Source organism: Anabrus simplex, chromosome 8 (assembly GCF_040414725.1).
Source record: "Anabrus simplex isolate iqAnaSimp1 chromosome 8, ASM4041472v1, whole genome shotgun sequence".
NCBI classification, from domain to species: Eukaryota; Metazoa; Arthropoda; class Insecta; order Orthoptera; family Tettigoniidae; genus Anabrus; species Anabrus simplex.
In genome coordinates, this window is record NC_090272.1 from 167947602 (window position 1) to 168019690 (window position 72089).

The window sequence follows — 72089 nt, forward strand, 5'->3', positions numbered from 1 at the left end:
TGTAATATTTTGAAGATTGGATTGCGTTGAAAGGAGAGCATTGGTCTGTAATGAGTTGAAGTCCCATTACATTTAATGAAAATCCGTTCAGGCTTTGTCTGTTTCCATCGTCATAGGTGAACGATTAATTTCATTCATGAGAGGTTTTAGAGACAAGTTGATTGTGTCATCATGAATATTAAAGAGATGTTTACCATGGCTACCTGCCAAGTTGTGTAAAGCTTGCTCACGGGAAGAGTTCTATTGCTCTCGTGACCACCAATGCTGCGGTGACATTTCTCTCTCTCTGGATTTACTGAAGTAAAGGACATAACTGAAATTTCAAACAGGGGCGTGATAGCCGAATGGCATTGTCACTGGTTTCTCAACAAGGTGGATTTTGTTCTAAACACAGTAGTCACATTTTTGTGTTTCAGATTTCATGTAATATTGGAGGTACCGTGGCATTGATCACGATATAAACAATCACAAAAAAACTACTAGCATGTTTGCTTTCTTGTTTCAAACTTCAGATATTGGTACATAATTTTCAAAATACTTCGAATAAAATATCTAACTTACAGTCTGGTTGGTATGCGACATTTGTTAGGCGTTGGCCTCCTGGTTTCAGGATGCTCTGTCCAATCTCTACATGATCAGTTGGAGTTGAAAGCAAAGCAGCATAAAAGCAAAAGAACTATGATGGTAGGTTTATTGGTGTCGTATCGTAGTCCGTTTACCCTCAAGGGTTGGCTTTTCCCTCGGACTCAGTGAGGGATCCCACCTCTACCGCCTCAACGGCAGTGTCCTGAAGCAGAAGACTTTGTGTCGTAGTATACAAATGGGGAGGTGGACCAGTACCTCGCCCAGGCGGCCTCACCTGCAGTGCTGAACAGGGGCTTTGTGAGGGGATGGGAAGACTGGAAGGGATAGACAAGGAAGAGGGAAGGAAGTGGCCGTGGCCTTAAGTTAGGTACCATCCCGGCATTTGCCTGGAGGAGAAGTGGGAAACCACGGAAAACCACTTCCAGGATGGCTGAGGAGGGAATCGAACCCACCTCTACTCAGTTGTCCTCCCGAGGCTGAGTGGACCCCGTTCCAGCCCTCGTACCACTTTTCAAATTTCGTGGCAGAGCCGGGAATCGAACCCGGACCTCCGGAGGTAGCAGCTAATCACACTAACCACTACATCACAGAGGCGGACAGGTTTATTGGTACGCTGAAAAACTTTTCTGGAGAAAGGGAATGTTATATTCCAATGTATCTTTAAACTAATAGCAAATGGCGTTAAATATTTTTCCTCCTGTGGGTACTTTATAAACGGGATGCCTGGCCGAGGTGGTAAAGGCGTGCTCGGTTCGCCCGGAAGGACGTGGGTTCGAATCCCCTTCAGGAAGTCGTAAAATTTAAGAAACGAGATTTCCACTTTCGGATTTGCATATGGCCCTGATGTTCACTCAGCCTACACCAAAAATGAGTACCAGGTTAATTCCTGGGGGCAAAGGTGGCCGGGCGTCGAGCTAATCACTCTACCCCATCACGTGCCGAGGTTACGAATAGTAGAAACCTTTACCTTCCACCCCTCCAAGGGCCTTCATGGCCTGTACGGAGATGACTTTGTTTTGGGTATTTTATAATACATTACTGTTTGATTTTTCAGTCTGTCGAAACTATTAACTGAATAAATAAAATTTAAAAAACTGAAAAAGAAAACGTATAGTAACAGAAAAATAATTTAATTAAATAGAATAACATTTTTCGTTCTTGAAAGAACATCATCAGCTTCTATCAAATCACACAGTTTTTTTAAAGACTTGATTAATATTACTGAGAAGTTTAAAATCATGCATGTGTTTACTCTTCTAATGATTGTTGAAATGTCATAACGTTAAAAAATTCTGTATATTAATGAAGCAATCCTCATGTGGTTCTTCTTTCCCCACTGGTCCATCTAGGAGTACGATGTTGCGCAATAGGCTGTCACTGGCGTTGCGCCGGCCGGCTTGTTTACCGTAACGTTCCGTTACGTCAATTTCCGGTAACGTCATGGGTGTTCCCAGAGTTGTAGGCCTAATTATAGCCTAATATTATTATTATTGCCGTATTTTAAATTATTTTGAATGATGTAAGAGATGTTTAATGAGCATTAGTGAATTAGAGAATGATATAATCTTAATGAACTTTTAATTTGTGTGCTTCCATGATACGTGATTTAATTTATATACTAAGTTACAGACTGGGAAAGCTTTTAGGCGAATGTGTTCGTTAGGTCTTTGTTACGCTATGCTCTGTTGACATGATCGGTCCACGCGCAACCTTAATTGTAGTCCACTGTTATTTTGTCATCATCGTAATTTAGACTGTTGTGGAAATATTTTAGGGACTGTTTAATGACTATTAGCGAATTAATAAATTATACTGTATAATGAAATGGTTATTAAAATGTTGTACTTTACTGAATGCAGATTGTTTTAATTAAGCAGAGTGAAAAACTGGTTAATTTTTTTAGGTGTTTGCAATAGTTGAGGTTATTCTGTTTTTTCACGATGAAAATTTCTAATAACTCCTTTATGTATATATTTTATTATTATTTTAGATATGTAACATGTAAAAAATTATTTTCTAATAGTCTTGGGATTTTACATATAGATGCTATAAAGTAGCTAAGTTATTTTTGTTGAGGTAATTTGAGAGAAACTAATACAAACGCTGAATTATCTGACAAGAAAAAATAAACTGTGGAGGCTGATAATGATTCCGACTTTTCTGATGGTAATAATAATTTCGTGTGACTATTTCTAGCCTTGTAAGGCAGATCCTCCCATGAGAGTGGGTGGCATCTCCCATGTGTAGGTAACTGCGTGTTATTATGGTGGAGGATAGTGTTATGTGTGGTGTGTGAGTTGCAGGGATGTTGGGCACAGCACAAACACCCAGCCCCTGAGCCACTGCAGTTAACCAATGAAGATTAAATTCCCCGACCTGGTCGTAAATCGAACCCGGTACCCTCTGAACCGAAGGCCAGTACGCTGACCATTCAGCCAACGAGTCGGACTTTCTGGTGGTGAAAATGTTGTACATTACTGGGATATCGATCACGACAACGATCCTTCGAATTCTTCCAACTAGTTTCTTTTTCGCATCCGTTAATGAAGAATGAATCCATTTTTCTATTTTCTTATATTTTCTTATATTTAAGTTTTCCAAATAATCAAATTTTTCACCTTTCATTGTCATAATTATTTACTGGCATTTGTATTTCTTTCGTGTTTGGACTTTTTGGAATATTTTTCCTAGGACTGAATATTACATAAGCAGTAACAATGACCACGTGGTAAGAGTAACTGTTAATCATAACCATATTTTAATTAGGCCTCTCCGTGACTGTGAAATAATTCTTTATGCAGATAATAACACTTTTACCCATCACAAGTTTTATTAAATTATTCACACCACTATGACTTTCAGAGCTTTTTCTCCATCGTCATGTGGTGAAATGGTGGAATACATTTTTTCTATACCTGATACACAATTGTTTAAAAATAATATTATACTGGTAGGTTTAAAAGTAAGAGCTATGTGCATTATGAATTTATTACAACTGCATAAGTTGGGTTAACTATACAGTAGGGGTGTGTAGTCTCAGAAATATATAGTTGCTACTAAAGATTAATGAATAAAAAACCTACAGTCTGTTTTCCACTCAGTAGCTGGGTCAGGGATGGTGAGGATAGGAATTGTGCCGGCTGCCGAAGCCTATCGCACTCATCTGGGTCAATGATTAATGACTGAAAGATGAAATGATATTGGAGAGTGAAAGATGACAGCTAAAACCGGATTACCCGAAGAAAATCCTGTCTCGCCTTCGCTTTGTCCAACACAAATCTCACATGGAGTGACCGGGATTTGAACCACGGAACCCAGCGGTAAGGGGCCCATGCGCTACCCCCTGAGCCACGGAAACTACTGGTGTTAAAGCTTAATGTTGTTTTTAAATATTAATGTTCACTTTTATCAATGAGCATGTGTTGTGGATCTAATAATTAGTATCTATAAATTTCTAGTGTTCTAAAATATTTTCGGATATGTGTGTGTAAAATGGTGAGAGAACTCTCTGTATCTGACAGTTCATATCCTGTGCCATGTAGGCCTAGGTGTGCAACAACTCTTGATTTTTCGTGCTTATGTAGCCGAAGTGCCATGTGTTCTTGAAATATGATCTCAAATCCTATTCCAGTTTATCAAATGTAAAAACACTTACAGTTTTTACAGGTGATTACATGCACCGGTTTATTTAAATGTATCTGGCGTATTGACTGAGTTTGATGGAATCTGAGCCGGTTTGTTTATGGCTGACAAGTTGAAGGTTATATTTTTCTTCTTGAAGGCTCGGGCTATTTGGCTTGATGTTTTTTCAACTAATGGTATGCTGTGATACAGCATTGGTTTTTCTGCTAGTTTTCCATGATGTTTCACAGTATTTTATTTATCATTTTTGTGGATTGTACCCATCCTTTATGAACACATTTCTTTAATCCTACATTCTTCAAGCATGAGTAGTTTTAAAGCTCTATGAAGCACAGCTCAAATATTGCCTTTTATGTGAACTTGGGTGGATTGAGCAGTTATGTATGGTTGTAGAGGTTGTTGTTGTTTTTATGTAAATGTTCAATTTCTGTGTGTCATTTGTTATTGTAATAGTGAGGTCCAGGAAGTTGATTGATCTGCTTGTTTAATGTTCTATAGTGAAGCTGATGTGAGACATAATTCATCGAGTTCTTCTTTATTCTCATTGAAGAGGATTACGGTGTCATCCACATATCTGTGATAATATATGACTTTATTTAGAAGTAGGTGTCCTGAAGCAGATAATTCGTTCTGTTGATTATTGACGGAAATGTCTGCCAGTTACCCTGATAAGCAATACTATTTTGCTCCTGGTAGATTTTATAATCAAATTGTAAATAAATATAATCATGGCACGACGATTTGAAGAAGATTCCATGAATGCTCAAAATAACATTGAAAATTAATATTTAAATACAATCTTAAGTTTTATGAGCAACTATATATTTCTGAGACGAGATAAAGGTATAGTTGACCCAAAATAGATGTAATAAACTCATAGACTAATGCACATAGCTGGTACTTTTAAATGTAATAATATGATATTCTTCGAAAACAATATTTTATCAGGTATAGAAACAATGTATGTCACTTGACGATGGAGAAATGGCTCTGAAACGCGTAGGGGAGTGAATAATTCAATACAACTTGTGGTTAGTAACGGTTTTATGGGTAAATCTTCCCGAAACTCTTACCAGCGCAGGAACCGCTGTTTAATGTTCATTTGTCACTGGGGACGTAAGTAGTTTCTTGGCGACTGGTACCAACTGATGTGACGTAATTAGTTCCTGGTACCAACTTAACTTAGTTCCTAATTCCTGGTACCAACTTTGGGCGCGCTGTTTTATTTTTTATTCGTGGTTAGTTGCTACGGTCATAAATAAATTCCTCCTTGCAGTGGTAGTCAACAAGTTATTGTTAAACATAGATGTTGTTCTGTGCGGAGGTTGCAATGTCAGCATCACTCATTTTAATGATTTCAAGAGTAAGTTTGAAGATTTGCTGCCTTTTTATGTTAACCACGGACTGATAACAAGAGAGGGAATGAATTATTCTTTAAGTGCTCTCCAATAAGGTATGATAAATATTGGTATACATCTTTCCTCTTCCTATGTACGTTATACTACCTTGTTTATGTGGGTATATGAAATACATTTTCAGCATTCGTCTACCCTGGACCATTAGTTTTACTTTTCAGAAAAATATGGCTGGCCATGGAACAATCTCATATATGTTTTCATCCCTCCCCTAAAAATATGTAGTTATTATTTTCATAATTTCCCTCGTATCAATTATAAGAGTGACATCAGCGCAGTCTATACTTTACAGTATTCAAATTTGACGATAACCATCACGCTTCCTTTTGCCTGGACGAAACATTACGGCTAGTACTGGACCATTTAAAATGCTATAATAATAGTAATAATAATAATTATTATTATAATTATATTATACATATTATATTTATTATTATTATTATTATTATTATTATTATTATTATTATTATTATTATTATTATTATTATTATTATTACCGAGTTTCTGTGGAACAGAGAGAAGTGAAAGTGCGGGCTGGAATGGGTCTATCTACGAAAGTTAGGTACGGGTAGTCTGGTACAAAATAGCAATTTTGATACAAGAATAGAAAACCCAATGATAGGTATTTTACAAATTTTGAGCTTCAAGCTCCTAATTTACAAGTTTTCAGAATCACTAAATTTGTGTTTAGATAGATAAGGAGAGAAATATTCTAAAACATGATTTTCAAGAGCACTTTACTCCACCAGATACAATTTACGGCCTTCCCAAGGTACCACTCAATATTACACAAGTATCCGAAAAGAGCTTACATGCTCTCCAAATTCAACCAAGGAGCCTGCGCTCCCAACCCTTACAACCTGATTAAGGCAACCTTTAAGTTCACATTAAAGATTTGAGCTTCCTTGTTCAATAGAATTACATTACTAGACCTCTCTAGACACAACCTACAATTTACAACGCCAGATTAATTACCTTTTATATTACACAGGGTGCCTTTGCTGGCGAGATGTAGTGTTTACAGTGCACTATGTCTTCTGGTATGGGCTAGAATAAATTTGTTACTTTCATTGACCTGTCTCAGTCTTATCCTTGGCTTTGACAATATGAAAGTGGCTGCGGTATGAATGATGCTAGTAATGCCATTCCTTATGCAGCCAGTCCCTGCTATTAATGGTGTGAAAATGTCGCTCATAGGGTCGGTTGGTGCACGCATTTCAGTGGGCTTGGCAGACTGATATGCGGTAGCAACTTCTGGCCCAGTGGGGAAAGCAACGGGAAACTACCTCACTCCTCATTTTCCCAGTACGCCTCTTCAGTGACACCTAGGCAATCTATGACAGCTAATGGTGGACCTGTTGAGGATCCAACCAGCCTTCGGGCTGAATACCCAACATACAACATACATTACACAGGGGTATCTAGTACCCATACTACCGGGCCTTCGTCAATAAGAACAGGTTACATGACAGGCCCAAACACAAAATGTATGGAGGCGTACACTTGCGCTCCTCGAAATCATAAATTAAAACCCTACTTGGGCTTGTGGCCCTACGATGTAGAGGCTAATCCCACACTACTGAGGTGACTAGAAGGACAAGTTAATTTATGATTTACAAAAACAGTTACAAAATCTCAGTCACGTCAATATAAATTGAAGGAGAACTCGAGAGGGTAACGTACTCGCTATCCCTGATTTACAGTTTAAGTCTCTAGGACTTACATACAGTTTTACATGAAAGAGAAGAAAAATGTACATTTTTAGAAAATTGGTGGTTACATAGTTAAAGATTAGAACCTTCCCCTCGCGTCACTTTGCGGAGATCGCTACAGAGATAGAAAACTGGTGGCCATTACCTGGGCTGATGTTCTGCCCGCCGAAATATGAAGAACCCCGCCTCCTCTCTTAACACATACTGTACACTCAGAAGTTCGACGATCAATAAGACAAAAAAGGCTCAGCTTTTATACCCGAGAGGAGGGTTCGAGAAGGCTCTGGACTAAATCCGGACACACCCTCTCATTTTATTGGCAGATAAAATAGGTACAAGGAACGTTTGATTGGCTGAAAAATACAGAAAATTTTTGATTGGTTACAAATCAACGCTCGCGGGATGAGAAGGAAGTGTTGCAAACCTTGACGTATTAAAATAATGAAAATCAATTCAATTGAGAAAACCTAGGAACGCAAAACTTCTTTAAACATCTAATTATTCCACTTTGCACCAGAGTGCATGATCTCAGTTCATTAGTAGAGGCATCTATGGAGAAAAGTGCGAACTTCTAGTAATACACCAAAACAAAACAAAGAAATCCAGTCAGTTTAGGAAACTTTAAAATAACATATTCCTCAGTTATTTAGCAATGACAACTTCTGATCAATTTTCCAACTTCATGCACTAGCTGTTTCAAGATGTATTCGATAGATAGCGTTCCTTATGGCGCTTCTTTTAAATGTGCGGGGTTGAGGTGTACCTCCCGGTCCAATTATTATTATTATTATTATTATTGTTACCGTGTTTTGGTGGATCAGCAGAGGTGAAAGAAGGTGCGGGCTGGAATGGGTCTAACTACAAGTCCGAAAGATGAATTTAAAATTTTAATAAATGTTATATTTTCAACAGATAACAAGATTTAACCATTTTTCACTAGGTGAAATAACAATGAATATTCAGGTACAATAATAATTTTACAAGCGAAAACACAAGTTAAGGTGTCTTTACAAATCCTGGGCTTCGCACCCCAATTTGACAATCCTTGAGCTCTCAGCTCACAACCACAAATTACCAAAGGGCAGAACACCCCTAATTACATGGAGCACTTGCTCCCGCCTAATAATATCAAGCCTCCTAGAGGTACCTTTCAAAATACCAGAAAGAGCTGGCCGCTCTCAATCTTTCAAGCCTATCAAAGGCAACAACCATCATTACTATCAACTGCCCTCAAGGCACACCTATCAAGAAATAGAGGTATCTAGTACCCAATCGACTGGGCCTTCGTGGAAAAGGAACAGATTAATTAAATGGCCCCACAAAAAATCAAGATGAATAGAGGCGTGTACTTGCACTCCTACATGAAAGCTTGTTAAAACCTAAGTGGCGTTAAGCCAATACACAGGGGCTATTCCCATACTATAGAGGTGACTCGTATAAGAAAAATAATTTAACACATTAACGCAGAGAAGAAAATCGGTTATGAAAACATAGTCACCCCAAGTCCAAATTGAAGGGGAGCTCGAGAGGGTAAAGCACTCTCTATCCCCGATTTACAGTTGAAGAAATACGAAAATGTTTACAAAGATGGAAAAAGATTTACATGTTTTAAGTTAAAGGTTACATATTAAAGGTTTCGGACCTGCCCCGCGGGTTAAACTGCTGAGCTAGCAAGGAGAAAAGAAAGATGTTAAACGGCCATTAGCTTGTTGAAGAGCTGCTGCCCGAAGGAAGAGGCGCTACCCGCCCCCTGCTATGCTTCTATACACTAAGCAAGACGTTGTTGAAGTGGCCGGGAGACAAGAAAATCAGCCGTTTTTATACCCTCGTGGAAGATTCGAGACCTCTCATGAATGATTAAGACACACCCACAGACGTTTATTGGTCGTCTAAAAGTTACAGATCAAAAATTGAGGAAGAAGGACCCGATTGGTCCAAAATTAATTAAAGAAATTCGGGATTGGCTAAGTTCAAAACTGGCGGAAAGAAAAATTAATATTGCCAACCCACAGATGAAAGAACAAAATTTAGTAAAGACCAAAACTTCTGAATACAAAATTTCTTCAAAAAGGTTCCTTCACTTCGCACCAGGGTGCGTAATCATAGTTTTTTTTGGCAGTGACATCTATAAGAGAATGTCCAGACTTCTTGATCAATGAAAAACAAAACAAATCGAAATACACACAGTGACATCTTCAGATAAACGGTTGAATTAATTCAGTTTTAAAGTTCAGAGTTTCAGCTGTAGAGGCGTACTTTAAGGCGGAAAATTCAAATGTGCGGCGTATAGGTGTACCATCCGGTACAATTATTATTATTATTATTATTATTATTATTATTATTATTATTATTATTATTATTATTATTATTATTATTTATCCGGCAAAAGTTCAGTTAATGCAACTTGTTCGCTCGGCTAGTGACAAAAATATTTGACTGGATAGGTTAGGTCCGACTAGTGAGAAAACCATTGGTCTGGATAGGTTAGGTCCGGCAAGTAACCAAACCATTGGTCTGGATAGGTTAGGTCCGGCTAGTGAAAAAACCATTGGTCTGGATATGTTAGGTCCGGCTAGGGACAAAACCATTGGTCTGGATAGGTTAGGTCCGGCAAGTAACCAAACCATTGGTCTGGATAGGTTAGGTCCGGCTAGTGACAAAACCATTGGTCTGGATAGGTTAGGTCCGGCTAGTGACAAAACCATTGGTCTGGATAGGTTAGGTCCGGCTAGGGACAAAACCATTGGTCTGGATTGGTTAGGTCCGGCTATTGGCAAACCCATTGGAATGTGATGAAGCAAAGAATGTCTGGGTGCATGAGAGGTTGAGGCCGCGAACTGGCTTTAGGCCTCTTGACATCAGCGCAATCTACAGCTCACTGTGTCCCGTTTAAGAATTAACACGCTTCGTTTTCTCCGGACCAAACGTAATGGTTCGTCCTGGACCATTTGCAACCTCCTTAATCCTCCGGTACAAAATTATATTTCTATCATTTCTGCTGTCCCATGGATTACAGGAGTGACATCAGCAATCTATGCTTTACAGTGACGAAATTCGAAATTACTGTATGGCTAGCCCTGGAACTTTCTAAAATGTTATTTTTTATCCTTTTTATTGATATTAATCATGGCTGGCGGTGGCACGAATGGACTCTGCATTGGCTGAAAATTTCCCCAATGAAATGTCACTTCAATTTTACCGTTTTATTGTTTCAAAAATAATTATTTCACAGTCATAGAACAGTTTAAATTTTTAAAAAACATGGTTATGAGTAACAGTTACTCGGACAAGGTGGCTATTGTTTTTCATTTTGTAATTTTCTGTCCTAGGCAAAATAAGTGAAAAAAGTAATAAAGAAACAGTTAACCAGTCCCCGAGATTATGAAGAATGAATGGTGAACGAAATTATATTACTCACGCCCGGATATGTACCACTGATAGACGCACCAGCTTCAGGGTTAAAACTCAGCTCTAGATTACTCAAGAGAGAACTGCTTTCCTCTGTCATCATGTAGACCAGGCCTGTCCAACGTGGCGCTAACGGGCACCCGTGATATCCTTTTATAGTGCCCTCCAAACGCAGATTTAATAGTACAGCCTAACCGTAGCTAAATGTTTTGGGTAATTTTTGCACATGCATGTAATGGCTACATTTCCCCTGTCATTTCCACAATTGTGATTCACCACTTTGTCTTCTTAATTTTAGCTGAACTCATTCCACAGACCACAACCTCTGATATTTCAGAATGTTCTCTCAGGTGTTATGTGCTTTTGAAGTACAGCGTGTTTTGTGACAGCTCTGCCACATTTTAATCCCTGCTTTCTGTGAGTGCCAGGCATTGTAGATAAAGGCTGGGGGTTGACGTGAATATGTTGGCACTTGGTGTATCCCAGTTAGAACACATTTCAGTATACGAACACATTGTGAATGTTACATGAATCCTTCCTTCTCGACATGCTTACATTCTTAACAAAGCATCTTCACCACCACTGAAAGGCTATTTTGTTTTTGCTAATATGTGGTAGATTTTGTAAGGTGATATCGTCGTATTACTTAATTGTTGAACGAGCTTTTTAAAGGCAAATTGTTGCGATGTTATTCTTGGATTTAAAATCATTCGTTTTGTGTCTCCTTAGTTTTGAATTGAACGGGAATTCACTATCGAAATTCTTATGTTTAATTAAAAAATGTCACTCTACGTTTATTTGGGAATGCACGTACTAGCATTACACAGTAAACACACCGATTTGCCTTTGAACACAACAAACCGGTCTTGCTCTTTCCATTGACTATTAAAACTAGGTCGTAACCATTTATTCAAGATTAGAATCACTGTACTGGTATAAAATAATACTGCGAATTAATAACGGATGCATATTTTTTGCAGTCAATTGCAATAAAAATGGAGGTCGTGAAAATGTATTCTTTGAATATAAAAATCGTTTACATCTGTAAGTTAAAGGTGTAAGGTGTTCCTAACTTGCTGACTATCTTTACAAACATCTATAAAACTGCATTTTAACTTGATAAATCTGAATATCTGAATTTAAAATGGAAATTATGAAAATTAACATTCATTAAATAAAATACACACTCGTCGAACCTTGTACTCACACTTACTTGTTACCTGCTTACTTACACATACGTTATTTGAAGGGCGCCAGCTGTCACTCAGTACAGCAATAATAGAATGAGACTCTTGACTATCTCTAGGGAGTGGGGTAATAAGCTTACTTTTGACAACATACCATATAAGTTCTGGGAAAAGGAGATTGGCGTTCGATTTCCCCATTAATTTTGAGGTTAAGATATTTTACTGAAAATGAAATAAAACTATGAATTCGTTTGATAGAACAATATATATTCTTTAAATAATATATCAAAAAATAGTGAGTCTTGTTGCGATAAAACAGATGAGAATATGAAATTATGACATTGCAACTGAAAGAAACTAGGCATGAATTTGAATTCTTCTTGACCGGACATTTAACAATTTATACGAAATATTTCCCTCACTGATTCACTTGACTGTACCTTCAACACTTTGAGTGTAATTACGACGTATTCCTTTGCTCTGGTGTTTACTGTAGATGTGTCACGCCTAACGTGGTGATACATCCTCGCGACTGCTTCTTCTCCATATCATCTGACTTCTTTGTAAGTCAATATGGTATGACCTCTTGGCAGGTCCAGGGTTGCCCTCTCTGACTCCTTGGTAAGCCTTGCGTCCGCGTCTTCCACTAAGTGACGGGCCAACCATTTGGTCTCACTCTCTCAATGACCAATAATGGCTCACTGAGTCTTCTCCATCTCTCGTTCACACTGGTTGACTGACCAACTAAGGCCTCTTGATCTAGTAGACTACTTCACTGTACTGCATCCGTATAAGTAATGACTGACGCTACAATATGGAGCTACCTTATATAGACGTTGGTTGACACAACTACGTAATCTCCAGAAATAACAATGACATACTCCCACCTACGCGACAGATATTACATCCAGTGGTGAAATAGCCCCGCGGCGACTAACTCACTGAGCGCATATCTAAATAAATACAATGCCGTAGCCATGGAGTGGCGATGACTTGGCAGAATCTCCACTGGTATAGCAATATAACAACGTCACTTCCAATCTCTGATATATACAACAATTCTCACTGTACAGGTATTGATTGTTATACTACACATACGTATATATGCATACATCTAAGTGCAATCTTGCAAGCAACAGGCAATTGCAAAATTGAATAAAACGGATAATTACAATAATAGTAACAATATCACAGATAAAATAATAATAATAATACTGACATAATAATAATAATAATAATAATAATAATAATAATAATAATACAATACAGATAAAATCATACAATAACAAAAATACAGATATCATCTTGTAACGGGATTTGAACCGTTACAAAGGGAAGAGCAAATAAAATGCACTAATAGATAACTAAAACGCTGCTTCTTGTCACGATACAATCCGAATTCAACCAAGGACTCCGTGAAACCCTATTCTACGGCCGTGAACTGAAGATGAGAATAAAGAAGAACTCGATGAATTATGTATTTTTCACTATAGAACATGAAACAAACAGATCAATCAACTTTCTGGACCTCACTATTACAATAACAAATGATACATAGAAATTGAACAATTACAGAAAAACAACAGCAACCTCTACAGCCATACATAATTGCTCCATCCACCCAACCTCACATAAAAGGCAATATTTGGACCTATGCTTCATAGAGCTTTAAAACTACCCATGCCTGAAGAATGTATGATTAAAGAAATTTGTTCACAAAGAAAATTGCTATAAAAGATCCATAAAAGTGATAAATAGAGTACTGAGAAACATAATTAAAAACTAGCAGAAAAACCAATGCAAGTAAGTGAACACCAGAAATAAGACATTCTGTAACACAGCATACCGTTAATTGGAAAAGCATCAAGCCAAATATCCCGAACCCTCAAGAAGCAAAATATAACCATCAACTTGTCAGCCATAAACAACCCGGGTCAGATTCCACCAAAACTATGAATGATTTTACATTTGATAAACTGGAATAGGATTTGAGATCATATTTCAAGAACACACGGCGGCACTTCGGCTACATAAGCATAAAACATCAGCAGTTGTTGCACAGCTGGACCTACATGACACAGGACATGAACTATCATATATAGAGAGTTCTCTCACCATTTTACACACATATCCAAAATATTTTAGAACACTAGAAATATATAAACACCAATTAATAGATCCACAACATGTGCTCAATGATGAAACTGAACATTGATATTTAAAAACAATATTAAGCTTCAGCAGCAACTGTATATTCCTGAGACTACACACACACCTACAGTTGACCTAACATATGTAGATGTAATAAATTCATAATGCACATAGCTCTTACTTTCAAGTGTACCAGTATAATATTGAAACAATTATGTATCAGGTATAGAAACAATATATGTCACCATTTCACCACCTGACGATGGAGAAATAGCTCTGAAATGCGTAGTGGAGTGAATAATTTATTAAAACTGGTGATTGGTAACAGCTTTAGTAATTTCATGAATGACTGGAAACAGGCTGTGGATTTTCATTTTCAGAAGTAGACATTTTAAATCCTCCAACACTGCGTTTAGCAATTCTGAGCTTTAGTGGACAGAAAGAAATATCCTCATATTCACAATGTGACTTTGAAAATATATATTCGAGCTTTGGTTCTACATACCTATGCGAAGTCTCGTTCTTGTTAATGAATATCATCAAAAAGAAAAACAGGCCTGCCTCACAGAATCTCAACTGGATGATGCACTACGGGCAACCTGTTCCAGCTTATACACAGGACTTTCGCTCAACTTGCGGTGAACATGCAGTACCAGATTGCACACTAATTACGTAAGTATGATATGTTTTAAACTATTCAGTCAATATTAGCCTACATGTTTTTTCTATTATTATTATTATTATTATTATTATTATTATTATTATTATTATTATTATTATTATGTGCGTATGGACCCAGTGGATCACGCAAAGATCTAACGATTCTGTTTTCTGAGTTGCCAAACAGCTCTCATCCTTTCTCCGTGGATCCTTTTTCGTTCTTCTCTCCACTCTGCTCCAGTCTTCTTTTTCACTTCGCTCTCTGGTTGCACTTTCCATCCATTAAATTTTTTCCTATAGAGGTTTCTGTCCGCGGTGTCAGTTGAGTTCATATGGGCTTTTTCAAGATCTTTCTTCACTTCCAGTACCCATAGAATATTTTTTAGATGTTCTCTGTAGGTGAGAATCTTGTGTGCCAATCTACTTGCCGGGAGTCTGCGGACGTGCCCATAAAATTTCATACGTCTTTTGCGTATGTCTGCTGCAATGTTGGAAAGCTCTTCTGTCACTTTGCGTGATCTCAGTCTATAACCATCTTCTGTTTTCCAGGGGCCGAGAATTTTCCTCAGGATTCTTCTTTCTTTTAAAAATTTTCTAGGTCTCATTTCCCGTTTAGTGTAAGGGTCTCGCTGGCATATAAGACTTCGGGCTTGATTATTATTATTATTATTATTATTATTATTATTATTATTATTATTATTATTATTATTATTATTATTATTATTATAAAAGGCGCGATTGAACTTATTTAGCAGATTAATTTGCTTTCTTCTCTTTCCGGAATCTCTTCGTCTCGCTATGACGTCTCTTCCGTTATTCCGTTCATGCAGTGTTCTCATCTTGGGTTCTTCAGCAAAATGATATTTGTCGCCAGCGTTCTAAAGCTAGGTCTGTTCCATATAATTTTATCTGTTATGCTGATTTCTTGAAGTTTTCAATTTCGATTATCCAATTCTGTGCCTCGGAGGTGTAGGACACTATTGTACGTCCATTTTGAGCAAAAATGGGATTATTGGCATGCCCATATGGGTTTCTTAATTTAATTTTTTGAAGTTGATAGGTAGAAGGTAGTTTAACTCCAGCTTTAGAGCGTCGTTGTTGTAGTAGAATATGAAATACATGTTGATAAATTTGACGGCAAGTACTGCCGCCGCTGCCGATTTCCAATTGAGGTCTCCCGGACCCCTCAACTACCCTTAGATACACCTCTCCCGCTACTAAGACTTCTGTCCACTTTGCTCCGGTCTTGATGGCTAAGTTAACAATGACATTACACAGGTTTCACCTGAGATAGGTGAACTCTAAAGATCCTCTCTCTGTGGCTGGATTGCTTACTAATAAGGTAACCGGTGTCAAAAAATCCAATGTGATGCACGGCCAATGAAATCTGGGGGCAAGCTTGTCCGCGATAACAAAGTTTCTAACCATGACTTGATCCCCTACTTTTAAATTGGTGGTCCTCCGTCCACGATCATATCTTTCCCTAACCTTTTCATGTGACACCTTAAGATTGGCCTTAACTTTCTTCCACAGATCTCTAATATTATCGGAATCTATAGTCTCTGGTAGAATATCATTAAGTGACCAAAGGTTAGAGAACGGCATGTTAGGCACAAATTTAAACATCAGAGAAGCAGGAGTGAACTAATGGGACTCATGAACTGCCGAATTCAAAGCAAAGGCCAACCAATGCAGGGACGTATCCCACCTGGAATTATCTTCATGATGAAATACAATGAGAGCCGAGCTAAGATTACAGTTGACCCGTTCAGCCAGAGATGGTTGAGGATAATAGGCCGATATAGTTACATGTGACATAGACAGGTCAAAACAAAATCTACGGAAGAGGTTGGATGTAAATGTCTTAACATTATCAGAAACTATATATTGACACGGACCAAAAGGCGCAAAGATGGTATTTAAACAAGAAATAGTGTACTGAGCGGTTGTCAGCTTAGTCGGAAATAACCAGGAAAACCTAGTGAAACCATCTACACACACGAGAATGAATTTTTTGGCGTTCCCCTTTGATTGGGGGAAGGGTCCGACGTAGTCGATATAGAGGCGTTCCATGGGGCGCGACGCTTGATGAGAAGATAATAGACCTAGCTTAGTGGACAAGGTGAGTTTACTAAGCAAACAAGATTTACAAGCTTTTATCAATTCATTAATTTCACCGCCCCATACCTTTCCAAATAAACATCTCTCGGATCTTTTCTCGAGTTTTGAAGATGTCTAAATGCCCTCCTAATGGGGTCTCATGGCAGTACTTGAAGATCATAGGTACAAGAACAGCTGGAACCACAACTTTCATCTTTTTGTCATTCCTCGACGGGCAACACAAAACCCCGTTCCTCAATACATTAGGGACGACATGTTCCCCAGAAGAAAGGGTTTCCATAATAGGAGCCAGCACAGGATCTTCACTTTGATATTTTTCAATATCCCTGAACAACATTGGGGCATCAGTTAGAATGGCATTAATGCCCGAAGGTATGGGCGCGGGAAGAAAGGAACTATCTTCCAATTCGGAGGTCTCCACATCATTAGCAAACATGCGGCTTAATCCATCCGCAACAACATTTTCAGATTCTCTGCTAGGCCTAACATCAAACTGGAAGGCCGAAATCCTGATGGCCCATCGGGCTATACGCCCAGTACGACGCGGCCTAGCTAAGACCCAACTTAAGGCTTGGTTATTTGTTTCTAGGTCGAACTTAACATGTTCCCGATAGAGTCGGAACTTATCTAGTGCAAATAAGACTACCAAACCGTCAAGTTCATAGATGGAATACTTGGCTTCTTGAGCCGATAGTGTCCTAGATTCATAGGCGATGGGTCGCCTTCCGAGTTCGGTTTCTTGAAGAAGCACAGCAGCCACCGCCGACGACGAGGCGTCGGTTTGAACGATGAATTTCTTCGAGAAATCAGGCATAGCAAGGACAAGGGCGTTGCAAAGAGCTAATTTCAGGTCTTCAAAAGCGGCTTGTTGAGACGGCCCTCACTCAAATTTGACGCCTTTCCTACGGAGTAAGTTCAAGGGCACCACTCTGTTAGCGAAGTTAGGAATAAATTTCCTGAAGAAATTCACCATGCCGATGAACCTGGCAATACCATTGATGTCCTTAGGTGGTTTGAAATCATGGATGGCCTGTGATCAAGAATGATCAATAGAAACACCATCGGGCGACACAACATGCCCTAGGAATGACATGGAAGGCTTGGCAAAAGCTAACTTAGATAACTTCACAGTTAACCCTGCCTTACGAAGACGATTAAGGACCCCTTTTAGATGATCAAGGTGTTCTTTTAAGGTCTTAGAAAATACGACGACATCATCAAGATAATGGTACAGATATTCGAATTTGATGTCGGAGAATCCTCTTGTGAGCACAGCTGCTCCCGTAGGGAACACGAAAGGCACGCGGTTGTACTCATACAAGTTCCAGTCTGTGGCAAAAGCTGTTAGATGTTTTGATTCTTCGGCTAGAGAAATCTGATTGTACGCCTGATTAAGGTCTAAGATGGTGAAGAACTTAGCTTTCCGAAACCATGAAAAACAAGAGTGAAGGTCGGGAAGAGGCACAGATTGTAACACCACCTTCCGATTTAAAGCCCTATGGTCAATAACAGGCCTGAAGCCCCCTTGGGGTTTCGGTACCAGAAAAATGGGCGATGAATACGCCGACTTAGAGGCCGAATAATACCATCTTTTAACATTTGATCGATGATCTCCTTCAGAGCCTTCATTTTAGGAGGAGAGAGCCTATAAGGTGGAAATCTAAGGGGGATCGAATCCGTAACCTCAATCTTGTATTCAGTAAGGTCAGTAACACCAAGAGTATAAGAAAATACATCCGGAAGTGACTGACACAACTTACGAATACTATCAGCCTGCTCCTCAGGTAGATGTCTAATGTCTAACAACATCTCATCCTGGGTAAGCGAAACAGATGAATATGATGCAGAATTACACTTAAGCAAGGGAATTTTACATTTACTAGCAAATTCGAAAGTACACGACTTGCTCTGAATGTCGAGCACTAGACCAGTAGAAGACATGAAGTCTGCTCCTAATATTATGGGGCAAGACAAGCGCTTAGCCACAAACAATTTAACTTTCTAGGTGAATTTAGAGATCCGAATTTTGGCAAAGATAAACCCTAAAATTTCTAATGGAGAAGAATTAGCCGAAACGCACTGAACTTAAATCGAACAATAATCAGAAAGTTTACAGACAGACTTTAATTTAGAATACCAGTCAGCCGAAATAATAGAACAAACACTCCCAGAGTCTAATAGAGCGGTAACGGGTTCACTATTCACGCCATACAATTACTACTCAATAACATATGGGAAGCCCTTGAAAAAAGAGAAAAAAATGACGTAGTGTTTATATACCGGTACTTCACAAAAGCATTCAACCTCATAAATCGGGAACTTGTGACCCAGAAGATGAAAGAAGCCCTCAACAGAAACAGCGTGTGGACCAAAACAATAAAAACGATACTACAATGGAACAAAATAAGAATCTCTGACAATATATCACTCTCAGAACCGATACTTCAAACGAACGGGGTATTACAGGGTGACCCAATTAGCTCGTTACTGTTCATCCTGGCAGCAGAAAAAATAATGAGAATAACCCATAAGAAGACATAATATCGTACGCTTACGCCGATGATATAGTGATCGGATCAAGAGACATCACAAAACTAGAAAACGCGATAAAAGATAGGGAGGAATGGTGCTACAAACGTAAGTTTGAAATGAATACATCAAAAACAAAAATGATGGTATCTCTTCCCTCTGATTAGTGTTACATGGAAGATGGTTGCCTAGTTGTACTTCCTCTTAAAACAATAATCACCACCACCATATCCTAGCGCGAGAATCCTTCCTCATTGAAGACTTCAGAACACATCTGACCCTACCCAACACCAGAGCATCAGAAAATCTCCTAGCAACACTTAACAAAATAGAGGAAGACATTCCTTCAGAATTCTTGGAACTGGAGCCATGATAGACCGGACATGGACAACATCCAACTTCGAAATGAGGCACGTGTTCACAAGACTGGCAGTACATGGTTTCCACCATCTAATTTGTACCAACACCTCATACCTGAACCGACAGAGACATGTAAGTGCATACTATGTGGATACATGTGTGAACGTTACCACGTAGAACTCTGCATCAAAAGAACAAAAACAATTAAATAATATGCAATCCAAGGCGCAAGGGCGCGAGTACAGTGCATATAAATGTATTATTTTTCTCTCTTTCTGTATGGCTATTTGGCTGCAATAAATATATTATTATAATATATTTTTAAATGGAATTAATTGTGGCTGTAATGTGCTACCTAATGTACAAAGAGTAAATTGGTAAAATTTTGTTACGAAAACGCTATAAATAGGCAAATTTTTCCTGTAAAATTTAGTAAATGTAACATAGCGTCCTATACCTCCGAGGTATAGAATTATTCTTGACGTTTAGTGAAGAGGGAGGTTTAAATATCCTCTTAGTAAGTCTTTCATTGCCCACTGTATTATTATTTTATTATTATTATTACTGCAGTCATCAACAGCCAAGAGTCATGCGCGCCCCAGTACATGAAAAGATTGGACCTTCTGTAGAGTAAAAAAAATTGACGTGCAGCGTTTTGGTGTCGGATCGAAATATCTATTATTATTATTATTATTATTATTATTATTATTATTATTATTATTATTATTATTGTTGCAGAGTGACCGATTCCAAACAGACTGTTTTATATCTTTTAGAGACAAGTGTGCTACATGGAGGGAATCAGGGCAATGCGGGAGATCTCTGCTACATACATTGTTTGGCTGTCGGATCGTAAGCACCATGTGGTAACACGCACACCGCGTTGTGACCACCACTGCAATGTGACCTAGTGCCCAATGTGCATCAATAGTCAGGACAAAGGACATTCCTTTCTTTGTGTTAGCTTGGTGGGAGGGCGTGTCACCTGTTGCGAAGGGTCTGCACAGGGGTCCTCCATAGCTGTTCGCAATGCAACAGCTTGCTTTTGTTACAAGGGCGTGATGTATGTGACATCTCATTTTTAGTCAGTTTCGCGCCAAACCTCACAGCCTACCGTTTCCATGTTAATTTATCTCTCGCCAAGTTTCTTTCTTTAAAGAAGAAACAAATGGACCTAGGACACTCAAGGGGGTTGGGGTGGGGGTGACAGTTCACGCGTGAACATTTTCAGCTAGAATTTATAACGTCCTCTGGAAGAAAATGTGGAGTAATTTAAGACTGTATTTTTTTAACTCAAAGTGCTTGAATTGCTCATGCTATTTATTTATTTATTTATTTATTTATTTATTTATTTATTTATTTATTTATTTATTTATTTATTTATGCAACTTCCTTTACGTCGCATTGACACAGGTAAGTCTTATGGCGACGATGGAATAGGACTAGGAGTGGGAAGGAAGCAGCCATGGCCTTAATTAAGGTAGAGCCACAGCATTTGCTGGTGTGAAAATGGGAAACCACGACAGACCATCTTCAGCGCTGCCGGCAGCGGGGTTCGAACTCATTATCTCCCGAATGCAAACCTACGGCTGCGTGACCCTAACCACACGTCCAGCTCGCTCGGTGCATATTTGTTTGTTTAAGAGGTGATACAGCGTTAACCCTTAAGTACTAATGTGGCATTTCTCTTACGGTAATACTGATGTGTGGTCCTAGATACCACGCTGGATTGCTAGTTCATAGAACAAGGATGTTTCAAAGATTAGAACAGAATATGCTATTTTTTTTTTGTATTTCCTATGTCTTCAATAAACGAGGAATTGAACGATGAAACCATTTTTGGCACCAGAATGAACATTTTGAGCAAGATGATTTAATGTCAAAAGCTTTTTTTTTTGTCCGTATTGAATCCAGATTTACATTGATGAGTGAGGGTAATTGTTTCCACCAATTCAAGACTACAACAGTGTGAAGTCATTAATACGTCACATATTTATTAGATTTCAACATAGGAACCTGTTTCGGTAACTGTATTTGCTATCATCAGCCAAAAGAAAAATTGTTACAAGGCGTTATACAAATCTATATTAACATACTCTTAAACTATTTTGTGTATTACAGTAGATGTACACCGTAAAACTTTTTTATTGAAATTACTAGCATATTTCTTATGCGATATATTATAATTTGTAAATTCTGTACAATATTTTGGATATAAATAATTAAAACGTTGTCAATTCCTTGTAGTTGTTGCAAAATGCTGATTAAGCATCTAGTTTAGTTCAATCTCTTAAAAAAAAAAAAATACAGCTGCTTAGACATTAAGGGCGTACAGTTTTTCTTTGCCAATTATACATTCTAGTTATTGACATACATTAATATAAATTCGTCTGATGTCAATTTGAAACATTAAACATTTTTATGTTTATGTTTGAAGGTCCATTGTAGTACAGGTCTCCAGTGAAAAACAGTTCCTCATAAAATGATTGTTAGCGAACTATAAAAAGGGTTCACTCTGCCTTGGTAAAATATGAAGTTAAATGGCAATCCTTTGTGAATACAATGGCTTTTAGTAATATTAATGTGCGTTTTTAGTCTAAATATATTTTTTGATAGTAGTGTCCTTAATTATGGATAGACTTGATAGTAGACTGGTGGACCGGATTTCTTGAAAAACTTTACGTTCAAAGGATTTTGAGATTCAAGAGATATCTCGAACCAAGACGGACCTCGAGCACCAATTTGTCAAGAGTAAAGTCGGAGTGGAACTGCCTCTCTTGAAGTCAAAGATTCCTTTTCAATACACTTAACAAGTTAGCTCAGTGCGTTACGTCACGACCAGTTATGGATGCTAGCTCTGTACTCGAAAGACCGAATGGTTCGATGCAACCCCCATCCCGACCGTCATTGAAATTGTTTTCCATGGTTCCCCATTTGAACTCCAGACAAAAACATGAGGAGTGTATCTTTCTCAAGGTCAAGCCCACTCCCTTCCCATTTATAGCCTTTACAATTACACCTACACCCACAGCGGTACTCAACCCCATTGGAAAGCAGCTACAGAATTGGCGGGCCAAACATGTCTTCGGACACTCCCGGCGCTCTACAAGCAAACTATTTTCTGCACAGATTATACTTTCATTTTTAATATGGTGAATAAATTATCATCTCCACTACTTCGAAAGGCATGCCATGTATGCCACTTGTTACATCACACTCTGTCATATCGGTATCCTAGTTCACTACTAAGAAGGGAAGTGTCACATCCTTCGTGGCGAAATCTACCTTTCAAGTTTGGTAACGTAACCCAGGCCTTTCCAAGTGAGCAGCCCAAGGGCTCTCTGGGCAGAGAGTGAGCCCCGAAGGAGAGGACTGAATGGAGAGGGATGATCTTAAGGTGGTTTGGACATATTAAAATAATGAAATGGCGTAGGGCTTTTAGTGCCGGGAGTGTCCGAGGTCAAGTTCGGCTCGCCAGGTGCAGGTCTTTTGATTTGACTCCCGTAGGCAACCTGTGCATCGTGATGAGGATGAAATGATGAAGACGACACATAAACCCAGTCCCAATGCCAGCGAAATTAACCAATCAAGGTTAAAATTCCCGACCGTGTCGGGAATCAAACCCGGGACCTCTGGGCCCAAATGCCAGCACGTTAACCATTTAGCCATGGAGCCGGACGTTTGGACATGTTAAGAGGATGGAAGAGTGCCGAAGCGGGTGATAGGGACTCAGATATGAGGACAAAGGGTAAGCGGGAGACGCAGACTAAGGTGGTTCAAAACGATCAGGAATAGTATAATTAGAATAAATAATGACGAACAGAGTTAAGGAGGAACAATGGTGGTTGAGTAGAGTAAGATAGAAAGTAGCATAAACTTCTCAATCCGGCGGGAGTTGGACGAGGGAAGTGTATGATGATGATGATGATGATGATGGTGGTGGTGGTGGTGATGAATTATTTGAAAATTAAAGTTTAAAAGTGGAGAACAGAATGGAATATAAAAATCACTAAAATTAATTTATGTATAAACGGCGCACTAGCCGCCAGCGTCTGGGGAAGGTGTAGCAGTCCAACTGATGAGCGCACTGCTACACTGGGACGAAACGTTGGTAATTTCATTATTGAAAAGGCTGAAGAGCTGAACTGTTTTTAAAATTTGCAATCGACGAAATTAAATGATGGTTTCCATCGGCTAACTTATTTCTTGAATTTATGCAGTTTTAGGGAACAATGAAAAATGAAAACCTGCAACCTGTTTTCCAGTCATTGACCGGGTCAGGGATGTAATGGATGAAGCATATATAGGCTATTAGTACGATGGGGTCGCCACTCCCAAAGTGATTTATTAATGAACGATAGATGCAATGAAATGAGAATGGAGAGTGTTGCTGGAATTAAAAATGACAGGGAAAACCGGAGTACCCGGAGAAAAACCTGTCCCACCTCCGCTTTGTCCAGCACAAATCTCACACGGAGTGACCGGGATTTGAACCACGGTATCTAGCGGTGAGAGGCCGACGCGCTGCCGTCTGAGCCACGGAGGCTCCTTTAGGGAACAATATGACCACTAATATTTTCTTAATTATTCTGCAATACTGATTCTAAACCTGAAAACCCACTACTGTGTTAATTCGAAGATTTGATGTTTTGGATTAATGCCTATTACTGGGCGACACAAATTTCTCAGGTTTCCGACATTGTTGTTCAGAATTTACACCTTTTCCCACAGATAGGAGTACGAGAATTCAGTATATTCTGATATATGAGTTTATATATTGAAATGTATCTTGTCCAGGAAATTATTAAAATAATTTAAGCAACTCACTTCTATATTTCTAAACTTAAGACTACGTTGTAGTATGGCCGGCCCCTTGGTGTAAGGGTAGCGTGCCTGCCTCTTACGCGGAGGTCCCGGGTTCGATTCCCGGCCAGGACAGGGAATTTTACCTAGACCTGAGGGCTGGTTCGAGGTTCACTCAGCCTATGTGATTAGAATTGAGGAGTAATCTGAAAGTCTAGAGGTCTAGAAAAACAAGAATAACGGCCGAGAGGATTCGTCGTGCTGACCACACGACACCTTGTAATCTGCAGGCCTTCGGGCTGAGCAGCGGTCGCTTGGTAAGCCAAGGCCCTTCAAGGGCTATAGTGGTTTGGTTTTTGTCTTAGTGTGAAGTCTCTATACAAACGGTGATGCTGTTCTCGGTGCTTTTAATTATACCCATATCTTAGAATTAAAAATGAAGGTAACCCTTTATCCTCAAAGTCAGATTCTTCTTCTTATTATTATTATTATTCTTGATCTTTCTTCCAATGTATTGGGGTCGGCACCTGTTGTGGCCTATTTTATGGCTGGATGCCCTACCTGACACCAACCCTATGTGGAGGGATATATTCAATATTGCGAGTTTCTGTGGTGGTTGGTGGTGTGGCGTTTTATATATAAATGACGAGAAGTGTATTAAGATGAACAAAAACACATAGTCGTCCAGTCCGAGAAAATATCCATACTCATTTAATATCCTACGCCCAACAGGGAATCGACCCAGGGTATGCTGACTATTCAGCTCAGGAGCTGGACCATCTTTCACCGTTAAAGAGATGTCTTGTAATTCTAGAAAGTAACATGTATTGGAACCAGTGGACTCTAGGTTCGCTTTAAGGGTTTATACTGAAGTGCGGTGTTTATTTGACAAATGACAAATAATTTGACTTGACTGTTACGAGAGGTTTATTACGCATTAGGTCAGTCTATTCTTAGCTACAGAATATTGGCATGGGGAGGGGCTTACAAAAACGTAATCAATAAAATACAATTACAAAACCTTATATTACGGATAATGTACCAGAAAGGCAGATTATACCGCAGTGGTCAATTATAAGCCGAAGCCAATACACCTAACATAAAGTAGCCGTATACCCTAGAAAAATACAAAAATATAAATGAGTACATTAACCACGAATATTCAACAGGCAGTAAGTCCGACTCGTTGGCTGAATGGTCAGCTTACTGGCCTTCGGTTCAGAGGGTCCCGGGTTCGATTCCCGGCCGGGTCGGGGATTTTAATAGCTTCTGATTAATTCTTCTGGCTCGGGGACTGGGTGTATATGTCCGTCGCAACACTCTCCTCATCATATTCAGACAACATACTGTCCCCATATAGCCACCAAAATCTGGTGATGCCCCAACTAGCCAGCCACTCAGGCGTGTCCGGTCCTAACCCTCAATGAAAAATTCGAACTTACACCGCTATTTCAGATTTTTGGGAACATATACTTCGATAAACAGACACTGTATAGTGGGTGAAGCTATCTACTGAATAATGGGCAACAGTTGATTTAAAACAGATCCTAATTTATTCAAAATAAACACATAAATAGCAAGGCAAATTAAACAAAACAAATTAAACATCCCTGGATTCAATAACAGTAAAATTCATTGCGTATATGAACGTCCAAAGTCCTATATCTAATGAACACGAATATACCATCTTACACTCGTGGATTTAATTCTTTAATGTTGACGCAAAACGGAAACTGTGCTTGTATTTTATTTCTCGCTGAATGGCGTGAGTAGCTAAATTTCATGCCCACAAACATTGTGGTGAAATCCTATCCGACCTCTACGTAAATATTTAAGGGATGACTAACACTAACTCTAAAACTTGGAAAATGAATCGCAAGAATCAATTACTTATGCACAAACAATATTATCAAATCACTTATAACATCCCTCACGTGGATTTCAATTTCCCACGGACACACATTATTTTCAACATAAATTAAACACATGACGCACTCACAACACCTGTAAACCTAATGTCAGTCTCACATACAAACCAAAATACATAATATTAACATTCAGCCATGAACACTGTTCGCCTGTCATTCATACCAACGATGACTATCTCTGACATGAACCTAGCATATGCCCTTCCCAGGTCACTTACCGAAAGCACTGTCTAACTCATTAAATAAAACTGTGGGTGATGAATGCGCATGGGCCTTCGTTTATGACAATCCCTGGGGTATTAACTATTCGCTTCGCCCGACCACACTAGCCCTGGCGGAATTTACACACTGGGAGATCACACACGCTCCCTAATCTCTATAACTCGAGGAATTACACATCTCAATCTCACTATCTCTATAACTTGAGGAATTACACTTCTCAATCTCACTATCTGTATAGCTTGAGGAATTACAAATCTCAATCTCACTATCTCTATAGCTTGAGGAATTACAAATCTCAATCTCACTGTTACCTTCCCAGGGCCTGTCTGTACACTATAATCAGATTCACATGACTATCGTGTCATTACGATGAAGACTCTATCCACGTTTAGTTAGACCATTCTATAATACGAATACCTGTAAATATGGACTCTTCCCACGACAACAGGAATTATTCCCTGAATTTACGTCTTACTAGCTGGTTCATTCCTAGATGCTGAATTTTAACACACCTCAACACACATTTGACGGCCGAACATTTCACTACTTTAATTTAACACTTTGAATTCTCTCGATGATTCTCCTCTTAATTAGGATCGAAGAATTGACAACATGCATGTAACGATCACATTCATTCTCTAGCATACGTAGAAAATCACACATATCCACGCATGTCCTCGTTCGTTTCAAAGCATGCATACTACTAGATTACACTAGACCTGACATTATATTTGAGGCTTGTCCGCGCGTTTATTAAGAAAGGAAAACTATCACTTAATGAAATGTAATTATCCACATTAATTTGACCCTTATTTACATCTTATTTCCAAATGACATGCATCCTTACGTTAACTCCCACACAAAAACAAGATGAAATGAGATGAAATGGGTCGATTCATTTACCAATTCTCGCTTTTACTCTTACGTTACTGGCGATTGCCTCTTTGAAAATACAAAATTTTATAAATTAAAACTACTATTTACAAATCCCTGTAAATATCTACGTAAAGTGCTACATGGTTAAAATGGTATGTTTTCTACTCAGCCTTCAGGTCACTCCTTGCTTCGGATCGGACGGCCCCATCCTATTTAGGCCATCATTGTAGTGGGCGTAGGATGTCCAGATCTCAGTTCCGTCTCCCCTGTGGTCCAGCTGCTGGTCTCCATTGTCGCGCCCTCGTCCTGGATAGGTTGCTCCAGAGGCTGCGTCTCCGGAGTATCTCGTACACTGCTGTCTTGTCGGTAGCCTAGTGACACTATGAAATTACGGTCACCTTATGAGCTATGTGTAACTGAGCTCCTGAGTTTGTGTGGCTACTATAGCATCCTAGAATTTGTAATGTTATTAAATTTAGGTGCTAACATTGTCTATTCTCTCCCTCTGCTCACAGTTCATGGGTCTCCCCTCTCGTTCGCGCCGCGGTCGCCCGACAGAACATTTCCCGCACTGCCAATTAACACTGTTCTGTATTTCCGGGACACGATTTGGACTTCGACGTCGGTCAAGCCCCGTTAGTCTCTTTATGCGGTGAACAATAGCCTTCCACCGTCGCGCATGTTCCAATGGACTCGATTGTAAAATGGTAACACTGATTAAAAATAACTGTTTCTCTGGTTGTTATTTTCTTATAAGTTCAGATAACTGCGTTCACGAACTTTGATTCAGAGTACCTAGACAACTCTCTGACACGAGGTAAAGTGATATCTAAATATTACTACGATATGACAGTGTCTCAATGCATCTGTCTGTAAATACGAACGTCACCAGTCAATATGTAGAGTGTACCAGTGAGACGTTCAAAGTAACACGAACTCGCGTGCCGATCCACAAGTACAAGAGTCTGACAATCTATGAACGAGAAATAAACTGTTTGACGAATGATGCTAAGACCGATAGTACTATGAATTCTGATGTTGATAAGACTACAACTGCGATTACGATACCACTAAGGATTAAAGAGTGCCTTTCCAGGTTCTGCGCGGCTAAATTTATCAACTCGGTTTTCTCCCTCCAGTGTATTCATCATTTTGGTTTCTCTTGCCTTTAACCAATCCTACAGGGATAATTTACATGACGCTTTTCCTCATTGGCTGGTTCGTTGTGATTCCTTGCACTGAATTCAATTCTTCCCCTGTTTGTGCGCGCTTGGGTTAAACTTTCTACTATTGTACGAGCTTGGTCATATTTTCTAGGCCTCCACTTTGTATTTTTGACGTTAGTTCAGATCTGTTGTGAATGTATCACTTGGTTCAATTGCGTTCCTTTTCAATTGTTTTTTTATGACACTTCCGTCACACTACTTTTTAACCGTGAAGCTGGATATCGAGTGTATTGTTTCCTCCTGGTCAATTGTCTTTCCTCGCTCCCAACCCCCTGTTGTTCTTTCCGGTCAGTCCTCGTGAGAATTTATGGCAGGGTTGGCATTTTAACCTCTTGTCGAAAACACTTGCACGTCAACCCAGGGTTCTTTTCTCTGTTCGCTGTATAAGATTTATTTCCTTGTCCATTCTTTAGAGAATAAATATACTTGATGCCAGGATACGCTTTCAATGAGCTCGTATTGAAAACGGGCGCAATACTACACTACCAACCACCACAGAAACACGCAATAGTGCTTACATCCCTCCATAGAGGGTTGGCGTCAGGAAGGTCATCCGGCCGTAAAACAGGGCCAAATCCACATGTCCGACGCAGTTCGCACCCGCGACCCCACAGGTGTGGGAAAAGCGGCAGGAAAAGAAGAAGAAGAATTCAACAGGCAGTAAGATGTACTATGTTGTATATTATAAGGATTAAAACTTAATATAACAAAACGCAATTTCTTTTACTTTATTCCAAAATGGTTTAATGTTCTTACTGATATTAACTTCATTAAGCTAGAAAATCAGTTCGCAGTGTCTTACATCCTTTGTCAAAGATATTGAAACAACTATAGAAAACTAAATGAAAATATAAAGTCATCATATTCAATTTATGTTCGATGCTCCACCATGTGCTGGTTATCATTCCCATCATACCGACTCTTGTACTTCACACATTGCTTTTAAAAATACTTTTTTCTTTATAATTTCAATTCTGACTTAACACGCACGCGGTTTCACCTTACGTGGAATTACTGATATCCTGAGTCGCCTCTGTTGATATTGGCATTATTCTGATAATAATAATAATAATAATAATAATAATAATAATAATAATAATAATAATAATAATAATAATAATAATAATAATATGTGTAAGAAGTAGTTAAGAGTTAATTTATTTTAAGTATTAATTATTAATATTTGTTTTTGCTAGTTGTTTTACGTCGCACCGACACAGATAGGTCTAACGGCGACGATGGGACAGGAAAGAGCTAGGAATGGGAAGGAAGCGGCCGTGGCCTTAATTAAGGTACAGCCCCAGCATTTGTCTGGTGTGAAAATGGGAAACCACGGAAAATTATTTTCAGGGCTGCCGATAGTGGGGTTCGAACCTACTATCTCCCGAATACTGCATACTGGCCGCACTTAATTATTAATATTAATAGAGAAGTTATGCATATAAGAAACAGAGTTACCGAGCGAGTTGGCCGTAAAGTTATGGGTGCGCAGTTGTGATCTTGCATTCCGGTCATAGGGGGTTCGAACCCCACTGGCGAGTCTGTACCTTAATTAAGGCCACGGTCGCTTCCTTCCGACTCCTATATGCCCTCACTCCATATGAGCACTGCGGAGAGGTTTGTAATTGAACCCAGGATTCTGGCACGCAATATAATGATTATAAATTGTATACCACCACTTCTCCTACCCTGCAGGTCAACGTTCTGATGCTGAAGTTTGTTCCACAAACGGGATATGAACCAACTAACAACGGTGTCAAACCATACACACTTGATGTCTTAATAATCAGGGTCACCAGTTGGCCACTATGCGAGTTTAAAAAAGGAATTAAATACAAATTAAAACTGTAAATTTTTTATGTTGTTGATTTACTCGCGAATTGGAAATATACAGTACATTCATCGCTGGCTCTAATAGGGCTAAAGATAACAACACAGAATGAGCATTAATAAAGCGAGGAAACTATGGTATTTATTGTGCAAATTACTGTAAAATAGAAATTAAAATCGCTCTATTATGACAGCAGTGTTAACAAATATGCAGCATATTTAAAAGGAAGTTACTAAATGTACACACTTTTAATCAATGGTGTGTCCTTTTGCTTTCATTTCTTGTGAACACCAATGTAAATACAAAGCACAGATCAGTGGTTTTTAATTGATTGATTGATTGATTGATTGATTGATTGATTGATTGATTGATTGATTGATTGATTGATTGATTGATTGATTGATTGATTGATTGATTGATTGATTGATTGATTGATTGATTGAGAGACATGCGACATATTTTAGTTAGCTAAGAGGCAAGAAAATTTCAGGCGCAGATTCTAAGAGCTGTGCTTAGGAAACTTACGACCACATTAAATTATTCGACCTAGGTGATTTAACTTAAATGTTATCTTAAGCTATACCAATACAGTAGACTATGGGTAACAAATCTTGCCCGCTGTAAGTAATGGTTGAAAAATTCAGCTACATAGGCTGTGGCCTAAGGATTGACACAGGAATTTGTTAGTGGCGTTGACCTCTGCAGATCTTTTGCCACTACTTCCACCATATGATAGGAAATTGCATGCAAGTGTAATTGAGGAAGTGTAGAGTGTTGAATGTGAGGAAAGGAACGTTAATGACGACACAAACACCCAGTCCCCAGACCAGAGATATTAATCATTTACAATTAAAAACCCCCTGTCCCGGCCGGGAATCGAACCCCGGGCAGCCGGGTGACAGGTGGACGCGTTGCCCCTACACCGCGGCGGCACTTCTACAATTTACCACATATCACAATCAAATTTAAAACACAAGCATATAATATTACTAGCTCATGTACCCGTGCTTCGCTACGGGATTCTACAGGACATTGTATACATACTTTTAGGTTGGGTAGTGTACACGTTGTGAGCAAGATTGTATTACATTGCATAGCTCTTAACGTTACCCTTGCACCAAGACATGAAGCTGTCAACGTCATCAACAAGCAACACTCACAAGAATTATCCGGTTTCCTATAAATTGAAAAGTCTGTCGATACCACATGTCATACAGATGAGGCTGTCAACTACACGACAGAGATTTTGAACAATTTGGAGTCTCCTGGAGTACCCTCGAACATCTTGGGGTGAACGATTGTGGCACCGATTATCCTTCTCAGGAATATGAATCCTTCCCTCTGCAATGAACACGGCTCTGAAACTGATGACGAATATTATTGAAGCCACCATCTTGACTGAGCATGCCGCGGGCGAAGTAGTATCCCTCGGACTGAAAGTCCATTGAGTAGGAAGCCATTTTCGGCATGGCTGAAGTAGAAGCATAATCAATCGGTAGCTCACTTTGCAGCCGACATCGTCTAATGCTGCACTGCTACTGGTGTCCTGCGTCTTCCACACATCTGGCGATGGGCAAAACATGTTGCAGGGGATTCGTAAAGGAACAGGAGGAAGTTCGGACTACATGAGGGAATCAGGCACAAGAAATATTAATAATTATCTCAATGAAATAATACAACCTTAGATATTATGTAAACGTGGTACATGTTTATGGCAGAAGTGAAATATTAAGTCCGTATAACTACCATTTATATCAGAGATAATATAAACTAAACAATCACCGGGCGAGTTGGCCGTGCGGTTAGGAGTGTACAGCTGTGAGCTCGCATCTGGGAGATAGCGGGTTCGAACCCCACTGTTGGCAGCCCTGAAGATGGTTTTTCGTGGTTTCCCATTTTCACACCAGGTAAATGCTGGGGCTGTACCTTAATTAAGGCCACACCCGCTTCCTTCCTATTCCTAGGCCTTTCTTGTCGTCCCATCGTCGCCATAAGACCTATCTGTGTCGGTGCGACGTAAAGCAACTAGCAAAAAAAAAAAAAAAAAAAAAAAAAAACTAAACAATCCACAGGTTTCCAAACCATTGTGCACCGTCTGCAGAAATGGTGATTAGACGATGAAATGAAATGTCGTATGACGCCCGCAGGCGACCTGCGCGTCGTGATGAGGATGAAATGATGATGAAGACAACACATACACCCAGCCCCCGTGCCATAGGAATTAACCAATTAAGGTTAAAATCCCCGACCCGGCCGGGAATCGAACCTGGGACCCTCTGAACCGAAGGCAAGTACGCTGACCGTTCAGCCAACGAGTCGGACATTAGACGATGTCTACGGTTAAACAAAGCCTAAGTATGGCTGCCGCATTGCAGAGACGTTATTTATCACTTTTACACTGTCTAAAACCAATGCTCGACCGGCCATGTTTAAACACTGCCGAGAACACTGTTTAACCTCAAATGAGAGGAGTGAATCACAATCAGAGGTTATGTGCCATGAAACATGAAATTTGTATTGTCATGTTGAGACGATTCCGAGAAGAAAGATTCGTCCGACGGCCTCTTTGTGGGTGGCCCGCTGCGAAATCGCAGCAATCCATTTGAAATGTACCGGAAGGTAGAGCTTAAAATAAGATTTCGCATTTCAAGAGACTTGTTCTTTAAGACTGACAAAGGGACAGTCCGGCAACTGTCAACTTGAATACAATTCTTAGCATGGGTAATTTCCATGGAATTATAGGTCACTTCGACTACATACATGTTAGAATTACTTGTCCCAATCGTCAGAGGGCTGTCACATACATCAACCAGGAGGCATCCACTTATATTTACTGCCAAGTAAGCACACATAATAGAGAAAACTAAAAAGTAGATTGTATGTGCTTTTTATATATATAATAGTCGCACTAATTCAGATACGTTTTGGACAACTATGAGATAGGAAACTGCAAGTGGTGGTGTTATTGATGGTGGTGATTATTGTTTAAATAAAAGGACTGGGGAATAAGAGCCATGGCCATAATAACAGCCCTAGTATTTGCCTGGTGTAAAAATAGGGAAACTACGAAAAACAATCTTCAGGGCTGCCGATGATTCCTTTCGAACCTACGATCTCCAGAATGCAAGCTTCAACTATATGGCCCGTACAACACATTCGGTTACACATTACTATTGCTTCATCTTCTTTTCGTCGAAGCGATTTACGAGTAGATTACACTCACCGTTATAACGCTATTATCAAAGGTACACTTGCCCGCACGGTGGCCTGTCGCTTTACAGTAGCGTCGATAATATTATCATGTTTAATTTCAACCGAAAGCGATATTCTTATCAGCGGGCAAGTCATGCTCATGCTCATGCTTAGCCATATTTGAGTCATGTGTAGGAAGACAGACAGCTGACTGGCGTTCGGCGCGCGCACCGACGAATTTCATTGGTTGCGACAAGCAAAGAGTTGCATGAAAGATACTTTTATCTCCATTTTCAAACCAATACTGAAACTTCAAACGATGTCTAGTTAAACACCGGCTGAACATTGTTTATACGATGGAAGATCGTGCTCGATTTAGACGTTGTTTAGATAGACGTTGTCTAAGGCTTAAAACTACTCATCGTTGCTGCAATCGGCCCTGTTCCTTTACAACGTGTTACGCTGAGGAGATTAAAGGTAGGGCTGAGATTTTCAAATATATAAGAGCTCCTAACGGCAACAAAGGGGTTATGGGCCGAATTCATAGACAGCACTTATACAAAAGTAGGCCTACCCCTTATAAGCCAGGTTTCATTTCATATTACCTACTTAAGTGTCCCACTTATTGCTATAAGTGGACCTCCCACACACACTTAAGTGACTCACTTATGTTGCAGCAAGATGGAGGATAATGATTATGCTGAATATGTTGCATTTCATTCACAGAATGCTTTCCGGTACACAGTAGAGATAGAAAATCCTGTCGAAACGCAATGTGACCAACAATTTAAAGAAGGTTTAGTTTTAATAAAGTGAGAGTTATGAATATTCTTTTTTCTTTGTGTGAGAGAGTGAACATAACCTCTAGAGGACTCACTATGTCACCATTAATGAAGATATTGTTTTGAGATTTCATGCCTCCTCTTAATTTCAGGTTATTATTGTTGTTGTTATTATCATCACCATCGTTATTAACGGTATTTCGCTTAATTAATTGGAAACGTGTTACAAATTGATCAGTTGTCAAGACTGTAGGCCGATGGAATAGTAAGAACTATAACTGAGTTATAAGGAAAATGAACGCGTTGCACTACAACCATTTATTTTAAGGTTGATTTGTGATAATTATAACAGGACAGTCAACCAATCGTTTGCCGGATAATATCAGAAGTTTCTGAAATTATGGCATCGCACATCAAAACATACTATTTACATTTTATTGGGGAAGTAATTAGGCCTATGATAACGTAACGGTTGCGGATAGATTTGTCAAATCATTAAAAGCGTTGCAAGGCTAGATATTCTACGTTTGGATGAATATTTGTATAGGTTCGAGTACCTGGATAACTATAAACATATTATAAGAAGAAAATTAGACTCTGGGCATTTTCCGAGTTTGCATTGTCCACAGCAAGTTCTTCCCACGTCATTCATATTCTGATGAGAAACTGTGTCTGTCTGCTTGTTCTATATTATGCGCATGTTCTTGCAGGTGCCGTCTCAGCTCGCTGCTTTGTTATCCATTCTGATAACTAAATACAATATAGACGATTTTAACCTCAAAAATGTCGCGCGCGGTCGCGCGATGTCCTTCGATAAACAAAACACAATAGATCATCACACTATTCGGTAGCCAGAACTACACGATCCAGGAAGCATGGGCATAATATACAGCATTGCCACATCTCCAGTGATTACTTACTGTATCAATGAGTGTGCTCTCTAAGTGCTGTCTATGAAATGTAAACTCATATAAGTGATCCCTTATTACTTAAGGGTTCCACTTATATATAAGTGCTGACTATGAATTCGGCCCTATGTCTATGAGGAACCGAGTATAAAGAGAGGTACATCCTAGTGCAATAACGCGATAAGAGGATCCTGTGAAAGTAAAACAGTGCGTATTTATAAGGGTCTCAAATAAGAAATATTGTAGAGAGGAAATATTACGGAGAGGATCAACATAAATCCAAGCAAGTAATTATAATTGTTGCTGGGAAGATTATCATAAATATAATGAAAATCAACATTTTACATACATTAAGTAAGAGGCATGTCGGAGGATATTTTTGAAATCTACTCAGTCTGATGATCCTTCCGACCATTGAGTTATCTAGGAGGAGAATGAGGAAGGAAAAAGAGTGTAACAGATGTGATCTAAGACTAATGTTAATTAAACCACAGCGACGAAATTTATCCAGAGTTAAGTGAATTGGAGGATCAATATAAAACTATATCGTGCAGTAAGGAATTGGGCAATGTTTCTACTGATATGCCGATAGCGCAAACTTCACATTTTCTCTAGCAAACGGAGAGAATTGGAAAAGCTACCGAGATGTTTCTTTGATCAGTATTCAGGCAATTTGGAAGGGAGGATATAATCACTGGCGGAGAATAAGATGAAAGAAAACCAACGCGGTTTCGGATCACAAAGGCACCGTCAGGAATACTGTGGAGTTTCAATGAGCACCAAGTAATTGAGACGTGCTATGAGAGGATAGATAAAAATACCGACTAATTTTAGACCCAAAAAGCCGTATTAATCATTTTCAACAGAGAAGATATCAGCAATTTTTAGCAGTAGTAGGTTATTAGACAATAAACACCATCCCATAAAATGATAGTAGGTAGTATCATTAAGTTATTGGTTCAAGATATTTATAGATGCATCATCATCATCATCATCATCTGTTTACCCTCCAGGTTCGGCTTTTCCCTCGGACTCAGCGAGAGATCCCACCTCTACCGCCTCAAGGGCAGTGTCCTGGAGCTTCAGACTCTTGGTCGGGGGATACAACTGGGGAGAATGACCAGTACCTCGCCCAGGCGGCCTCACCTGCTATGCTCAACAGGGGCCTTGTGGAGGGATGGGAAGATTGGAAGGGATAGACAAGGAAGAGGGAAGGAAGCGGCCGTGGCCATAAGTTAGGTACCATCCCGGCATTCGCCTGGAGAAGAAGTGGGAAACCACGGAAAACCACTTCGAGGATGGCTGAGGTGGGAATCGAACCCACCTCTACTCAGTTCACCTCCCGAGGCTGAGTGGACCCCGGTCCAGCCCTCGTACCACTTTTCAAATTTTCGTGGCAGAGCCGGGAATCGAACCCGGACCTCCGGGGGTGGCAGCTAATCACGCTAACCACTACACCACAGAGGCGGACTTTATAGATGCAATCAGGCTGTATTACTTCAATCTTGGTGATTACAATGTGTTTCTATTCAGTGGAAGTATGACTTGCTGTAATGGCAATAACTGCTTAACACTTGTAGTCTAATCTGCGGTGGCTCGTGCTGAATCATGCTGGTGGTCCTGTTCTGTGTCACCCAGTCTATTGCAGTAAGTGTGAAAGACAAATCTAAATTCGTATTGCATACGGGAAGTGTCAACTGAACTCGTAAGCATCCGACCTCCAACCCCGCGGAAACGTCTTACTCCATGTGCTATCAGCTTTGAAATGGCCAAAAGTTTACATAACATCTCAATTTGTAAGACACCGATTTTGAGGGATTTAACTAACTTGTACAAAAACAACAGCTAAAAAGTTACTAAACATATAGCCTTTTTTCCGCTTATCGAAAAAGTGTTGATCTAGTGTCATCACACTCATATTTAGAGAGGTTCCGAGACCTGCATACAACTTTGGGAGCCGGCTTTTTTAATGGAGGGGGAACATCATCTGATAATATTAACGTTTCTGTTTTCATTTTCGTGACTACCTTACTTCGAATAATTCACTGCCATTACGGAGAAACATCTTCATGATTGAATATTGAATTTTCACGACCGCATTGTAATCGAAATCGACTTTCAACCTATTAGGTCGTGTTACGTACATTTAGTACGTGTTGAAGAGATGTTAAGTACAGAACAAAGATGACCTAGGCAACCGACGCGAAATCGGGAGGTTGTGGGTATCCCACTCGTGTCCGTTTGGCCATTTTTGTTCTGTACTTAACATCTCTTCAATACGTACTAAATGTACATAACACGATCTGATAGGTTGAAAGTCGATTTCGATCTTCATGATTAACTTGTAGAATGTTCATTCAGGTATTGATGTAATTAACACTGCGGCTTGTCTCATCTTGCCGATGTATTACGAACAGTGAAAGGCTACCTTTGCCGAAAGGAGGTCTGCTTAAATCCTTGAAATAATTCTCCTCCACAGTATTATCAAATAGCAAGTTGACAACCTGGAGCAGTGAGATTTCCATACAAATCATCAAGCCAGGTCTAAAAGCCTTTCATTTCTTTCACATTTAGCAAGAAAAGGTAATCCCAAAGATGTTGATAATCCAAGCGATAACAGCATATGATTTACAGCTGCACGTGAGGAGGAAGTGTCAACAATATTCCAGGAATTGGGACGTCTCACCATTTCAGCTCCTCCAATACACACGAATACGCCAGCCGTGCTGCAATGCGTGCAGTTCATAGAGAAACATAAGGGCGACTCTTAGCGACCTATGCAGAAAGCTGTAGTGTCTGCTGTCATGCTTTCAATTTAATGTTCTGTCGTTCACAGATCCAAGCAGAGTTGCCAGATCACCACCATCGATCACTGGCTCGATAACAGCACACAATATGAAGGATGGGATTGCTCATCGCATCGCTGTATATTGTATCTTTCATTCTGGTGATTCTGTGGCTCTGCAGATCGTATTATGAAGCCGCATCTGAGTCTAATGTCGGAAAAAATTACAGTGAGAAACGTTAAGCATATCTACATTTCCATCTGTATTTAAGTGTTGCCATTATGAGGAGTGAGTATGTCGTCAAGTGCGATGTTTTTTAAATGCTGCATTACTGTGTTGAAGGACGGCAATTAATTAAAGGCTTTACCAATGAATTGAAATGTTGATGCATTGCAGAATGTTCAAGATCCCATGGGCAGACGTTACCAACGAAGAGGTGCTCCGTTGCCGGGAACTCATACGCAGTCTTAACCCTCACCTCGCAAAGAGCAGGAACGCAGCCTTTTTCGGTTACACGACCCAAAATTGTAAATACAGCCTCATAAAATTGATCATAGATAGTAAGATAGGATGGACGTGGGTGGAGAAGGTTTTTCTGGATGTGGAACCTCCAACAGACGGTCGATATCTATGATAAGGCAACCTCGATCCGTGAAGTACAAAATACCTCCCGTGAGGAGACGGTGCAAGAAGAAAAAGAGGAAGAAGAAGAAGAAGAAGAAGAAGAATGTCTAAAGAGGAAGCTACAGTGATTGCATACGAGATGCTGTTGTTGTTTGAGTCATCAGTCCATAGACTGGTTTGATGCAGCTCTCCATGCCACCCTATCCTGTGCTAACCTTTTCATTTCTACGTAACTATTGCATCCTACGTCTGCTCTAATCTGCTTGTCATATTCATACCTTGGCCTACCCCTACCGTTCTTACCCCCTACACTTCCTTCAAAAACCAACTGAACAAGTCCTGGGTGTCTTAAGATGTGTCCTATCATTCTAACTCTTCTTCTCGTCAAATTTAGCCAAATTGATCTCCTCTCACCAATTCGATTCAGTATCTCTTCATTCGTGATTCGATCTATCCATCTCACCTTCAGCATTTTTCTGTAACACCACATTTCAAAAGCTTCTATTCTCTTTCTTTCTGAGCCAGTTATTGTCCATGCTTCACTTCCATACAATGCCACGCTCCACACGAACGTCTTCAAAAACATCTTTCTAATTCCGATATCAATGTTTGAAGTGAGCAAATTTCTTTTCTTAAGAAAGCTCTTCCTTGCTTGTGCTAGTCTGCATTTTATGTCCTCCTTACTTCTGCCATCGTTAGTTATTTTACTACCCAAGTAACAATATTCATCTACTTCCTTTAAGACTTCATTTCCTGATCTAATATTTCCCGCATCACCTGCCTTCGTTCGACTGCACTCCATTACTTTTGTTTTGGACTTATTTATTTTCATCTTGTACTCCTTACCCAAGACTTCATCCATACCATTCAACAACTTCTCGAGATCTTCTGCAGTCTCAGATAAAATAACAATATCATCGGCAAATCTCAAGGTTTTGATTTCTTCTCCTTGGACTGTGATTCCCTTTCCAAATTTCTCTTTGATTTCCCTTACTGCCTGTACGATGTAAACATTGAAAAGGAGAGGGGACAAACTGCAGCCTTGCCTCACTCCTTTCTGGATTGCTGCTTCTTTTTCAAAGATCTCGATTCTTATCACTGCAGACTGATTTTTATACAGATTGTAGATAATTCTTCGTTCTCGGTATCTGATCCCCATCATCTTCAGAATCATAAATAGCTTGGTCCAATCAACATTATCGAATGCCTTTTCTAGATCTACGAATGCCATGTACGTGGGCTTGTCCTTCTTGATTCGATCCTCTAAGATCAGACGTAAAGTCAGGATTGCTTCACGTGTTCCTACATTTCTTCTGAAGCCAAATTGATCTTCTTCCAACTCAGCTTCAACTTGTTTTTCCATTCTTCTGTAAATAATACGTGTTAAAATTTTGCAGGCATGAGATACTAAACTAATGGTGCGGTAGTTTTCACACCTGTCAGCACCGGCTTTCTTGGGAATAGGTATAACAACATTCTTCCGAAAATCGGATGGGACTTCTCCTGTCTCATACATCTTGCACACTAAATGAAATAACCTTGCCATGCTGGTTTCTCCTAAGGCAGTCAGTAATTCAGAGGGAATGTCATCAATTCCAGGTGCCTTGTTCCTATTTAGGTCACTCACAGCTCTGTCAAACTCTGACCTCAAAATTGGGTCTCCCATTTCATCAGCATCAACAGCCTCTTCATGTTCCAGAACCAAATTACCTACATCTTTACCTTGATACAACTGTTGGATACGCTCCTGCCATCTTTCTGCTTTGTCTTCTTTCCCTAGAAGTGGTTTTCCATCTGAGCTCTTAATATTCATACACCTAGATTTCCTTTCTCCAAAGGTTTCCTTGATTTTCCTGTATGCAGCATCTACCTTTCCCAGGACCATACAGCCTTCGACATCCTTGCACTTCTCCTTCAGCCATTCTTCCTTAGCTATCTTGCACTTTCTATCCACTTGATTCTTTAATCGCCTGTATTCTTTTCTGCCCTCTTCATTTCTAGCATTCTTGTATTTTCGTCGTTCATCAATCAGGTCTAGTATCTCCTGAGTTATCCACTGATTCTTAGTTGATCTTTTCTTCCTTCCTAACATTTCTTCAGCAGCCCTACTGACTTCATTTTTCATGACTCTCCACTCTTCCTCTATAGTCTTTCCTTCAGCCTTTTCATTTAGTCCTTGTGCAACATGTTCCTTGAAACAATCCCTCACACTCTTTTCTTTCAACTTGTCTAGATCCCATCTTTTTGCATTCTTTCCTTTCTTCAATTTCTTCAACTTCAGATGGCATTTCATGACCAACAAGTTATGGTCAGAGTCCACGTCTGCTCCTGGGAAAGTTTTGCAATCAAACACCTGGTTTCTGAATCTCTGCCTAATCATAATGAAGTCTATTTGATACCTTCCAGTGTCTCCAGGTCTCGTCCACGTATACAGCCGTCGTTTGTGGTGTTTGAACCAAGTATTGGCAAGGACTAAATTATGATCAGTGCAGAATTCAACCAGTCGACTTCCTCTTTCGTTCCTTTGTCCCAATCCAAATTCTCCTACTGTACTACCTTCTCTTCCTTGGCCTACCACTGCATTCCAGTCTCCCATCACAATTAGATTCTCGTCACCTTTTACATATTGTATTAAATCTTCTATCTCCTCATATATTCTTTCGATTTCTTCATCATCCGCTGAACTAGGAGGCATATAGTCCTGCACTATTCTGGTGGGCATACGAGATAAGAATTACTAAATGGGAACAGGTGGACCATAATCTATAATGAAGCGTTTGTCTGTGTGTGTGTGTGTGTGCGCGCGATGCCCAACCAAATCAAAAGCACGGAGAGATCTGAAATGTTTAACCTATGTAGATGGAAGGGGGTCCAAATGCACCTCGAGGCCGGGATTTTTAATGTTTACGCTCGTTGGTGAGTTATGAATGAAAACTCGGCGGAAAACATGTGTTGGCATATGACGGTCCAACGTGCTGTCACCAAAATTAAATGCATAGATTCACTGTCGTTAGGCAACGTACATAAGGTAGGTAATGCGAGTCAAGGAACCTTTTTAAGTTCAGGAAACCATTATCGATTTTTGCAGTTTAAACAATAATGCATTGATTTTTTGAGTAGTAGGACCGTTCCTTTACATCTACTGAAAACCTGACTTACAGTCGCAAGGAACATTGACGTAACTTCGCACCTGACTACTAGTTTACCCTTTGAGTGTTTGAACTTCATTCTCCATTCAATTTTATTTCCCCTCAAAGCTCAGCATTAGGCACTAATTTATTTTTTGTATAAATACAATTAGATATTATATTATTGTTTAAAAAAATACATGCAATGTCAGTCCGTTGTCAAGTTTAATTACACCGAAATGAATGAATATTGAGAGCTATTGTATTTTAACTGATAAATAATTCAAATATTTATTTTATCTTTTAATTATATTATACATATTGCTCGACTCACGCATGAAATAAATTAGATTGACAATTCCCGGGTGTAACCAATAAGGTCTCAGGTCAACTAATAACTTATTTAATATTGGATGGAAGCATTTTATTCTCTCAAATAATAATAATAATAATAATAATAATAATAATAATAATAATAATAATAATAATAATAATAATAATAATTGTTAGGAGGTACAAGGGGAGTAGACAGGAAACGTGATTGGGCACGGACTACTGGACAAACGACCACACATAAACTTTAAATTTTGAATAGATTTGCTGAAAGACCTCTCCTTTCCTTTCTTTTCTGTTTCTATTATTTCAAAGGCAACAAGAACAACAACAACAGTGATTAACAAGAAATGACAACCAGAATGGATATTTAGAAAGGAATATTACAACAGTAAGCCTAGAGCTTAATAATTAACAGGGGCAAGAAGTTCCCATTTCACAAACCTTGCTAGTCTTTGGTAAGGGAGTCTTTGGTATTGTATAAGAAGCTCGAACTTCCAAGACAACATGTTACATTTCAGAGAGATGTCGAATTCTCAACTTTAACTTTCTATAGCCAAACGGGCCTAGAATTCACATCCATGTATCACTTACTGCACTTGAAAGCTTATCAGCTCTACTCGATTAGACACTCACTGCCCTTACTTCAAGGGGTAGCAACAACAACAGTTCGGAATCAGAAGGATCCAGGAAAGAGGGAGTAAAAGCTCATACTACACAGCGGAGAAAGACATCAGTAAAAAAGGGTAAATAGAAAAGGCCGAAAACAAACTTGGATGGGATGCTGAACCCACACAAGCAATCCCGTGACACGACTTACCATAAGACATAACGGGGCAGAAAGCCCTGTGACATAAGGAATAAACCCTACGACATTGGTGATTAAGAAGAGAAATGCAAGAAGAAAAAATTAGAAAATGGTAAAAACTTCAGCGTACTGTAATTACTTTCTACGCTGCTTCCTTACTCATCGTCTCTGACGAGAAAGACGAGTGATCTGCAACTTTGGTCCTATGACATTTCGTCGTATCTCTATCCCTTATACGTTAGATTTATATCTATTTCTCGACTGTAAGTAAATTTTGCAATTTTGCACGCATAATTCATACTTTGAATCACTTACAGGATAGATAGAATCATCAATTTCCACTAGAACATTGACCCACCCAATAGCCAAATGCTATGTTTGTAGCTGTCACATAATTGTCCGAATGTGAGATAATCTTACCCAAATTTCACTCCATTCAACGTTTCTAACTCAATCCGATCCATGAATAGATGAAATACAGAAAATATCATAGGACCAGCCATTTAGACCACTAAATACGGCGTCTTATGGTACAGTACGTTTGTCGATATGACGTACCGTTTAGCAGCAGTTAATCTGTGAATGAAGGTCTGCGATATTGTAAACATGCATATACTTTCGTGTGTCGATCTATGCATATTCTTTGATGTCGATTTATACCGATCGAGAAAGGATGTGTCTGCTATTGTAATCAGTACCCCACATCGACATTGACTGGCAGTAGGAATGGGGTCCTTCTCCAACTCCTGTGTAACTGGCATTAGTAATGAGGGTCTACCATTGTAATGAATAATTCATACTTTGAATCACTTACAGGATAGAAACGTTGACTTACAGAAGACAAGGGAGCATGCAATTTTGTTCAAATCTCCCCTACCCGATTGTGTTTGGCTGTAGGCAAGGTTACTCGCCATTATAAACAAAAGTAGCCACCTAAAATATGACTGGCATTAAGAATAGTGGCCTGATATTTTAATGCAAACTCGCCAACTCGATGTGACTGGCAGTAAGTTGGCTGACAGTAGGAAAAGGGGCCTGTCATTATTATGATAACAGCACAACTCAATTTTGACTGGCAGTAGGGAAGTTGCCTGCCATTATAATAAAAACTCATCAACTGTAATCTGTCTGGAAGTAGGAAAGAGGGCCTGCCATTATAACGAAAACTTCCCAAATCGATTGTAACGCGCAGTAGGAAATGGGAAGTGACATTATAACTTTCCACCTCGATTGTGAATGGCAGTAGGCAATTGAGCATGCCGTTATCATCACAACTCCGTAACTCACACTTTACATTGGGAACAACGTATGGGAACCTGTCCATGCTGTTCCAGGATAACGCTAAGAGACACGCAATTAAAAATATTTGTATAACTGCATGTACAGTAATTTACTTCGATATTCGTATGCAGGGTAGAATACCGTAGCGAAGTATAGTTCGTATAACCTTCATTAATCCAGGACCAGAGGACCATGTTTATTACTATGGTAGCTTAGTGGACTGTTCACTGCTTCAAATAACATTAATTTTAATATTTTATTACAAAATAACCGCATGTACACGCCTCTTATCTTTCATAGCAAGACAAAAAACAAAACAAGAAAACGTAGATGCATGGATCAAATATGGATGATTTGGGTTACGATGAATCAAAATAGTTTAAAATTAACTTCATTTAGTTTAAGATAAGTAAATTCGCAACAGAATGAAAATATTGTACGCAGCAGCCACTAAAGTGATGAAATGGTGTATTGCTTTTAGTGCCGGGAGTGTCCGAGGACAAGTTCGGCTCGCCAGGTGCAGGTCTTTTGATTTGACTCCCATAGGCGACCTGCGCGTCGTGACGAGGATGGAATGATCATGAAGACAACACATAAGCCCAGCCCCCGTGCCAGCGAAATTAACCAATTAAGGTTAAAATTTCAGACCCTGCCGGGAATCCAAACCGAGACCCCTAGGACGAAAGGCCAGAACGCTAACCATTTAGCCATGGAACCGGACACTAAAGTGATAAGTTTACGTTATTCTTTTCGAAATTCCGTAATCATCTCACTCGTAAAGTAAAAGATCACTTTCGCGACAGTTGCGTAAATAAATATTCCGCACTTTTTCACGCACCGGAGTCTTCTGATATATTCACTATTTGATTTTGTTTATACCACGTACTTGCAGAACCTACTGAAGATAATCAAATGACATATCACACGAAGTGCTACTACGTCGGAGTCTAGAGTTACACAAATTGCTAGCCGCGCTGCATGGTGATTTTAGTACCTCAAAATGGTAGCACTTCTGCATCGCTCGATGAAGTTCTACCGAGGTCAGACTCTTGTTGATAGATAGATCGACTCTTCCTCTTAAAACCTAAACATTGTACACTATCGTCCCACGCGTTGTCAAGAAAGTATTTCGACTTAACAGCTTTTCATATTCTTGTAACGCTTGCTCCGGTTCCAAAACTGAAGACGAATTCTTTGCTAAAAGAAAATGACTCACAGAATGACAACGAGATAGTCAATTTACAGGGTGTTATCAAATATGTGTAAAGTAATCGTGGGTGGGTGGGTAGGGTGGGGAGTAGATATTACACCCGAAAACAACTTTAAAATCCCCTATGAATATATGCCTACAGTCGGTCGTGTACGAGTTACATGATGGTGATGATGATGCGTGTTGTTTAATCAATTACGAGTTACAGAGTTACAGACTGACCAACTTTGTACTGGAAGTATTGGTAATAGCCTTACCAGGTACATCCCCCGTCAAGTAGATCTCGCTGTGTTTATGTACAAGCAGGGATACGGCATTCTAATACAAAAAATCCTCAAAATGTCCACCAAGCGCCTGAATGCATGCCTGAACACGTCACCTCATTGATTGTCGAATACTCACGGTATTTCCCGTGTTCGATGGCAACCTTGTTCCACACGCTGGCGAAATACTGCATTGTCTGTACTTTCGTCCTAAATACCAGCTCTCCCTCCATTCCAGAACATAACTAAAACAGGCGTAGCTCGTAAACGATCGAGAGAAGACCATACATTCATAGGGACTTTTTGTGTTGTTTTGGGGAGCACTATTCCCCCGATTATTATTATTATTATTATTATTATTATTTCTCCTTTCTTAATCTGTTTACCATCCTAGGTTGGCCTTTCCCTCGGACCCAGCGAGGGACCACACCTCTACCGCCTCAAATGCGCCTGGAGTGTGAGACTTTGAGTCGGAGGATACAATTGGGTGGAGGACCAGTACCTCGCTCAAACGACCTCACCTGCTCTGTTGAATAGGGGCCTTGTGGGAGGGATGGGAAGATTAGAATTGATAGACCAGGGAGAGGGAAGGAAGCGGCCGTGGCCTTATGTTAGGTACCATCCCGGCATTTGCTGGAGGAGAAGTGGGAAACCACGGAAAACCACTTCGAGGACGGCTGAGGAGGGAATCGAACCCACCTCTACTCAGCTGACCTCCCGAGTCTGAATGGACCCCGTTATAGCCCTCGTACCATTTTTTAAATTTCATTGCAGGGCAGGGAATCGAACCCGAGCCTCCGGCGGTGGCAACTGATCACACTAACCACTACACCACAGAGCCGGACATTATTATTATTATTATTATTATTATTATTATTATTATTATTATTATTATTATTATTATTATTATTATTATTATTATTATTTATTCGTTGGGGCCATCGAGGACCACGTTAATTCTCGTTCCATTCGGCAGTGAACTTAAAAAAAAAAATGATATTTGCTCGTGGCGTCGACCTCTATAGATCTTTTGCCACTACTATCACCATACGATAGGAACCTGCGTGTAAGTGAAATTGCGGAAGTGAAGAGTGTTGAATGTGAGTAAAGGAACGTTAAGGACGACACAAACACTCAGTCCCCAGGCCAGGGATATTAATCATTTACAATTAGAAAACCCTGACCCGGCCGGGAATCGAACCCGGGGCTACCGGGTGACAGGCGGACGCGTTATGAACTTTGTTTACTTTTGAGCCATTAATTCCCTCATTGTTTTTGAGTGGGCCTGTTTGCATTCCTCTGTCCAAGGGACACCGTGTCTCTTTTCGGTTGGTCGTCTCGGTTTAGCCTATCCGTCACTATATTTTCATGGAAAAGATCTCTGTTTTCCACAAATTGTAGATACAATTCAGGGATGGAGAATAGAGAAAGGGCATAACGTCACATACACGAAGGTGCTTCCACCCCACTTTACAGTATTACATAATTACAATTACAGACTATACACTAATACAATTACCGTATTTACATTTACTTCCCACATATTTGTGAACACCCTGGATTTACGTTCACCTCCATAGTTTAACGTTTAGCGCTATTAACTGCCGTCCTCGGAAGCCTGGGTTCACTCCCTCGTACTGCGACAAATTTAAGATAGGCAGGAAGACTTGTATATTGTTAATTTATTAGGTAGGGGTGTGTACCTACAAAGAGCTGCACCACGTCGGGATGAGAAGACGAATTTACATTTTACTGGAATTATTTTCCTCGTACCTAATCTGCGCCAAGGAATGGAAACAGACAGCTGTTTATTAAGTTCCATGCGTCCAGTAGGCAAGCAGTCTAAATAGTAAAACGTCGAGAGGTCTGCAGCTCGATACGTGAGGCCATTCGATTATTATTATTATTATTATTATTATTATTATTATTATTATTATTATTATTATTATTATTATTATTATTATTATTATTATTATTTGCGATTCGTTATGCCCAACTAAGGAGATCCTGTGAACCTATTTAGCACAACGTTTCTTCTTGTCTTCCCAAAATCTCTTCACCCTTTCGCTGTGCTCCTTTTTGCGTTCTTCCGCCCATCCTGTAGCTTTTCTTCTAGGTTGATCAGCAAATTTGTGTTTGTTTAAGAGATTTCATAATTTTTTTTTTTCTGTCTTGCAAGATTTCTTCATTTATACTCATTTCCTGAAGATCTTTGTTTATTTCTGTAAGCCAGTTGTGATTTTTTTAGAGATAATTCGAGATTTAGTGTTTTCTTTGTTAGCCTATTATTATCCATCCTGATCAGGTGACCATAGAATTTTAATTTTTTTTTCTAATGCTGTCTGTGATTTTTTCTGTTACTTGATAGGTTTCCTGTGATTTACTTTTCATCCAAACACCATTTTCACATTTGCGTCCTAGATTTTTTCTGAGAATTTTCCTCTCTTGTTTTTCGATGATTTATTATTATTATTATTATTATTATTATTATTATTATTATTATTATTATTATTATTATTATTATTATTATTATTATTATTATTATGACATCCAGAAAATTTGTATCATAAGTTGTGTGGAACCTACGAAATCTTTTCACCCTTCATGTCCCTTCCCTTCTCTTGCCAATATTCCGAACGTAACTGTTCCTCTTTTCCCTCAATTAAGGTTACAAGGGATTGGCAACAACATAACCTATTTTAAACTACAAGTCCACCACTACCCGTCAGACTTCACAATCACAGTTAACGTACGGAACTAATGGCCAAAATATCAATTTTTAAACGAAGCCGTTTCTAACTCATCTGACATTCATTACGCATTTCTCCGTGTTCCTTTCGAAATTCCGACAACGCCATCAAGAATTAAAACGCAGCACTCTTTGTTACTGTGTTAAGGTATTTCTCACAAGGCAGGTTGGAAGAAACGTAATATATCTGGTCTCCGTCTCTATATTTAATATCATGTGTTTGCGCCGTTATTCTATGCTGCGGACGTTTCTTTAGTCATTTCCGTCTCTGCGGGAGGTACATTACTATTCTTAGAAGTGGATTATTCCATTAAAGCGCGGAATGGATCTGTGTGGCGTGTCAGACACTGTAGCTGAAAGTCGCAGCCTAGAATATAGTCTGCTCTGGACTGCTAGTGAGATTATTTGAAGGATAAGAAGCGCACCTAGCCATTTCTCGCCACAGAATACAACTTCGCACCCACTTACATTGATCACTAATATAATAATAATAATAAACACTTACTGACACAATTTCAAAGGGTGAGATATCAAAACCTATTAATATAAAAAGAGGGGTACAGCAAGGTGACGGCTTGTCACCCCTTCTATTCAACGGTGTTCTAAAGAAAATTGTAAGAATGTGGAATGTAAAGCTTAAAGAACATAACACTTTGCCGGTAACTTTGGGGAGAAAAAACAAAGGAATTGAATTAAATTGCCTAGCATATGCAGATGATTTTGCTATATTGTCAGAAAACCTAACAAGTGCAACAACACAAATCAATCTCTTGTAAGAAGTAGCCAACAAGACAGGTTTGAGAATCTACGCAAAAAAAAAAAAAAAAGCAAAATTTATTACAAACATCAAGAACGCTCCAAAATGTTTGGCAATAGTTAGATATTGGTCCAGTGGAAAGAGTGACAAAATATCAAATATCTAGGAGAAATAATTCAAGAAAATGGTTTAGACAAATCTGCAGTAGAAAAAGGGTACACAAGATGGAAAGAGCATATGGTTTCACAAATAATTTTTATAACAAAAATTGTCTTTCTAAAAATCTTAAAATAAGGCACTACACTACAGTGGTGAAACCGGAACGCCTATATGCATGTGAATGCCTGGTACTAAACTATAGATTAGATACACGTGAGGTACTATAAAGAAGAATCATGAGAAAAATCTTAGGCCCTGTGAAAATAATAGAAATATGGGAATTAAGATATAATGATGAAATATACAGGAACATAAAAAACCTAACAGAAAACGTAAGAAAAAGGAGAGTGCAATTTTTCGGACATATTTACAGAATGGATGATTCCAGATTAACAAAAAGGATTTTCTAGTACCTGCGGGACAAAAAAGCAACAACTAGCTGGATTCAAGACGTAAAGAAAGATTTAGAAAGAAATAATATAAGAGAAGAAGAAACTATGGACAGAGAGATTTTTAGAAAGGGGGTAGTAAGTATGGAAGGATTCCAAGGAATATCGAACAAGAAACCTGGTGCGAAGTGGTCCGAGGACAGGAAAAAACAGCATAGTGAAAGGATGAGAATATTGGAAGGAGCAGAAGAGAAAATAACAAAGTATGAAGAATTGAATTGAAATTGGCACGTGGTCCTTAGCAGGCCTCATCGGAAAGAAGAAGAAGAAGAAACCCGCTTAATCGATACCATTTTATTATCCTTGATTACCCATTGTCTTTTCTGTGTAAAATGCTCAGACCTATTCTGCTTTTTGTAGTGCCTTCTCCGTTACTGAAGGTTGGCCGCAATCACAGCGAAGTCTGTATGATGTTCAGCTGTCCTCATCAGTCTACTAGAATCTAGTCCTGTCCAATCCCGTAAGTTCCGTAGCCAAGAGTGTTTTCTTCGATCGCGACCTCTGCGTCCATCAATTATATTTTACCTTGCATGATCAATTTAAGTACTGTAGGTTGTACTTTTTATTCCTCATTGGCTGACTTGCTTTTCTTGATTGTACACATGAACATTCGTTCCCTCTTCATGCGTTTGAGTTCGGCAGCATTGGAGACATGGTCAGTCCACGAGATCTTTAACATCCTTCGGAACACCCACATCTCGAGGGCATTTATTCTCTTAATGGTGTTACATTTCAGAGTCCATGTTTCAGCGCCGTACAGAAGCACTGAACATATATAGCAGCTCACGAAGTTGTGACGTATCCTCAATTAGAGGCTTCTGACGCACAGTCGATTACTCATTTTCAGAAAGCTAGCACGAGCCATTTCTATTCATACACGGATCTCTAAATCCGGGTCCAAGTCCTCAGTAATCTACCTGCCAAGGTACTTTAATTTCCGCACTTGTTCAACTTGTTCCCCATAAATGGTCATAAGAATGTGTGTGTTGCTTGTTCCGGAAATGCCCTTCACCTTGGCCTTGTCGGTGTTCATTATGAGACGAAGTTTATCCCTTTCTGCTGTGATTTCGTCTACCAGACGCTGATGGCCTTCAGTACTGTCAGCCAAGATGACAGCGTCATCTGCGTATCTCAGATTGTTGATCAGCCAACTGTTAACTTTTACTCCATCTTCCACCTCTTGAAGAGCAGCTCAGAAGATCTGATCAGAGTACAGATGGAATAGCAGAGGAGATAATATACATCCGGGTCGTACTCCCTGTTTGATCCCAGTGGCGCGAGTCTCGGAATTTCCAATTCTTACGGAAGCTTCTTGATGCGTATACAGCTTTTTGACAAATGTAAGATCTTCACTATCTATTCCTATTGTGTTTAGAACTCAGTTTGGAATTATTTATGTTATTTGGCTTATTTAAAAGCCTTGTGTAGTACTTATTCGTGAGAATCTTGACTAAATACTAGAGTTATTATGTTAATGGTTTTTGGTTCCACTAACTCGAAGCTCAGGATATGTGAGTGTACCGATATTTGCTGAAAATATCTTGGACAATATGGATGCCCAACCAAGAAATCCTACACAGAGTAGAACGAAAAAGAGTGCTGCGTCGCACCATTGAAAGAAGAAAACACAGCAGTCTTTCTTTCTGTTTACAATACAAGTATTGCAAACCACGTTTCACCCTATGGGTATGATGGACATTCAGCATTGAGAATATACAGTGTATGCTTATTTATTTATTTATTTATTTATTTATTTATTTATTTATTTATTTATTTATTTATTTATTTATTTATTTATTTATTTATTTATTTATTTATTTATTTATTTATTTATTTATTTATTTATTTATTGTTCAACAGGCATTTCTGCCCACTTACAGAACATTTCCATTTCTTATTTCTAATGTTATAAATAATCTACAATAAAAATTAAAATATGGAACCTTATACTACGCTTATGAACTATGGACAGTGCTAAGAGTGTGTTTCAACTTAATATTTTAATTTCTCCTAAAATATACATTGTAAATATAAATTAGTCTAAACACTAAACTATTCATGGTACACAAGTATGGTACTCTATTTAATTTATGTCTTTTAACTGTGCGAGTTCCCTTCTGACTGACATTAAGAAGACACTGTCCTCGTGAAATATGTCCACGTCTGGCATTTTATTAATTGACTTACATATGCTGTTTAATGGTAAATTCATAAAATGGTGATTTGTATTTGACCTTTTAATAAAGAAAGTTAAATTATTTCTGTTGCTTCCAAACGGTGCATACGGGTTTATTTGGTGGAGTACCTCTCAGTTATCTGTTTTACCTTTTAGAATTCTTTGTAGGTATTTTACACTCGTTAATGTTTTCCTAGTATGTAGCTTATCTATCCCAAAATTTGTTATTAATTCATCATATGCCACATATTTTGCACTAGTTTTAGAGATACAGAAATAGAAATATCTTAGAAATTTAGCTGGAACGTTTCCTACTTCTTTTATATGTTTATTACATGATGGATTCCAGACTGTGAATGCATATTCTATTACTGCTCTAACTAATGAATTGTATACCTGTATAATGGATTTCATATTTTTGAATTTGCTTGTTTTTCTCATTACAAATCCTAGGTTCCAATAGACCTTATTTACGACGTTATTTATGTGCATATTGAACACAAGTTTACTATCAAATATTATTCCCAAATCCTTCTTTTCTTCTACACGTTTCAGACTGATACTGTTCATTTCATAAGAATGTATTTTTGATTGTCATTTTCTAGTAAAGATAACTGATTGTAAAAGACATGATTACAGTTGACTTTGTCTGGTGTATCTCACTCAGGGTGAGGGAAATTCATGTTAACCTTACAGTAATTGTTCCAGGATCAAAAATCACTTTGCACAGATGAACGCATCGTTGACGCAGGTACGTAGACCTATTTCCGGCTATCTGTTTTAAATGACTGAGAAGATGAACTGCTGTCAGTGTTCCTTCCTCAAATGGACACTTAACTGAAGTGCTTTACCGACTTTGTGATGCTACTGAAGGAATTTCCCGTGTGTAGATAGGAATGATCGGAGTATGCTGGTGCGTTCTTGACAATAGACGTCTGGAAATAAGTAAGGGAGGGAGATTTCTTAATCATATGTTATGCTTGCACGCTGGTCGTATCTCCAGCGTACCACCTTAGGGATACGGAAGAAACGTGCAGGGGAACTACATCAATTACATCAATAGGAATTGGGGTGACTATTTTATATATCACTTAATGATTTACAACTCCGATTGGCGAGAAGTAGGATTATATCGAGCCTATACAGGAGAGGAAGCATGGGGGAAATATGTGAGAGGCTTCAGTTAGAAAATAATTATATCGGCAGGGCTGACCACAAGTATAATATTATACGGGATTTTAGCAGAAGCGATTAGGGTAAATTTTCATTCATTGGGAAGGGCGTGAAGGAGTGGAATAGTTTACCAGGGGAAGTGTTTGATCCTTTTTTCAAAATCTGTACAGATATTCAAGAAAAGAATCAACAGAGAAAAGAAATGAAATTTTAGAGATCAATCGACCTGTGCGGTTTATTGTATATAAAGAATTTTTGTTACTAAAGTAATTCCATCCCCTTGTCTATGGAGACTGAACAGCCAAGGCTGGGGACTGCCTGTAGGGATAAAGTCCAGTGGGTACTTCAAGGGACCTGGGACTGCTACTGTAGCTATGAAGCCCGTTCAGGAACTCTCACAAGCGGCGTCTCTGGTTAAGACGTCCGGCCTCGTGGTATAGGGGTAGCGTGCCTGCCTCTTAACCGGAAGCCCCGGGTTCGATTCCCGGCCAGGTCAGGGATTGACCTGGATCTAGGGCTGGATCGAGGTCCACTCAGCCTACGTGATTACAGCTGAGGAGTGCCCGTTTCCATGGCTAAATGGTTAGCGTGCTGGATTTTGGTCACAGGGGTCCCGGGTTCGATTCACGGCAGGATCGGGAATTTTAACCATCATTGGTTAATTTCCCTGGCACGGGGGCTGGGTGTATATGTTGTCTTCATCATCATTTCATCCTCATCACGACGCGCAAGTCACCTACGGGTGTCAAATCAAAATACCTGCACCTTGCGAGCCGAACCCGTCCTGAGATCTCCCGGCACTGAAAGCCATACGCCATTTCATTTCATTTCAGTTGAGGAGCTATCTGACGGTGAGATGGCGGCCCCGGTCTAGGAAGCCAAGAATAACGGCCGAGAGGATTCGTCGTACTGACCACACGACACCTCATAATCTGCAGGTCTTCGGGATGAGCAGCAATCGCTTGGTAGGCCATGGCCCTCCGGGGCTGTTGCGCTATGAGGTTTGGTTTTGGTTTCTGGTTGAGACGCAGCGGGTTGTTATGCATGTTGGGTATCAAAATGAGTTTAAAAAAAGGAAAATTTAAATCTTATAGCAGTTGTATAGTGTTATTTGAAGTGATTCTACAAACTGTATATGAGTTGATTATGTGTGTAAGTACAGAAGATATTATAAGTACAATTTTGTAAATAATATAAATTGATTAAGGATGAGCTGTGCGTTTTATAGAAAAATTGTTTGTGTAAATTGTATGGTACTGTATTTTAGGAATTGTTTTTAAATTTAAAATTTAGCGTTTGATAATATATATATATATATATATATATATATATTTGCTAGTTGCTTTACGTCGCACCGACACAGATAGGTCTTATGGCGACGATGGGACAGGAAAGGGCTAGGAGTGGGAAGGAAGCGGCCGTGGCCTTAATTAAGGTACAGCCCCAGCATTTGCCTGGTGTGAAAATGAGAAACCACGGAAAGCCATTTTCAGGGCTGCCGACAGTTCGAACCTACTATCTCCCGAATACTGGATACTGGCCGCACTTAAGCGACTACAGCTATCGAGCTCGGTGATAATATATTTTTGTGTATCATTTGCCACCAAGGTAGACACCTTATTTGGAAATAAAGTGAATTTGATTTTGATTTGAAATATCAAAAACCAGCAGGAGATACATTTCTATTTGCTGTGAAGATGTATGTTCTATTTTTTTGCCATTGGCTTTACGTTGCATCGAATGTAGACAGGTCCTTTGATGAAAATGGGTTAGCAGTGGGCTAGAAACGGAAAGGATGAAAACAATCGTCGCCTTTGTAAGGTACAGCAACAGAATTTACTTACAGTCAAAATGGAGAGATCACGAAAACTATCTTCAGAGCCTGCCGACAGTGGGTCTCGAATACAAGCTTACAGGGACATGGCCGTAACTGCACAGCCACGTAGCTTAAATTTCTCTTTACTTGTACAGGCTGGTCGAAAACAACGTGAACCTAGTATATGAACATTGGAGCATTGGTCATATTCATAAGTAATTTGAAAAAATTACGTCGATATCTCGTGCCGTTGTAATTTTACCAGCTGCTGAATTTAGCAAATCAGATCGCCTCGCGGGCGAATTCAAATGGCCTTTACAAGGCGATGTTGCAAAATCTGCACGTGGCTTGGTCGGGCTTGAGAGCCATGCCGAGAAATTAGCATCAAACACTAACACACCGTGGATTACAGCCAATGTCACCGTAGCGTGCCTGCTATGGCCGAGCCTATCAGAAGGGAGGTCCTTGTCCAAGTCCCTCCGCTGAAGTAGTTTATTTCTTCTGTTTGCGCTCTCAAGCCGGGCATATGCCACGTGCAGATTGAGCAATACCGCCTCTCCAAGCCCATCTGAAGTCTGCTGCGAAGCGATCTGATTGGCTAACTTTAGCAGCTAATAAAATGACAATGGCGCGTGATATCGACGTAATTTTTTCGAAATATTTATCAATGTGATCAACCCTCTAAGGCTCACATCACGTTGTTTCCTCCCCCCACTGTATATGGATCTTCAGTTCTTCAGTTCTTGAACTGTACATACAGTATGTTGAAGTTACGTTGAACGGATGGCCGGTTGACAATAGTACCCAACATGAGAATCTACTTAATTTCAAGTGATCCACATGATGATGCGCTTGAATATCTGCTAAGTCAACAGCTATATGCAATAGATCGACCCTATTGTCAATGAAGAGGTTTCTTAAAGATAAGAATTGGGATACGTGGGATGGGAAAGAAGCTACGGTGATATAAGGAATAAATGCCACAACTGAAATGGAGAAATCCCTGAATGTAATTTAGTGAATGGCTTACAGTACAATTTGAGTAGAACTATCCCCCAGATTTATGAATTATGGCTGTCACTGGCACTTCACAGTAGTCTGTCCGAGCAGGTTTAAATTTATTTCCTCATCGTACCGAACAAGTTGCTGCGTGTTTTGTGTCACGTAGTTGTCAGCTTGCACTCGGGAGATAGTGTGGTCGAGCACAAATTGTCGGCAGTTTCCCATTTTTACAGTAGGCAAATACAGTGGGGTTGCACCTTACTTAAGGCCACAGCCTCTTCATTCACCCTTCTACCCCTTTCCTATCCCATCGTCGCTATAAGACCTATCTGTGTTGGTGCAACGTAAAGCAAATTGTAAAAATAAAAAATAAATTCTTTATTGTAAAGATAACATCTGTTGAAGGATTTTCAACGGGTGCTTTCTCTCCAATGAGAAATTCATTACCCTACTTGCTAGACAGTAAACTTCACAGAGGATCGCATGTTTATAAGGACCGTCTGAAGCCACTTTCGAGAAACTGAGGAATGTCAGCTATTCCCCTTCAATACGGCTGCTTTATATGTGCTACTGTTACAATCAGTCTCCTTTGACTGCTACTAATCCTGAGAGAGGTCCAAGTAATGACAAATTCCAAAGTGGTATTCAGTAAAGCAGCAAACTTCACCATCAATGGTGAGCATTAATAGAATCATGTATACTCGGGAAACGGAGCTCGAACTTCCAACAGTCGGTTTCAGAGAACATACTAAAAGTATAGAAAAACAAAACAAGACAAAACAAAACAAAACAAAACAAAACAAAACAAAACAAAACAAAACAAAACAAAACAAAACAAAACAAAACAAAACAAAACAAAACAAAACAAAACAAAACAAAACAAAACAAAACAAAACAAAACAAAACAAAACAAAACAAAACATTAATATTATTACCAACAGATTACGTAGTACGGTGAGCTAATTTTGAGGATAGATGTGTGAAAAATCTTGTAAAATCGTATGGAGAAAATGAGAGTACTGATGTTGAGCAAGGACAATAAGTATTAAGTTGAGTGAAAGCAACCTCAAATAAGTCCTCAGTGATGAAATACAAGAAGTTATAAAAAATTACATAAATAAAGTGACGCGTAGTTAAAATAACATATAATATCCTCATATGGGTAAGGGTGGTAGAATAACACATACGGTATCCTCTGCCTGTCGTAAGAGGCGACTAAAAGGGGTCCCAGGAGCTCTCGGCTCAGGTGAGCATGGGGCCCTTAGCTAAGGCCTTGCATTTTTTCCATTTAATTGTGTCAGGCTCCTCACTTTTATCTGTTCTCTCCAACCTCACTTGATCAGCTATTGTTCTTTTCAGATCCCGACGATATTACGTATCGAGGCCGAGGGAGCCTTTCATTTTCACGCCCTTCGTGGCCCTTGTTTTTCTTTGGCTGATATCTTCATTTTTGGAAGTGTCTCACCCCTTCCATTTTTTCCCTCTGAAGGTAAATAGAGGATGGTTCCCCAGTATAATAATAATTTCGTGTGGCTATTTCTAGCCGAGTGCAGCCCTTGTAAGGCAGATCCTCCGATGAGGGTGGGCGGCATCTGCCGTGTGTGGGTAACTGCGTGTTATTGTGGTGGAGCATAGTGTTATATGTGGTGTGTGAGTTGCAGGGATGTTAGGGACAGCACAAAAACCCAGCCGCCGGGCCATTGGAATTAACCAATAAAGGTTAAAATCCCCGACGCGGCCGGGAATCGAACCCGGGACCCTCTGAATCGAAGGCCAGTACGCCGACCATTCAGCCAACGAGTCGGACGGTTGCCTAGTTGTACTCCCACTTAAAAAATAATCCTCATCGCCACCATGAAAGAAAATATAACCTCACATCGAGTTTAAGAGTCTAAGGCAGGGCCTCTCAAACGCCCAAAATCTCACGCGTGCAGATAGAGGCGCAAGAGCTCCGTGCACTGTGCATCGCTGCCGCTCGGCATGGCTCGGATCAACGCTTCGTCTCTGGGCTACTCGGCTAAGCTCGGCTCAACTCGCCTATGCTCGGCTCAAGTCAGCCTGGATTTGGAGCGCTACGGCGCAAGTGGGGCAGAGGGAGACAGGCGGAGCGAGCGAGACAGGCGTGAGGAAAAAGAGAGTAAGCGCTATTGCTCCAAATAGAGGAGTGGGGGGTCTGCACTCTGGTCAACCAAGCCAAGTCGTCTCTTGCACCGTGCACAGTGCATGCACCACGCGCATGCACCCTGAGAGGCCCTGGTCTAAGGTACAGAGCTTCACTTGGAATGTTGTTCAGTATTGTTCCGACAACTGGACAAGGGAGCTAAAGAACACACAAGAACAGCATATCTTCGAAGCATGTTATTGGAAAAGATATCCTCTAAATCTCTGGGGCAGAAAGAATGAAAACGACCTTTAACTTGGATCGCATGGACTCTACTAATCCACTAAAATTATCCATTAAATATATCAGAGAATTTGCTTGAAAGGTATGAACGCGATTGTCAAGATCAAGAATTCATTGACCAGATAATCTGAAGTTCAGAATTTGCGGACAAGTAAGGTAATGGATCAATATAATACTGTAACACCGTATCTCTATTCAGTTCGGTTTTGGAAAACTCTGTTTTATGAGTGTCTTGTATTGAAGAAGAGCATTTGAAAGTTACCTTTGTCCGCAGATGTTCTAACACTGACAGCTTAAAATTGACATGTTCATGAACAACTGTTCCCAGCGAGAGATACAATTTATTGATTGGTGAAAACGTGTTGTAAATCCTTGGGATAAATAAAACCTTTGCTCCTTAGTGGAAAGTATTGCAACTGACTTTGTAGTGATTTCCAATACCCTATTTATACAAATATATATATTTGCTAGTTGCTTTACGTCGCACCGACACAGATAGCTCGTATGGCGACGATGGGAGAGAAAAGGCCTAGCAGTTGGAAAGAAGCGGCCGTGGCCTTTACTTAAGTACAGCCCCAGCATTTGCCTGGTGTGAAAATGGGAAACCACGGAAAACCATCTTCAGGGCTACCGACAGTGGGATTCGAACCCACTATCTCCCGAATGCAAAGTCACAGTCACGTGCCCCTGACCGCACGGCCAACTTGCGCGGTATGTACAAACAATTAATGAATATTGTCATTATTTATGGTGGATTTAGTAAGCTATGTCTCTGGCAACTTGTAGTCTATCAAGCAGCAACATTTTGCAATAAGTGATTTCGGAAAATGATTTATTTTTATCGTTAAATTTTTTTTCAAACTTGTTTATGTGTTGGTTTTTATTGCAGTATACAAGAAAACCAAAATTATTGAAGGTACCGGTATTCAATGTGTGTCGTGTGTTATGTAAATAATATGATGGCTTTGATCATGATAGCAACAGTCACGTAAAAACTACATTTTAAAAAACCCACAAATGCAGCAATTCAAGACGTAAATTTCTTTTCATTTTTCTCCGGAATTGTCCCAGTTACTGAGAGGTAGGACTACATGTGGATCAAATCCACTTTTACGGCCAAATACCGTTCCTGACGCCAACATGTGTGGAGGGACATTTTTTTTTACTATTGCGTGTTAGAACCCAGACGATCAAATGTATCATCATGCTGAGTACGATGTCCGACTACTTGGCTGAATGATCAGCGTTGAGGCCTTCGTGTCAGAGGGTTCCGGGTTCGATTTTCGGTCGGGTAGGGGATTTTAATCGCGTTTCATTAATTATTCTTGCTCGGGGACTGGGTATTTGTGTTTATCCCAACATTCTCCTCTTCATATTCAGACAACACGCCACACTGACAACCACCACAGAAACACCCAATTCTGTTACATCCCTGTACATAGGGTTGGCATTAAGGAGGGCAGCCGGCCGTAAAACAGGGCCAAATCCACATGTGCGACACAGTTCGCACCCGTGATCCCACAGGTGTGGGAAAAAGGAGGAGGTTAAAAATAATAATAATATTAAGAGTGCGATATATTTCTAACTACTCACTGTAACGTAATATTATTAATCAGCAGACATGAATATTTCAACTTGTGCACCGTTCCGGGTGAAATGAAAATACGCGAAATTGTAACATAGTGAACATATTGAACCCGAGTGACTTAGGCCCAAAGTCAATCATGATTTGATTTATTAAGGGAAATAGTACATTTATTGAAATACAGAAGTGTAGTTGAAAATGTTTCATTTGTGTAGTGTTGAAATATGAGCTAAGGAACACGACAGACTGAAGCCTGACGGATTAGCTCGACACAACAACATTTAGCTGCTTCACAGCAGGGGAGCCCATTAGTTTGGCGACCAGGAAAAATACAAGTCCACAAATAAGTCTTGGTCAGAAAGAGAAGGGAGTTTTTTTTGCTAGGGGCTTTACGTCGCACCGACACAGATAGGTCTTTTTTTTTTTTTTTTTTTGCTAGCGGCTTTACGTCGCACCGACACAGATAGGTCTTATGGCGACGATGGGATAGGAAAGACCTAGGAGTTGGAAGGAAGCGGCCGTGGCCTTAATTAAGGTACAGCCCCAGCATTTGCCTGGTGTGAAAATGGGAAACCACGGAAAACCATCTTCAGGGCTGCCGATAGTGGGATTCGAACCTACTATCTCCCGGATGCAAGCTCACAGCCGCGCGCCTCTACGCGCACGGCCAACTCGCCCGGTACAGATAGGTCTTATGGCGACGATGGGATAGGAAAGGCCTAGGAGTTGGAAGGAAGCGGCCGTGGCCTTAATTAAGGTACAGCCCCAGCATTTGCCTGGTGTGAAAATGGGAAACCACGGAAAACCATCTTCAGGGCTGCCGATAGTGGGATTCGAACCTACTATCTCCCGGATGCAAGCTCACAGCCGCGCGCCTCTACGCGCACGGCCAACTCGCCTGGTAGAGAAGGGAGTAGTTTGAGACAATGGAAGCTTGCCACACGTGCAGTGCGCTGGGATATTTTGGGCGAACGGAAACTTCCGCGACGTCATGAATTCCAGGAAAGGTTGAATGGAAAAGTACAGCAGTTTCGACGACATTCGCTAGCCTAGGTTCGTCCAGGTGGAAACTTAAATCACGTGACCACTTGTAGGCCAATCACGAAAATTTAGATGGAGACTCAGGGATACCATCTTGAGAGACAAGGAATGAGACACCAATGTAACTTCGAAAGTAATCAGTAATAAATTATTGTGAGTACACGGATCAATGTAATGAACTTATTAGATGTCACGCATGGAAAAATAATCGATAATTATGGGCACATTAAATAAACTGAAGGCTGGATTTCTTGGAAACCAGACAGCTTGAATGTCATTGGCTCGACGAAAACCACGTTGTATGGGACGCTTCAAAAGGCGCGAAATGTGAGGAGCTAAATCCACCCGTATCTCATAAATCTATGATCGTCAGGAGTTCATATTTAATCCAGCAAATATGCTAGCGGAGTGGATTAATTTGATATAAATTTTAACGTCCAATTCGGAGTGCAAGTGCCGATATTAAAAATCTACCCCCTCCATTGTGGATATGACGTCAGTTAATGCGCTAGGGAAAGCTGCGTCAATATATACGAGTGCATAGAACACTCATTACACCCAGTCTTACCAGTCGTAGCAGTCTTAGCAGTTGTGCTAGTCTTACTTGTCTTGAAAATAAACTTCGGAGCGGAAATACCGTCCGCGCTTGACTTGAAATTGTACTTCGAAGCTGAACGACCGTCCGCAGCTGAATTCAAACTTGTCGTGCTTACAGTAATTCAACATGTATTGGTGCGAGCATCCGCCGGTACTTATAAAATGTGACCGCGCTCGAAAACCGTGAACTGAAAATAGTTAACTTAGGACAGTGTGTGCCAGTTACAAATATCGTAGTAAAGTTAATTAATTGCATTGCAAGAGTGACTAATATAAAATTCAACTGCATAGCATTAAGTGCAAGAATAGAATACTGTGTGACGAACAGTACCTGGGAAATAATAGCCTGTACTTAGGAGGATCGAACCGCTATCATGAACACTTCAAGAGGGAAACCTGCGTCGGGCGTATCGCGTCGGACAACATAACTCGCTCCGGGCGAATAATTCGACACCTCGTACGTGTCCATGTCCTTTGTGCGGTAATTGGACGAAGCTTAAAACTGTAATATAATAAATCTTGGGCCTAGGGTATTAATTTGTTTTGTAAAAGTCAACTTTTCAGTGTTAACATTGTCAATGGTGAAGTAGTGTGATAGTTAAAGTATTAGTGTAAAAATGGTAATGTGCCAGGAAGTCACTTGTGGAATTCGCCATCAAGAATGGGCGAGTAGTACGGCGGATAGGGGCCGAAAGGAGCCTCTCATCTGCTAAGCTGCAATGGATTACCAATAACTAAGATGAGTACCAAAAATGTAAATAATATTTGGGAAATGTTAGCGTGATTGGGAAAATGGGAATAATTTGGTTAGAATTAGTTACCTTCTGTAACAAGATGGGTCGCTTAACGATCCCATCCTAAATTTGTAGCACGGACAGGATTTAGTAATAATAACGTAAATAATCGGGTCTTTTTATGTATTCAGTTTGTTGTAGATGTAAATTTTGTAGATATAGGGTAGTACGTTAAGTCATGCATGCATTCATATTTTCTTTGTAGTCATGAATATTTTTACAGTTGAATTTGTTATCATAGTCTAATAGACCCGATCTGTGCTTTTCTGTTAGTCATTTGACGAGTTATGTAATGGCGTTGAAGGAAAGTCCAGCCTTGTCATGCCAGCTGTGTTTTGTTGTTGATCAGTGTGTTCTGAATTTCAAAGCGAAGTTGTTAAATTTGTGAGAAGCGATATTAATAATAATAATAATAATTTAAGAGATATTGGAAGTTTAGTGAGCAGTGCGTAATAATAAAATTCAAGTGATATGATGTTGAGTTTATCGGGAATCATTTAATGACGGGATGTCGTTTTTAATTCGGAATTAAAGTGTGTGATAATTTAACTTGATCAATTAATAATATTGAAATATAATATCGGTGCTAATAATCCGTACATGTTAATGAACGTGTGGTTTAAATTACGGTCCAATATTTTTTTTACGAATAAATGTCGTGTATTAAATTTGCAATTCAGTAGCCGGAACACGTAGGACTAATGTTACGAAACCATGATTGTCAAATTTTGGTAAATATAATTTCAAAATGTTACGATTATTTGTGGAGAACGAACTAAGGCGTAGATCAAAATGAGACAGAAAAAATGTTAAAGAATCTGCAGTCAGATAATAAAAGGTCGTACGATGTCAGAAGTGGAATAAATAAGTCAGTTGATAATTCTGTGAGAAATAAATGAATCAAGGAATATTGAGATAGAAAGGGATATAAATTCCGTACGAGAAACACTTGGGATATTGAAATGAGTGCAAAATGTACGGGCAGTGTCACAGAGAAATACTGAGTTACGTAGCGGGTAGAATTCGAACCCGTGACAGCATGTACGAAATAAATAGACTGCACCGCTATTCGTCGAGATACAACGGGTTTAAGGATAATGAGAGATTCAGACTCCACATAAATGATCGGATATTGTAATCATTGTAATGACGAGTGATGACAATCATGATGCCGTGATGATAATAATAAATATTGCAGATAAAGGATTGGACCGCCTTAATTAAATGAGCGTTGATAAAGATGTTAAACGGAATCTAAATGATAATATGCAACCGATAATAATAATAATAACAACGTTAGGACGATGATAAATCATCGCGGTAAGATTAATTATAATTGTCATAATACTAATAGTAATGACGTCTTTTGGTTGATCATTGAATAATTGTAATCGCGACCGATATCCTAATGCATTTTTGGCGGAAGTGACCGGTTCATTAATAATAATAATAATAATAATAATAATAATAATAATAATAATAATAATAATCTTGAGTGACGTTAATAATAATAATAATAAGATCTTGAGTCACCTATTCATTAATAATAAAAACCACAAGAGGGATATAATAATAATAATAATAATAATAATAATAATAATAATAATAATAATAATAATAACATTAATAACCACTTGTGTTTGCGTCCCGCATAATAATGACGATATTAATCAAACGTGACAGTGCCAGGAACCGTTGAGTAAATATAATAAATATAATAATAATAATAATAATGATAATAATAATAATAATAATAATAATAATAATAATAATAGTAATAATTTCAAGGATGATAATTTCGTGGATAAATAAATATTCTGACGATAGTGGGTTAAATAATTGGTGACAATATCCCTCTATTCGAGTAGTTTGAATAATAAGAATAATAAATATTATAGTCATTTGTTACCTCGTTATCGTACGGTTTCCGCACGGGACAAGTTACAGTAATACTTAGTGTGTTTGTTTACTTCGCTTGCGATGCGAGGGGAGGTCTTCGGCACGGTATTTCCCACCGCTTCTCGTTATCTCATCCGTGGCAGTAGTTTACTGAGGCTACTTTGTAACATTTCAGATCATGTGTAAATAAAATATAAATGCTAATTCAGTGGTATGGCATCAGCTGGACATCGTAAGATAGAAACTGTCCGTGTAAATACATTTTCATAATTCACGAGAACATTACCCAGTCCGAGTACCGGTCTCGGAAAAATGTATATAGCCGGGGTACGTCATCTTGGTTAAATCGAGAAGCCGACCGTAACATGGGTTATGCTCGGGCTCCCGATAGAAGGAAGCTATATCCTTGAACAACGCTTCGATTCAAACGTAATCCATCCATAAGTTATATCCCATTTGTAATTTCTTTCAGGAGTAACCAAGCAACATATTGATACCACTTGCGGTATAGCAAGTGATTTGTTTATGTAACGTGTGTGAAAATGTAAATATCATTGCCAAATGTATCAAAGTTTCGTACGTCGGATGGCGTAATAAACTGCTCTTCTAGCTATTATTTCAAAGGAAACCATTCTCAATCTTTTTATTGTAGTTAGATGATACCCCTTTTTAAAGTTAACTGTCACTTCCTAGTCCTATCATGGAGTCCTTAGATTCAAGTTTACAATCGAGCTTCCCCCATTTTAATTTTAATTGCTCCGTTCATTCCCGTGTTCTCTTATGCCTCTATATTTATATATTTGTGGACTTAAATAATGAACCGACACCCCTGAGATTAATGCTAGTCTGGGACTCGGGAGGTGGACGGGTGCAATATATTAGACAACAATTTGATCTCATTCGTCAATGAACTGCAGAGAGTTTCTCATAGTAAATATTAATTCCGTCTGCTTTAAAATTAATTCACTACCTAATTCGTAATAAATAAAGCAGTTATTTTTTCTCTGTATTTACAAAAATAGGGATTAAATAATTAATTTATTTGTTCAACGTTGTACTACAACATCGAAGGTTTTCAGCGACGGGAAAGGGCTAGGATTGGGAAGGTAGTGCCCGTAGCCTTAATTAAGGTACAGAGCCACCATTTGCCTGGTGTGAAAATGGGAAACCACGGAAATCCGCATTCAGGGATGCCGACGGTGGGATTCGAACCCCCATCTCCTGAATGCATGCTCACGGCTGCGTGACCCTAACCACACGGCCGACTCGGTCGATTAAAAAGTTCAAATTTATGCTAATTTCCTCATTGAAAAAAATTCTCGCTCTGTTAACAAACAGTAGCCATTTCACAACCAAAAAAGTGCATGTGAAATACAGAAATGTATTAATAAATTATTCATTATGAAACGTACAACAATAAAAATGGTTTCACATTATCGTGGATTGCGAAAAGCCAAGACGATGATAATTATTTTTATATGAACTCTTCATTTTGAAATATCGTCGTTGCGGCTCGTAATACCGCAGTGTGGCAGAGAAAATTTGATTCACAGCGCATGTATCACTTAGAACGAACATTCGTTGACATAGTTCATGCAATACTGAACCTTAGACGACACAACCTTTTTGATCAGAGTTCTAAGCTGAAATATTACCACAGTGATTTTTCGAGGTGAAACGGTTATATGTCTTTAAGTGTAAGTTTTCATAACTTATTAAACGCACAGTTTTAAATGTAATTAATAATTAAATCACTTTAATGTTTTGTCTTACCTTTTGAGATAAAGAATGCTATCTTTGTATTATATTAATTTATTCAGACACTAATATAACAGGCTTCGTAGCTTTATTCCCGAAATGTAAGAAAGACATTTAATAAAAATAAAAATAAATTAATGAATCGAATAAATTAAATAAAGAAAATGGATCAGACATAGGAGATAATGAATTGAGGACCGTTTTCGCAAAACTAGCTTTCTGCAAAAAATTGGATATTTACTTTTTGATTGATTCACATTCATACTGAAGCCCTATATAGGATGGTGAAACCTGTTTATGTATAACTTGCTTCTTGCTGCAGTAATAATCGATAAAAGTTGCCGAGCTCTTCCAAAACTAGCTTTCCACTACTTTAGAGTTACAGCAAAACTTGCTTTCTACAGGAATTATTTTTATTTCGAAGTCATCGAAACGGTTAATATTTATAACTGCATGGATTAGGTTTAAAATTAATACGGCAATTGCACTATTGAGTATGCAATAATGTTTGGTTGTTACTTACCGCCTGATTTTGTTCATTATCCTTTTAATTGCTGAGATGAAATCTCTTTTGTAAAAGTCCCGTGCTTTCTTTTCATAGGTCAACATCTGCACTTAAATTATAATAAGATTCATTACTATCATCATTATCCCCGAAATAACTAAAATAGGAATATTCGGCTTCCAATTCTAATGTGGATATCAGGCTTATAACCTCGGATTTGGCAAGATTGCGCTTTTTGCTGGCGGGCGACATAACTTACTCATCCCTGACACAGGCCCTATCTGCTTGCTTGCGGGTTGGACATCTCACCGCTGATAACGCAGAGTGTCGTATTTGTAGTAGTAACTTATGAATGAATCAACGGATACTTATTATACAACTTTCTATCTTCTGCAGACAGATGACTGTATAAGCACACGGAATTTGAATGATTCTGATGTCAATATTGCGAGTATAGCACAGGCCTAGTTATATTCGGATGTATGTCTCGCTCGTAGTATTAAGGGCGCAGCACAGCAGATTGCGAGCGCAGCAATACAAAGATTAGCAGTTGAGTCTTCTCTGGTCAGTAAAAGAAGCTTTGTGATTCCTGTACTATATAATTTGTGCAGTAATTAATGAAATGTAACACGTCTGAGGAATATTCTAATGTACAAGAAGTTGAAAGAAAAGTGGACTAAGTGTTGGTGTTAATAAATAATTTATAAAACAAAATGATATTATTTTGATTTATATTCTTTTATATTCATAAAGCGTATATGCCAAAAGACAATGTTTAAATTATTTTGAAGACTCTGAAGTAGAAGAATTTTGAATGAAAGGTGGGTAAAATACCCATGTAAATAAATTTCATAGAACAAGAATAGCATTATTTTAATTATTTTATTTTAATATTAATTCATATTCATCAGAGTGTACATATCAGAATTTGCAGGAATGGTGTACTGTAAAACTTACACTGTGAAGAATACGTTTAATTGATGGAAAAACCAAGATAACTCAGGTTTTAGTAAAACTGCTAACAATTTCTTTAGGTACTGATATTTTGTGTAGAAAGCATGTTTTGAAAAACCTGTTGGCTTTTGAACTCTCCTACAGTGTACAATTCTTAAATTAAATAAAACCCAAAGATCACCCTGTAATAAACCCTAATTATAAAACTAATCAACGAAAAAAGAAAGTTTATATCTATAAAGGCCTTCATGGAAAACAGTTTTTTGCCTGTCCTGAAATATTTCACTTTTTCACAAAGTAAGTTTTGCAAAAACGGTCCTCAATTCGATTAATTAGATCATTTTAAGAATTCAAACTGTGGAAACTTTTAATGTGAGAGCTAATGCTTATTCGTGATTGAGATTGAAGTGTGAAACAGATCAAGACATATGTGTGTATGAAATCCCCGACTTCTAGGTTGAATGGTTAGCGTGGGTTCGATTCCTAACCGAGTCGGTGTTTTTAACCGTGCATGGTTAATTTCTCTGACTTGGGAACTGGGTGGTTGTCTCCGTATAAACTTCTTCATAATTACACAACACAACTACCACAGAAACTGACAATAGTGAATATATTCCATCGCATAGGTTTGGCGCCATGAAGGGCACCTGGCTGTAAAACAGGGACAAGTTCACTTGTCTGACACAGTTCGCACCCGCTACCACGTAGGGTGTGGGAAAATTGACAGACAAAGAAAAGAATAAGATTGTATATATTGCACTCATATCCCTTACAGGGATACAATATGTATTTGTGTAGAGGTTAAATGACTCGTTATTGGTTGGGTTTGAACCCAAGTTATTGTATTTCGGTGTCAAAAATCTCAAAATTCTCTTCTTCTGACTCCAGTGCAAGCTAAATGTCCGTCAGCATTAATTCAGACACGCTTCAGGTGATCCATTTTTCAGTCAGTTGATTACTCCCCTGGCCAGATGCTAAATGTGTGTAACTAGGCTTAACTTCTACCATCCTCATGTGGTAGTATGTCCTGGCGTCACACCACCAGAGTTTTGGGAGTGAATCACTTCAATTTTACCGGAGAGTACGTAGGTAATTGGGAAGTTAATGGTAGAGAGGGCTACACTGAACTAACTCTGGTGAACAATGAGTTTCCAAGCAACACGCCGGAACTATACCGTGACTAGAGAAGTTATGGGCTGCTCTCCTTCCACCCGTTTCTATCCCCAACATTCCCAAGCAAAGCGATTCACCGCAGCTAGCCACCTTTACGACCCCCACACCACAGGCCACAATGGACAATTGAGACAAATTTTCCGCATATATTTCCTGCTCCTTTAACGAACATGACAATAGCCACTAGGGTTTTGACAAATGATCAACATTACCCATGCATGAGAAAAGTCTAGGATTAAACAAGAAAGGGAAAGGTATACATTAAAATATATAAATTATAATATATGCTAATGTGGCACATTTGGCTTGTGCCTGTTCGGGAATACATTAAGCCTTGAGAAGTTTTAATGTTATTGTCTATGAAATGTGATCAACCCTCGAAACGGGAGAGGGTAGGATGTATTTTATTTCAAAAATTGTATAATTCTGAATGTCCATTTAAACAACGATTCTTATTGTAGGAAGGTGATTCAAAGGTTCGATCCCTTGAGATATATTTTGATATTATTAATCTGATGAGACAGCCACCGCATAATGACAATGAAAGACTATTGACAACAGGATAAGTATAGAAAGAAATCTTCAAGAAGAAACGGGATTTATTTCCCAACGATGTTCGTAGTCATTCATGAAGTCAAGAAATATTTGGAAAGGAACAATATAAGAGAATAAGCAGCAACACAGAGATAAATTATTAGAAAGAGTTAAAAATGGAAGGATTCCAAGGTCGGGAGAAAACAGGCTCAAAATGGTCAGAGGAGAGGAGAGGAGAAGGAGATAGCGATCAGATGGAGTATTGGAGGAAGAAGAAGGAACAGCAAAGGGTGAATCATGAAATTGTCACGTGGTTCAGTGAAGACCCTACCGGAGAAACAAAGAAATGATAATAATAATAATAATAATAATAATAATAATAATAATAATAATAATAATAATAATGTAAAGTAAACTCGCGTCCTCGTCCCGAGGTGATGCTGCTCTCTTTTCAAGTACACCTCCAACCAGAACACCTTGAAAGACTAGAGACAGGAAGTTCATATTCACAGGACATGTTCGTTAGTATGTTCTTCAGAAACTATTAGCATTTCAGTCACCTAGATTTAGCATGTGTCCTGTTGCAAAGTAGGCACTGGGTCCTCCATGGGCTCTGATAATTTGCTCCATGCGTGATGGCATCGACGCGTATATGGCCTGCATGGCGTCCTGGTGTACAGCCATCCATGCTACATTCATCTGGTTCCACAGTTCATCTTTGGTCGTTGGCATTGGGTCACACTGCCGCACCCGTCATTTCACCATATACCACGCATTTTCGATTGGCGACAAGTCCGGTGATCGGGTGGGCCAGTGCAACAGTCTGACATCCTGTGCCAACAAGAAGGCACGTGTTCGTGCATGTGGTTGCGCATTGTCCTGCTGAAATATGGCGTCTGAGGTGTCGTGCAAAAAGAGTATGGCTACGGGTCGCAGGATGTCATTCACGTACGTCAAACTGGTCACGCACCAACTGTAATTTGTAGCTGTACACAATAGCACCCTTCACCAAAAGGCCTTGAGTTGGCGCTGTATGTCTTGTGCGAATGCAGTCAATGTGATGCCTCTCTCCCTGTCTGCGGCGAACCAAAATGCGGCCATCATTTTCAAATAAACAGAACCTGGATTCGTCCGAAAACACTATTTGCCTGGAGAAGAAGTGGGAAACCACGGAAAACCACTTCCAGGACGGCTGAGGTGGGAATCGAAGCCACCTCTACTCAGTTGACCTTCCGAGGCTTAGTGGACATCGTTCCAGCAATCGTACCACTTTTTAAATTTCTTGGCAGAGCCGGGAATCGAATGCGGGCCTCCGGGGATGGCAGCTAATCACACTAACCACTACATCACAGAGGCGGACGCCTACAACAACAGTAGTAATAATAATAATAATAATAATAATAATAATAATAATAATAATAATAATAATAATAATAATAATAATAATTTTTAGCTATTGTGAGACCCCTATATAAACTGCCAAGTTTGGCTAAGAGGAAGCTATCACCTACTATAGACAAAGCGCCAAGTTAGATTTATTACACGGTGTATATTAATATTGTCCGCCTCTGTGGTGTAATGGTTAGTGTGATTAGCTGCCACCTCTGGAGGCCCGGGTTCGATTCCCGGTTCTGCCACGAAATTTGAAAAGTGGTATGAGGACTGGAATGGGGTCCACTCAGCCTCGGGAGGTCAACTGAGTAGAGGTGGGGGTTCGATTCCCACCTCAGCCGTCCTGGAAGTGGTTTTCCGTAGATTCCCACTTCTTCTCCAGGTACCGCCTCGCAAAGCTCATTTGAAGTTGCCCGCGAAGAGATCTGACTGGCTAACTTCAGCAGCTAATAAAATGAAAACGACGCGAGATATCGACGTTATTTTGTCAAATTAGGTATCAGTATGACCAACAATAACGCTCATATAGGCGGTTCACATTGTTTCCGACCATCCACATCCAGTATATTTCATTCAGAAGGCGCAAAAGCTGTGAAGCAGATGGAGAAAGTGGTGCTTAGTCTTGTGGGTCCACTAAAACAAGGAGAGTAATGGTGTGTGTTCGGATATTTCTGTCATGGGACGGGGAGGGGTACGAAGGAATTTCTCAGGTAGGTGGGTTGTGGTATTTTATGAAGGATGCTTAGAGTGTGGTAAGTAGATTAAAAGTACGTAAATTATGGCAATATATGGCCGAAGTGCCTCATGTTGCTGTTATATCGTAAACCTACGTATTGCCCTCGCTGTAGTTGATTTTATAGGCCCTGTATATAACACCGCAATAATCAAAATGAGAAAATACAAGAACGGCACATAGGCCGATGTTTGTTTAATTTCTACCGCACGAGTTGGCCGTGCGCGTAGAGGCGCGCGGCTGTGAGCTTGCATCCGGGAGATAGTAGGTTCGAATCCCGCTATCCGCAGCCCTGAAGATGGTTTTCCGTGGTTTCCCATTTTCACACCAGGCAAATGCTGGGGCTGTATCTTAATTAAGGCCACGGCCGCTTCCTTCCAACTCCTAGGCCTATCCCATCGTCGCCATAAGACCTATCTGTGTCGGTGCGACGTAAAGCCCCTAGCAAAAAAAATGTTTAATCTCTCA